The 70,902-nt window shown below is 35.7% G+C and overlaps 2 protein-coding genes across 9 annotated transcripts; one reads left to right on the top strand and one right to left on the bottom strand.

Moving 5' to 3' along the window:
• Positions 1-10,816: 10,816 nt before the first annotated feature.
• LOC127853934 (protein TFG-like) lies at positions 10,817-41,415 on the bottom strand. Of its 7 annotated transcripts, none has more exons than XM_052388801.1 (12): positions 41,290-41,415; positions 37,351-37,559; positions 34,475-34,558; positions 32,765-32,917; positions 27,439-27,612; positions 26,480-26,566; positions 24,692-24,793; positions 20,909-21,013; positions 20,241-20,324; positions 17,090-17,370; positions 13,446-13,654; positions 10,817-12,605 (listed from the first exon to the last, which is right to left on the bottom strand). In XM_052388801.1, the coding sequence occupies exons 2-11, from the start codon at positions 37,535-37,537 to the stop codon at positions 13,448-13,450; spliced, it is 1,464 nt and encodes a 487-aa protein (XP_052244761.1). In that variant the 5' UTR covers positions 37,538-37,559; positions 41,290-41,415; the 3' UTR covers positions 10,817-12,605; positions 13,446-13,447. The 7 variants fall into 7 exon arrangements, with proteins under 7 accessions (XP_052244761.1, XP_052244763.1, XP_052244762.1 ...); XM_052388803.1 differs by having other exon boundaries at positions 20,250-20,324; XM_052388802.1 differs by having other exon boundaries at positions 41,347-41,375.
• Positions 41,416-47,749: 6,334 nt separating this feature from the next.
• On the top strand, positions 47,750-56,589 carry LOC127854305 (pneumococcal serine-rich repeat protein-like). 2 transcript variants are annotated; one of them, XM_052389400.1, is made up of 4 exons: positions 47,750-47,807; positions 53,961-55,938; positions 56,134-56,210; positions 56,461-56,589. In XM_052389400.1, exons 2-4 carry the CDS (start codon positions 54,054-54,056, stop codon positions 56,530-56,532), a joined length of 2,034 nt encoding a protein of 677 aa, XP_052245360.1. In that variant the 5' UTR covers positions 47,750-47,807; positions 53,961-54,053; the 3' UTR covers positions 56,533-56,589. The 2 variants fall into 2 exon arrangements, with proteins under 2 accessions (XP_052245360.1, XP_052245359.1); XM_052389399.1 differs by lacking the exon at positions 47,750-47,807 and adding an exon at positions 52,369-52,767.
• The last annotated feature ends 14,313 nt before the right edge of the window (positions 56,590-70,902 follow it).

The following is a 70,902-nucleotide window of genomic DNA, read 5'->3' as shown; positions in this document are numbered from 1 at the left end:
TGATGATGAAGCTCTACAGACATTTTCCTGAGAATGCAGGTTTTTTTTCCCACTTTTTGGGAAGATAGCCCATGGCTTTGGAATTGGGAATTTTATCGGCATTTTCATGAAATTGGGAAAATAAATTCATAAGCCTTTTTTTCCACACGAAAAGTCCACTGATTAGGGAAATACTAAATTTTACATAACTCTTTATAATCATTCAAATTAAAAGAACAAAATCATATAATACTTTGATAGATGTAATTGAATTAAAATTGAGATAAAATACACATTAGACACTTCTTTCTAAAAAAACTAAAAAAAAAAAAAAAAAAATTTGAATTTTTTGCCACATTTTGGGAAAAAATATACTTTTTCGGATTGGGAACATAGCCAAATTTCGGCTATAAAATCAGGCCAAAAAAAACCTGGAATGTTTACCCTTCTTCAGCTAATATGCCTAGTTTCAAGCAGCACAGCTGTTGTTGAATGCGATTCAGCACTATAAACCTCATTTGCTGCCTACAGCGTAGCACTCCTACTCAGACCACAAGCTTACAAGTTTGATGTTCATTTGTGTTGAAGGTCACAGATGCTATATAAGGCGAACAATACAAGTTTGGAAGAGCTGAGTGAGCAGTTCAAGAACATTAACCCTTTCCCACTCAGAAGCAAAGTGAAAATAGCTATTGCAAACAGCATAAATCCAGAACAGCCTGCAAGTAACTCGCAGTCTGTTCAGGTTTTATGCTGTTTGCTGCTTATCAGTGTCTAAGAGTAAATGGCGAAAACAACCACTGTTAATTGACCCTTTCGAGGTGATGTGAGAATAAGGCAAAAATCGTGGGTCACATAGTGTACCTAACAGCAATATGAGCTAAGGTGAGCCAAAAAATTAACTTAAGATATTTTGGAAACCATTTTTTCAGGGCATGCAAGTGGATTTTCAAATTAACTTGATCTCCAGGTAAATGACCGTCAAATCCTTCAGTAAAAACATACCAGTATATAAACAAGAGATGTGTTTGTCAGAAACACAATGCCCCCTTCTGCGCCGCTTTGAAGCCATATATTTGACCTTTGACCTTGAAGGATGACCTTTACCTTGACCCTTCACCAATCAAAATGTGCAGCTCCATGAGATACACATGCATGCCAAATATCAAGTTGCTATCTTCAATATTGAAAAAGTTATGACCAATTATAAAGTTTTTGGACGGAGGGACTGACATACTGACTGACGGCCAGACGGACTGATGGACAGTTCAAAAACTATATGCCACCCTTCGGGGACATAAAAATATAGCAACTTCCTATTACTGTATAATCCTGAAATGAAGATATAAAGAAACCGGTTATAATTCTTCAATGATATCGGCAGGATAATCAAATATCGGCAAACAAAGTCTTCTAAGATACTCTTACTATTTATTCTTCTAACTGGTTGCTAGGGCTGCAGCACAACTGAAGGCTTAAAGCGGAGACATCATTCCTCTTTCCTGAAGCCTAGATCAGCAATCACAGGCGCCCATTTTTACTGAAAATAAAAACAAGGCCAATGTCCAAAAAATGGAAAATTGAAAAGTCGAAGTCCCATAACTTCGCCAAAAATCAATAGACTGGAACACAACTCACACTTTTTCTGTACGTCATGTTACACTCACATACCAAAAATCAGCTCTATATCTTAAAAAGTTACCTAATAAACACCTTGGGAAAACTGAATGCCTAACGCACAGTGCGATTGCTATATGCCACCCTACAGGGGGCATAAAACTATAATTGCTCAATTCACAACCAAACTTAACTCTTACCTAATTAGATTTTACAAACTGAACGTTTCCCTCCTCTTTTTATAGAAATGACTCTTGCTCACTGGGTTTACCACATAATTTCTATATTATTCGTATACATCAGTTTAAACTGTACAAATTATGGTAAAACAATTTCATTTTGGTTAGGCATCTTTTCGCCATGAAATGTGAAATATTATTCAAGCCATGCCATCAAAAGAAGAGTGCTTCTGTCCCAAATATGTTGTTATTTTCCTTGGGGATCATCCAGATAAACCCAAGCACTCATTTGCAGCTACAGTGTTTTTATGTACGCTTAAGGCAATCATAAATACTTGTGTATACAATTTAATTTCCTGTTTTTTAGGGACACTACTAAAACACAGTGCCTATACCACGTGACTTTTTAAGATCTGTGTTGGGAGAATAAAGCGCGACCCAGATAACATTTTTAATGATGTCTTTTTAAATATTTCACCATTTTTAATGGAATAAAGTGAGAGTTTTCTATAGGTGTCATGATCTTTATAAACAAATAAGTATTTCTTCAGTAAAGTGCAACCGCGCATTTGTAATATGAAGTCCCCACACAGATCCGACATTTTTCTAACCGTTCAAACGCGCGGTTGCACTTTACTGAAAAAATACTTATTAGTTTAAAAAGATCATGATACCTATAGAAAACTCTTATGAATGAGCGGGCTTTCCACATAATCCAATTAAAAATGGTGAAATATTTAAAAAGAGATCCTTAAAAATGTTAACTTGGTCGGCGTGCTTTATTCTCCCAACATAGATCCGAAAAAGTCACGTGGTATAGGCACCGTGTAAAAGTACCTATATTGGCCTTTTTTGTTCATACAAAACTTTCAGCAATATATAACATCCTTGCTGATTTTGAATTATGCCAAAACTTCTCACTAATGTCTGCAACAGAATTATTGCTCAACTGCAGGTTTTGCTTTGTTCCACAACAGCATTGTGTTTTGAAGTTGTCTTTATACTTACAAACTTCAATGTCTTTGACTTTATCAGACCACCACCAAACCTCACTTAATTTCTTTCCTTAAGTTTTCCTCGGTGAGAAATTATATAAAGTAATAACTACAATGAATGACAAATTCAATAATAGTTAAATTTTTATTGTCCTTGTAACACAGCGAAATAAATTCAAATACTATCATTATCGAATTTCCAATTCAAACAAGAAGTAATGTAAATCAAATAGATAATTTGATCATACATACAATTTCATTTAAGACAAGTCAGGGGGTTTTTTTAGAAAAGGGGGAAGACACTGGACGCTGGGTAAAAGGGGAAAATAGAGCGCAAAAGAGACATATTTGGGGAAAAAATAAAAACTGTTCATTTCAATGTCTATAACTCACCTACAGACTTCAGGTTTTTTTTTTAGAAAAAGAGGCATGTCTCTGACCTTTTTGTTCTTAAACACATGAACAAGTATGATATTAAAGTCAAAGTCCTAAATAAAGTTGCAGGGGTAGATCTAATAATGGGAAATGTTTTCAACTGGGGCCGGGGGACGATGTCAATATTGTGATTTCAATTTCATGATGAATGGGTAGATGATTTAGATCTGCTACAGTATTGGAAGGGAAAGGTGCGGCAGCTGCCGATTGTGCACTTTCACAATGTTCGATGTTGATTACATGTACCTCCGAATCCTGCTGGGTTTCAACGGTTTTTGATGATTCATTCTTAAAAAATGCGTCGACGCAATTAATATATTCCGAGTCCGAACGTTTTATTTTGTTTGTGTATGAACGCCAATTGTGAGACTTTTTTCTGTTTTAACGTTTATATCTTGGCTTTCACATAACCCGGATGAAAATTCGACTGGTTTCCGGTAATTAATTGACGAAACACCCTTCTCGCGCAAGAACGGAATCCAGTAAAATAGTCACATGATTAATATGATTAGTTGCCCGGTTTCCATGACGTAATTTAAGAGCTATATTTAGAATCACTGGTATTCCCAGATTTTAGCGTTCGTCGGGAGAGATAGAGAGAGAGCGAGATCGTTGTACATGGTACAAATTGGATAAGTGTCGACTTCCCAAACGAAAAAGCAACATTTCTTTGAGGGTAAAATATTATATTTTGGTGAAAAATTATATTTTTGGAGGGAAAATTGTATTTTTAGGGGAAAAATTCTGGTAGAGAAAGACGTCGAATATCGGCGTCACTTTCTTAGTAAAAAAAAAACCTGCAAGTATAAGTCACATGTAATAATTCATAGAATATTCATGCAAAAGCATTCAAAGCATAATACAAGCATTATACAATATCATGTTAATAACAGTTCAAGCTGAAAACAAATATTAAATATGTAAATAAACAATTAATTTTATAATTGCAAAGCACTATACCATGGCCCTTGCTACACTTTGGGGGATATGGGCCCAGCCCTTAAAGGGAGGGATTTCGCGTCGTTTTGGGCTAAGGGGAATTTTAGATCATTTCACCAACCATTCAGCACTTAAAATTGCTATATTTTAATGTAATATACATTTAATCAAATGTTAATAGCACAATACCAGCTGGCAACTAAGGTATAAAATTTAAACAAAAACAAAAAAACTTCTAATTTTTTTTTTGAGGAGGGAATTTTTAGCTGAAATAGGGGAAAAAAGTTTACTGTTTTAAGGGGGGAATGGGGCCGGATTTCGGCCCCAAAAACGGCCAAATGAGGGCCCTGTATACAAACATAGACACAAAGCAAGTTAATAAGCAATAACAAATGATCAATTCTCTAATCTCACAATCACCTATTATATAAAATGATTTTCACAAAACTTTGTAACTTATTTGGGAGGGTGGGACTGGGAAATTCAAATTGTTTAACGCTTTGTGTTCAACGCTTACAAAAACAAGTATGAACTATTTTTCGAAAACCCGTATGCTCGAGTTAGCACATCGACCAATCATAAAAATGTTGACCGTTAACATCGCTCAGTGATCTATTTTTAGAAAGGTATAGTGACAACTTTTAAACAGAATAAACTTGCGTCATAAATTAAACATTTTAATTCAAGATTAAAATTAGCCCACCTTTAAGCAAAGAATTATCTAAGAATTTGAAGGTGTTGAATATTACCATACTTTCGTACAATTTTGAGTAAAAATCCCATAGACTTTTCAATGTTTAAGTATCATGTAATTTTTAGCACCAAAATTTGGACAAAACTTGATTAAGTTAGAGGAATTTGTGCCAAGTTATTTCAAGATCTATCAATTTACGGTATGGCAAAGTAATGGCTTAAGACCAAAATGTTCAAGCTGTTTTATGTCCAAATTTAAATTGTTGCCCCTATGTGTGACCTTGGCCTTTGGGGTAGGGAGCTGCTTGTTAAACGAGACACATTCATTGTATTAGGATAATTTACCTGTGTGCCAAGTTATTTCAAAATCACTTAATATTATAAGCTGTTTGTAGACAAATATGACCTTTTTTGTTCAAAACCAGGGAAAAATGGAAAAAAGTATACATTTTTCACAAATGGAACCTAAAACTTCCCAACTCGGGAATGTAACAGATTTTATTCTAACCTAAAGAGGTCATACTTTTTTCATATAATCTTTATTAACAAGAGGGCCTGAAAGGCCCAAAGTCGCTCACCCGAGATAAGAAGATATTATTGGGACAAATCTTCTGACCAAGTTTCATGAAGATCAGACAATAAATGTGGTCTCTAGAGTGTTAACAAGATTTTACTATAGCCATGTAAGGAAAAATGCCCCACCCCCTGGCAGCCATGTTTTTCAACCAACCGGCATCATTTTTGATCTCGTCAAAGATATTATTGGGATGTATCATGAATCTTCTGACCAAGTTTCATGAAGATCGGACAGTAAATGTGGCCTCTAGAGTGTTAACAAGATTTTACCATAGCCATATAAGAAAAAATGCCCCGACCCTTGGAAGCCATTTTTTCAAAGCAAACATTATGATTTTCGAACTCATCCAAGATATCATTGAGACCAATCTTCTGACCAAATTTCATGAAGATTGGACAATAAATGTGGCCTCTAGAGTGTTAACAAGATTTTACTATAGCCTTATATAGCCATATAAGGAAAAATGCCCCGACCCTTGGCGGCCATGTTTTTCAAAGCAAACGTAGCCATTTTCAAACTCATCCAAGATATTATTAAGACAAATCTTCTGGCCATATTTCATCAAGATTGGACAATAAATGTGGCCCCTAGAGTGTTAACAAGGTTTTACTCTATATAGCCATTATTTATAATAAGGAAAAATGTCCCGCCCCCCCTGGCGGACATGTTTTTAAACCTACCGGCATCATTTTCGAACACGTCCAAGTTATCATTGAGATGAATCTTCTGACCAAGTTTCATTAAGATTGGACAATAAATGTGGCCTCTAGAGTGTTAACAAGATTTTACTATAGCCATATAAGGAAAAATGCCCCGCCCCTTGGCAGCCATGTTTTTCAAGCAAACGTAACCATTTTCGAACTCATCCAAGATATCATTGAGACCAATCTTCTGACCAAATTTCATTAAGATTGGACAATAAATGTGGCCTCTAGAGAGTTAACAAGTCAAATGTTGACGCCGCACAACGCACGACGGACAAAAGGCGATCACAAAAGCTCACCATGAGCACAATGTGCTCAGGTGAGCTAAAAAGAAAACATGAAAGGGAAAAGCTGTGCCCGGGAAAATGAATCCTGCTGTGCTAGAGAAAATGAAGTTATTAAAACACAACATTGAACACACATTTAGTTATTAAAAAAATGTGCATACAGTGTATTTATTTCTCAGTATTTAACAAATTTTACCATGGTTTGCTTGTATGCGCACAGTGAAAATATTTTCAAAAAAGATTTTACATCTTTTACCTCATTTCCGGTACACCAGATTCAAATTCAGAACACAGTCACTGTCAGTAAAAAAAAAATCTGTCAGCTAGTTGAGTCCCTTGTCTATATATATTATAAAAACAAGATGCGTTTGTGAAACACAATGTCCCCCTATATGATGTTTGACTTTGAAGGATGACCTTGACCTTGTGAAGGATGACCTTGACCTTTCACCACTCAAAATGTGCAGCTCTATGAGATACACATGCATGCCAAATATCAAGTTGCTATATTCAATATTGCAAAAGTATTCATAAAATAAGCGATTTGGGCCACATAAATTTGACCTCTGACCTTGAAGGATGACCTTGACCTTACACCACTCAAAATGTGCAGCTCCATGAGATGCACATGCATGCCAAATATCAAGTTGCTATCTTCAATATTGCAAAAGTATTTATAAAATAAGCGATTTGGGCCACATATATTTGACCTCTGACCTTGAAGGATGACCTTGACCTTTCACCACTCAAAATGTGCAGCTCCATGAGATACACATGCATGCCAAATATCAAGTTGCTATCTTCAATATTGCAAAAGTATTCATAAAATGAGCGATTTTGGCCATATATATTTGACCTCTGACCTTGAAGGATGACCTTGACCTTTCACCACTCAAAATGTGCAGCTTCATGAGATACACATGCATGCCAAATATGAAGTTGTTATCTTCAATATAGCAAAAGTTATTGCAAAATGTTAAAGTTGGCGCAAACAGACCAACAGACAGACCAGCAGACAGGGCAAAAACAATATGTCCCCCACTACTATAGTGGGGGACATAAAAAAAAATGCGCAACTTCCCCCTGTGATCCTGCTGTGCTAGAGAAAAAAGTTATTAAAACACAACATTGAACACACATTTAGTTATTAAAAAATTTGCATACAGTGTATTTATTTCTCAGTATTAAACAAATTATACCATGGTTTGCTTGTATGCGCACAGTGAAAATATTTTCAAAAAAGATTTTTCATCTTTTACCTCTTTTCCGGTACACCAGATTCAAATTCAGAACACAGTCACTGTCAGTAAAAAAAACAACTTACTACGCATACGCGCAATTTTTAAAACAGTTTTTACTAACTAACAAGAAGAGGTCACTTAATTACAGGTATAATGTTGATTTATATTAAAAACGTGTGTACTTACACAGCAATAACATACTTTCATCCAGGGACCTATACAAACAAAGGTCCCTGTTACATCCAAAACAGTCCGCTTCACCTAGCACGTGCTCACACTAGAAATCAGTGAAACTAAGGGAGGCTACTCTATTATGTTAGAAAAATTCGGCTATGAGTTATCTTATCCTGGAAAATAGACATAGTTTCAAATAATAGTGGCTTGAATCAGCACTCAACGTTGATTTTTTTATTAATCTGAAACAAATGTTAACCAATTAATCATATTGAAGTATGTGTTTTAAGTATTCAATAGAAAAATATAAGAGTTTTATTAATAATAAACTTACCAAAATGTACACGTTTGCATATTTTTATGACACAAAATTGTGACCTCTTTGGTTGGAACAAGTTGTTGTTTTAAGACTGACATGGGGACCTAGTTTTCGGAACCACACGGCCCAGTTTTGAACTCGGCCTAGATATTGTCTAGATAAACATTCTAGCAATGTTTCATCAAGATTGGATAAAAAAACAAGTGGCCTATATATCGATAGGATGGAGACGTCCGAAATAAACAGTGACTTCGCACATCGCCTGACATAGGGTGATCATGATCAATCACCTTAAGCTCTTTGTGAGCTTTAACCCTTTGCATGCTGGGAAATTTGTCGTCTGCTAAAATGTTGTCTGCTGAATGTCTAAAATTAGCATTTTCTTCCTTTTTTTCAAAGAATACTATCAGAATAGCAAACAGTTTGGATCCTGATTAGACACGACGTTCTGTGGCGTCTCATCTGAATCCAAACTGTTTGCAAAGGCCTTCAAAATTTGGTTCCAGCACTGAAAGAGTTAACCCATGTAATGGTCTATAAAATTATCATTTGATGTTTAGTTCTCCCATGAAGTCTTTTGTTTAAATGAAACGTCACACGTATTTTTAATATTTGCTGTTATCAGCAGTTCTTCAGTCACAGCTGGCAATTAATCTTACCACATTTCCAAGGAATATTTACCATACCCGGGGTACATGTAAGTATACGTAAGAGTACGTGTAAGTAGTACCCGAGCCGACAATGACCAATCGAGCGTCAGTTGACAGTTTGTTGAAGGTCATAGTGTGCCTGATGAGTATAAGCCGGTTGGCATATTACTCCAACATTCAACCATCAAAAGTTCACTTTTTACCACGTATATCTTACGTTGGCATGTTAATTACTCAACATTCAACCGTCAATAGTTCACTTTTTACCATGTATATCTTACGTTGGCATGTTACTCCAACATTCAACCATCAATAGTTCACTTTTTACCATGTATACCTTACGTTGGCATGTTACTCCAACATTCAACCATCAAAAGTTCACTTTTTACCATGTATGTCTTACGTTGGCATGTTACTCCAACATTCAACCATCAATAGTTCACTTTTTACCATGTATATATCTTACGTTGGCTTGTGTGGTCAGTTGACCGTTGTTGAAGGCCATAGTGTGCCGATTTTGGTTGAAACATATATTTTTTATTGCTTTTACAAATGTTTGTTATTTTATCTTTTCAGTTAAATGACAGTTCGAGAGGAATATAACATGGTGGAGAATATTTAGGTATTCATTTTATGTTTCATATTAATAATTTGTATTCTCTCTTCGTTTGATTTGAAAATCCTGTCAAATACAAAAACCCACTCCTATTTTGTCTTTGGGTTATTATTTCTTTGGGTTATTATTTGTATGATAATGATGGTGATGGGATGATGATGATGATATGGTTGATAATGGTTATGAGAATTTAATAGTATTTGGAGAATAGAGAATAATAAATTTACTCATAACTATGAGTAATTATTTTTGCCTTTTCCGTCCATGACACTTTTGTGCCCAGAGCCATATCTTAACAGTCTTTGCTGATTTCTTTGAAACTTGGTGCGAATGTATATATGGACACATCGACGATGATAATCAAATGTTTTCACAAATGAATTTACAATTAACATATATATGGCCCTTTTTCACTTGGAAATAACTTAAAAACTTTTTTTCTGTCTCGAGCCAAATCTTGGAACTGCTTTGGCAGATTTCATTGAAACTTGATATGTGTGCATATATGGATAAGAGGATGATGCCTGTCAACCATTCGTCACTGACAGAGTAATAGCCCTTTTTGACATGAAAATATTCTTTTTACATGTGCCACAGCTATGCAACTTACCTCAGTTGTTCTCAATCATCGGTGCCTGATTCACATATTAAGGTCAAAGATCACAAATTTGATGAATTATTCATAATTTAGCAATTACTTCATCAGGGGATTATGCAATAACTTTCTACACATGGTCTCCTCTAACTGGCTGTGTGTAACATGTTAAAGATGCATTTCTCAGTCAGTCACACACTGAGGTCAAATGTTACAAAGCTTAAATATGTCTCAATGTGTTAGGATTCCACCATTCATCAAGGATTTTACTCATCTGGTGCTGAGACACATGAAAGAACAATAACCATAAAGGCATGGTAAAGGTCACACATTGAGGTCAAATATTACACATTTGATGAATTATTAATAATTAAGCCAGTATTACACTATGGATAGTGATTCTGTAACAACATGATTGCAATTGCTCTCCTTTAGCAGGCTGTATGTCACATATAAGACTCGGGTCTATAGGGTCAAGGGCACAAACTTAAGGTCAAATGTTACAAATTTTGTTTAAATATGCCTTATTTTATTAGGAACATACACTATATCCAGGGATTTGCACCCTTCCATAAACAACATTTATATTGGGAGGTGGATAACACAATTCAATATATTTGCTAGTTTTACCAGTACTTAGTGCCATACATAGGCCAGTTACTGACCAGTGCCCTTGAATCCCAAATGCGAGTGAAAATATCATTACATGTATACTGATGAGAAAATAATATTATTCTGTGTAGTTTAATACATTCAATAACGTCTGAAATTAATGCTTTCTCAAGAATACAGAATGACATAAAAACAAGATCAAACAACATTTTGTTATTTGTAATTCCTATTTTCAGAAAAGTTTACAAATTGGACATTGCACAATACAATAGATAAGTATCTTACACCAAAGTATGCAAAAATTGTCAGCAAAACAATCCATAAAAATTTATGTGAATACATCCATTTAGGCTCACAAAAATGTATTCAATCAAATATGTTACTCTAAAACTTGTGTATGTTTATTCTCATATGTATTAACCCTTTCCTTATCAGAAGCAAAGTAAAAATGGCTATGTGCAAACAGCATAAAACCAGAACAGCCTGCGAGTAACTCGTAATCTGTTCAGATTTTATGCTGTTTGCCGCTCATCAGTATCTAAGATTTGGAGATGAAGCCTTTAAAACTTGAATCTAGTAAGAAAGGTCTTAAATTAAATTTAACTTTCTAAAGGACAACAAATGTGTAAACATTCGTATCTAAGTGGTAAAGTGTTAACAAATGTAATAAATCAATAACGACTAATAACACGTTTATACGTTATTTGTTAGTGGTAACATGTCTTTACTTACCGGCACTTGAAGGTAATTGAACATTTTTAACTTGTAGATTAATTACGGAAAATTCTATTTACAACTTGTCAGTGAAGCAAAAATATTGTATATTTTGTCCTTTATTTTTTACTTGTCCTTATCTGGTAGGGAACGATATGAACGTCAGATTGTTGTACCTCTGGAAGTCACCATACATATTTTCAGAGTTTCTGTACAAACTGATCAGTTTGCAAAATAAAGCTTATCATAATAACTAGCGTTTTGAAATCAGATTGCTATTATAATTAATTACATATTAATGCCATATCATCAGATAACATAGCCATAGAAATAAAATCAATAAATTAAAGGTATTATGTCAAATATACATTATCAGACATAACAAATCACTGCCATAACTATCATCATGAATTGTTTATCATTTTTTATTAAAATAATCAACTCCTGATGCCTAGAAACTTGCTTGTCTCAAATTTGCGATTTGTTCTATTTTCTTATCTAAATTCAATATTCATTATCAATATTGAATTCATCTACAACATTTTCATCTTAATGAATCTCTTAGTTTGGCTTGAATCTGAAAGCTTCAATTCCTCAGATGGCTCAAAATGGTCGTCACTTGTTGAAATGTCTGTTTGACTATGTTTCTTTGTGAATTCAAGTCCCATGAAAGTTTATTTTATGTTCTGGAATTCTTAAATAAAAGAATATTCCAACTATAAAATATTGCTTTGGTGTTTGGTTTATTACCCTTTTTAAAAAAGAAAAAAAAAAGAGTAATAAACATTTGTGAATTATTAACTGAAGTAAAATCTTTTCTCCACATGAGTACTGTTAGCGAACTTGTACCGCACACTGCTTGTTATAAATAGCAGCTTACAATTAAGGTTAGATACAACTGCATAAAAGCTTAGTATTTACAAACAATGCATAAACACATACAAGTTGGCATTTTTTTCATTATCATACATTATTGGTCTTTTACAGAAAATGTCTTAAATTCAAGGTTAGATTCAACTGCATTCAAGCATTATATTTACAACCTATGCAAAAACATATACACGTTGGCAAGTTTTTCATTATGAAACAGTATTGGTCTTTTACAGAAAATGTCTTAACACTTGATATAATTGGAGAGTCAAATGATTCAGCATCTGTGGCAATACGGCTGTCAGAGAATAATGCCAGTATGATGCCTCACAAATAATGTATAGACACAAGAATCTGTGGATATCCTTGAAGCTGTTTTCATTATCTTTGCAGTCTGTAGAACATGTTTCTGAAACAAAATGAATGAAATTTACCAGATGATAAATTTAGCTTTAAGTGTATGCAGTACATTAACAAATGATGTTTAAAAAAAAAAAGAGGAATTTATGTACTGGGAAATTTCTAGAATAGAACAAGAGATGTGTTTGTCAGAAACACAATGCCCCCTTCTGCGCCACTTTGAAGCCATATATTTGACCTTTGACCTTGAAGGATGACCTTGACCTTGAAGGATGACCTTAACCTTTCATCACTCAAAATGTGCAGCTCCATGAGATTCACATGCATGCCAAACATCAAGTTGCTATATGAAGGGACATAGAAGTTATGAGCATTTTACGAAACCTAAATGCGAAACCTAAATGCAAAGTGTGACGGAAAGACAGACAGACGGACAGACAGACGGTCCGATCACAATATGCCCTCCTTTGGGGGCATAAAAACAAAGAATATTTAAAAAATATTATTCACTACTCATTTAAACTTGATACATTATTCATACACTTGCTTAAGAATTAAACACCTTAAACAAGTATACAATTATCCAGGGTTGCTAATGAAATTGCTGTACACTGTTGATTTAAGGCAAATCTTCAAATACATATTTAGATTTGAGCATAAAAATTATTCCTCATCATGCATGAACATAATGTTTAGACATTTTGATGTCAATTATCAAATAATTCTGAAAACTTAATTATTAGTAAACTTGGTAAAAAATTTGGTAGTTTTAATTTATTGGTTTCCACTTGACATAAACAGTATTTATTTTATGTTTGTAAGGAGTTTTGTCTAGTAAAATAAAGTTCAACTAACACAACATTACCAGTATTATGTAACACCTTCATACCTTTACTGATAACCCTGGGGGTAGTTGCCCGAGGGTCGGGGGTAGCCTGCGCTATATCCAGGCCCCTGTCGTGCGTATGGGTTCCCCTGGCCAGGCTGCCCGGGCCCAGCTGGGGTTGGGGCTGGGGAACCTGTCTGCTGATAAGCCTGCTGGTAAGCCTGTGCACCGACCTGCTGGGGAATGCCCTGACTGGATGGCTGTCCTGTCATCTGGAGTAGAGAACAGATATGTTGGAGTAACATGCCAATGTAAGATATACATGGTAACAAGAGATGTGTTTGTCAGAAAAACAATGCCCCCTACTATGCCGCTTTGATTTATTTATTTTTGCTTTTCATTATATCCCTTTAAAAATATTACTTCCCTTGTAAAAATGATCTGTACCTGACAAATGATAAATAGAAATTATCTCCCTTTAAAGCTTGTTACTTCCCTTGGATTTGTTGTTTTAACCTTTAAACTTGAAGGATGACCTTGACCTTTCACCACTCAAAATGTGCAGCTCCATGATATACACATGCATGCCAAATATCAAGTTGCTATCTTCAATATTGCACAAGTTATGGCCAATGTTAAAGTTTTTGGACGGATGGACAGTTAAAATGCTATATGCTACCCTACCGGGAGCATAAAAAGTGAACTTTTGATGGTTGAGTGTTGGAGTAACATGCCAACGTAAGATATACATAGTAAAAAGTAAACTATTGATGGTTGAGTGTTGGAGTAACATGCCAACCTAAGATATACATGGTAAAAAGTGAACTATTGATGGTTGAGTGTTGGAGTAACATGCCAACGTAAGATATACATGGTAAAAAGTGAACTATTGATGGTTGAGTGTTGGAGTAACATGCCAATCTAAGATATATATTGGTAAAAAGTGAACTATTGATGGTTAAGTGTTGGAGTAACATGCCAACCTAAGATATACATGGTTAAAAGTGAAAACTATTGATGGTTGAGTGTTGGAGTAACATGCCAACGTAAGATATACATGGTAAAAAGTGAACTATTGATGGTTGAGTGTTGGAGTAACATGCCAACCTAAGATATATATTGGTAAAAAGTGAACTATTGATGGTTGAGTGTTGGAGTAACATGCCAACGTAAGATATACATGGTAAAAAGTGAACTTTTGATGGTTGAATGTTGGAGTAATATGCCAATGTCAGATACATTGGTAAAAAATGAACTATTGATGGTTGAGTGTTGGAGTAACATGCCAACAAAAGATATACATTGCAAAAAGTGAACTATTGATGGTTGAGTGTTGGAGTAATATGCCAACATAAGATATGCATGGCAAAAAGTGAAGTATTGATGGTTGAGTGTTGGAGTAATATGCCAATGTCAGATACATTGGTAAAAAGTGAAGTATTGATGGTTGAGGGTTGGAGTAACATGCCAACCTAAGATATGCATGGCAAAAAGTGAAGTATCGATGGTTGAGTGTTGGAGTACTATGCCAATGTCAGATACATTGGCAAAAAGTGAAGTATTGATGGTTGAGGGTTGGAGTAACATGCCAAGCTAAGGTATACATGGCAAAAAGTGAAGTATTGATGGTTGAGTGTTGGAGTAATATGCCAATGTCAGATTCATTGGTAAAAAGTGAAGTATTGATGGTTGAGGGTTGGAGTAACATGCCAAGCTAAGATATGCATGGCAAAAAGTGAAGTATTGATGGTTGAGTGTTGGAGTAATATGCCAATGTCAGATTCATTGGTAAAAAGTGAAGTATTGATGGTTGAGGGTTGGAGTAACATGCCAAGCTAAGATATGCATGGCAAAAAGTGAAGTATTGATGGTTGAGTGTTGGAGTAATATGCCAATGTCAGATTCATTGGTAAAAAGTGAAGTATTGATGGTTGAGGGTTGGAGTAACATGCCAAGCTAAGATATACATGGCAAAAAGTGAAGTATTGATGGTTGAGGGTTGGAGTAAGGTGGCAATGTTCATTATACTGGTAAAAAAGTGAACTTTTATTGTTTGAGTGTTGGAGTAACATGCCAATGTCAGATATATTGGTAAAAAGTAAAATATTAAGGGTTGAGTGCTGGAGTAACAGGTCAAGGATTAACAAGCCAATGTTAGAAAGACTGATAAAACAAGTGTTCCAGTCGGAGACATATGCCCCCCCCCCCAAAGTGACCTTGACCTTTGACCTAGTGACCTGAAAATCAATAGGGGTCATCTGCCATTCATGATCAATGTACCTATGAAGTTCCATGATCCTAGGCAAAACAATATACCCCCTCTTCTTCGAAGGGGGCATAAAAATGGGGGTTGAGTGAATGAGTTGCAGAAATATGGGGGGGGGGTTGAGTGAAGGAGTGATAGGCCAATCTTAGAAAGACTGGTAAAAAATAAATATGGGAGGGGGTGAGTGAAGGAGTGATAGGCCAATCTTAGAAAGACTGGTAAAAAAGAAATATGGGAGGGGGTGAGAGAAGGAGTAATAGGCCAATCTTAGAAAGACTGGTAAAAAGTGTGATATTTAGGGTAGAGTGTGAAAATGTCACATCAACTTAGCCATTTACAACTCAAATGTGCATTTTTATGAGTTTGGAGTCCTTAAGAAAATCAAATTAAATTAAAGACCTTTCTTACTAGATTTAAGTTTAAAAGCCTTCATTTCAAACTAAGATACTGATGAGCAGCAAACAGCATAAAACCTGAACAGCATGTGAGTTACTTGCTGGCTGTTCTCATTTTATGCTGGTTGCATAAAGCCATTTTCACCTAGCTTCTGAGTGGTAAAGGGTAAAAAGGGAAAAATTCATTAATATTCATCGCCAAGACATTTTTTGGTGAAAAAACAACAACACTTTTATATGGATACATTTGTGGATTTCTGATTTAGCAGAAAAAAAGAATTTGTGTTGGTCATTTTCTGATATGTTTGTGTTAAATTTGTGGATCTGTAAAACTACAAAATCACCAAAAATAAATGAGTCGCGTTCTGAGAAGACTGGGCATAATGCATGTGCATAAAGAGTCGTCCCAGATTAGCCTGTGCAGTCCGCACAGGCTTATCAGGGACGACACTTTTCGCCTAAACTGGATTTTTGGTAAGGAGGGACTTCATTGAAACTTAAAATCCCCTACCGATGACACCATTTTCAGCAATATTTCTAGTCTATATGTTGCCATAGCAAACCATAAAAGTGGAAAGTGTCGTCCCTGATTAGCCTGTGCGGACTTCACTGGCTAATCTGGGATGACTCTTTGTGCACATGTATTATGCCCAATTTTCTCAGAACGTGACTCAAATGTCCTACGAATAATAATGATCCTGCAGTATTCTAGTTCTGAATTATGTCAACAGCAAGAGCTTTGCCACTAACAGGATTTATACCCCTGCAACGCTTTTTCAGCTCAATAAGAAATGAAGAAATGCGTAAATCACTGATGACTTAAAAGGTGGAAGCTTATCTTCACTTCATGGTGATTACATATTCATTATTTCAATTACACACTATACTTGGGAAAAGTGGAATAAGTTCGCTTAACAAACGATGAACATTTTACGCCAAAAAAACAATAAACCAACCAACATACAGACACAGTGACTCCAATATAACACAGACCCTGCGGGTAATAAACATTTCATTACTTGCCATAACAGCAATTTGTTCAATACCTGCTGAGCTCCATACGAGACCTGTGCAGTGGGTCCATAGGCAGGCTGACCAGCCTGTGCAGTACCTGCCTGAGAGGCCCCGGGCTGGTTGTAAGCCCCGTACTGAGCCCCACCTCCAGGCTGGGCTGCACCATACCCTTGGGGCTGACCCTGGGGCGGGAGGGCCCCACCCTGGGAGTACTGGTGCTGTGGAGAAGACTGGGGCTGGGCCGATGTGGACTGAGCCACGCTGCTGTAGCTACTGCCCTGGGCCTGCTGGGCTAGACCGGATGGTGTGTAACCTATAAGATCAAAATATATCATATATAATACACCAAGTGAGATTTGTCAATTGATTATTGATGTTCTATAGTACCAGCAAATAGAACTACGCAAACAATGTTTGGCTATTTTTTATGACAGTGATAATGGCCTCGATTCCACGGTTCCACCCAATCCCGAAAAGAGGTATTGATACATCGTATCTTTAAATGGAGCTAAAATATCTAAATATGTTTTTAAGAAACTGTGTGGAAACCCCAGTTTGAAAAACTTTAACCTGACTATAGTAATATGTACAATTTGTTAATAGCTTTTATCTAACATTTCTAGGTGTACAAGCTGAAAAACAATTAAGAGACTAAATTTGGAAAACAGTGCAAGTGATAACACACACTGAAATGAATGGCTCACAAACCTTCAACATAACGTCAATATAAAACACAAAAGCAGACACCAAAAATTATTATTAGCTATGTTACACAATCTTAAACTGGTGTTTCGGGCAATAATTAAAGAAACAAATTGTATTCAAACTCAAAAGCTTGAACTTTGAATAATTAAGTATTGCTCCAAAAATATATAAATATAAATTATATATTTGTGTTACTATTTTAAATTTATATAATGACAAAATTCTTACAGTTGATTCATTCGAGGTTATTTTTCAAAAAACATATTTACAAATAATGAATTATAGAAAACAGTGCAAATCCACCATGTGGCATAAACACAATTGGAAGAATTCTACAGAGCAAACCATTCCTTCTAAAACTACAAAGCATTCCTTCTAAAACTACAAAGCATTCCTTCTAAAACTACAAAGCATTCCTTCTAAAACTACAAAGCATTCCTTCTAAAACTACAAAGCAAGCATAGTTACATGAATGTCATGCAAGTGATGCCAGATATTTAAAAACCCAATCTCTTTATTATTCTTAGCAAGTTCTGTGATGAATGGGTTGTAATTGTCATTTCAAGAGTGTTGGGATTATTTAAATATGGACAAATCAGGACAACTGCCCCAACTCATGGCAGCCATGTTTTTCAATTAACTGAAATCATATTTCAAGGGGTGGAGAAATCATTACAACAAATGTTCACACCAAATTGTCATGAAGATTTGGATAGTAATGTGGCCTTTAATGTGTCTTTAATTAAACCTAGCAGTCTATAGTTTTTAATCCAACGTAACAAAGTTTTGAACAGGACAGAGACTTCTGTGAGCACGTTTTATTAAGATTGGGCAATAAATGTGACCACAAGAGTGTTCATATGATAAATATTGACGATGGATGACACAAGTCAAATGAGGGGCAATCAAACACACTCACTATGAGCATGATGTGTTCTAGTGAGCAAAAAAGCTGCACACTCTCAACTTATCGCAAATACCTTTGAAGAAATACAGTAAAAAGGCAACTCATTATTTGGCCACTAACAAAGATGTAAAAAAATACAAGCAAATTCATTGAAATTGATATCCCTGCCAATTTCTAAATTTTGTAACAGAAGGACTGATTGACTGACACGCTGACTGAGGGACAGGCGGACAACTTCTATATCCCTCTGCTTTGGCAGGGAATAAAAGCTAAAACAAACTGTAAAAGAAGGCTTGTCTCCAGAATCTACCCCAGTAGTAGAAATATGACTGTTAGTATTGCAAAAAGAATATAAAGCCATGCCAACCATAGAAATGATGCCTTTAGGGCCGTTATCCACAGGGCTCTTAATGGACATCTTTAACTTAAGCTGTTCTTTACTTTAAATATCTGATCCAACAAAATAATAATAAAACATGCATGCCCCCCATATGGGCTGTCCGTTGTAGTGGCAGCCATTGTGTGAATACGTTTTTTGTCACTGTGACCTTGACCTTTGACCTAGTGACCTGAAAATCAATAGGGGTCATCTGTGAGTCACGATCAATGTACCTATGAAGTGTCATGATCCTAGGCAAAAGCGTTCTTGAGTTATCATCCCAAAATCATTTTACTATTTCGGGTCACCATGACCTTGACCTTCGAGATTGTGACCTCAAAATCAATAGGGGTCATCTGCGAGTCATGATCAATCTACCTGTAAAGTTTCATGATCCTAGGCATATGCGTTCTTGAGTTATCATCCAAAAACCATTTTACTATTTCGTGTCACCGTGACCTTGACCTTTGACCTAGTGACCTCAAAATCAATAGGGGTCATCTGCGAGTCATGATCAATCTACCCATGAAGTTTCATGATCCTAGGCGTATGCATTCTTGAGTTATCATCCGGTAACCATTTTACTATTTCGGGTCACCGTGACCTTGACCTTTGACCTAGTGACCTTAAAATCAATAGGGGTCATCTGCGAGTCATGATCAATCTACCCATGAAGTTTTATGATCCTAGGCGTATGCGTTCTTGAGTTATCATTCGAAAACCAATTTACTATTTCGGGGTCACCGTGACCTTGACCTTTGACCTAGTGACCTCAAAATCAATAGGGGTCATCTGCGAGTCATGATCAATGTACCTATGAAGTTTCATGATCCTAGGCCCAAGCGTTCTTGAGTTATCGTCTGACAACCACCTGGTGGACGGACCGACCGACAGACCGACCGACATGAGCAAAGCAATATACCCCCTCTTCTTCGAAGGGGGGCATAAAAATCAGTTCTGTTAATAGGATCTGAAATAAAAATGATCTAAGAAATATTAGATTGATGGAAAATAAAAGACTTATACATGTACATGTTGTAAGAGCAAGACATGTTAAGTCGAGAATTTGAAGAATTTGTCTTTATGAAATGTTCTCAAGTTGTCCCTGATGAACTTTGTGAATACATGCCAAGGGATGGGTAAAGGTTAAGAAGAGTGCACAATTAGTATGGGTAAAGTAGAGTGCACATACTGGCGTGACCTTTTGCCATGTCAGCCTGGCTGTGTCCCGTGTACAGATTGGATTGCATCAGGGCATGATCGTAATGCTGGCTACCTGCATGGGACACATATAGGAGAAAAGAACTGACAGCTAGTGTCACAAGGGCCATACAGCCAATTAATACATGTATCTCTTCAATTTAGTTTCATTTAATTTATCTTGTGTAGACTTACTATAGTGAAGAAAAGTTTAGTAGGGAAATGCAGCGAAAAATATAATCTCAATTACAGAAAATGCTTTGTTAGATTTAACTTTTTAAATTGATTGCAGAACATTCAAACTAACTTGTTTCCGCTGTTTGAGCATGTTGTGATTGATAAAAACATCTGTTATCAAACATTTGGTTTTCGCTTTCAATGAAAAGACATGAAATTAAATGATAGGCAAAACTTATATGTATGACAAAATTATACAACGAGTGCTAAAAGTCACAAACTCACACCATCATAATTTTTTTCAAACTGTAAATATGAATGTAAAAGATGAACATGTATAGGAACTGGATAATCCAAATATACCGGTAAATCACACGAAACAGAGAAAATAAAATCAGAGAAAACCTCACATATAACAGCCCTTACTTATCATAAAAACAAAATATACAAAGAAAACAATCTCACACGCGCTCATATTCGTACTTTTAGACTGCTGTGGAGAGTCTCTGCCTGCAAATGAGTCTTGTCCGACGCTTGCGGGAGTATAGAACTTCTGGCCATTCATCACAACCGGTTCAAACCCAGTCCCTAAAGCACATCAAAAGCCTCTTTCTAGGAAATCTGAGCAGTATGCATGTGCGTAAAGTGTAATCCCAGATATGCCTGTGAAGTCCATCTACACAGGCTAATCAGGGACGACACTTTCTGCCTACACTGCAGGGATGGAAATAAGTGGTTGCCCGTGAGCCCAAGGCCAGTAGATTTTGGCATGGGCAACTAATATTCAAAAGTTGGTAGTCCAGCCAGGCAACTTGCTTTTTTTAAGCTTGAAAAAATTCAGTGCAAATCATCATTAGATAAAAATTGGATTAATAATTAGTTTATTAATATTTATTTTTCTAGGCTAAGGACATTATTCAGCTAAGACTCATATTAAGACATAATACACAGAAAGTGTGTCATGTTAGCAATGTTGTTGCATAGATATCTATTATTTTATTTAAAGGAAGTATTAGATACACATGACACTACATGTACATGATACTGGGCTCCTTAGTCTTAAACTGGGCAACCAAAATACTAAAGATGGTTGTCCGTGTGGGTAACCAATTGTAAAACGTTTCCATCCCTGAACCGGGTTTTCATTGAAAACAGACTTGCTTTAAACAAAGAATTACATAAAGATGAAAGTGTCGTCTCTGGTTAGCCTATGCTGACTGGACAGGCTAATCTGTGATTAAACTTTAAGCTCATGATTTGAGCCCAGATTTACAAGAACAGGGCTCACCTATAACACCATACATTCGAAGGGATTTCAAAATTTCAGAATCTTATTGTTTTCAAGTTGAAACAATTGCAGAGACACAATTTTGAGTCATGCAAATTATTTTTGATGTCTGTTTTTTTTTTCATTTTCTGACTGAAATAACAGAAAAAAAGTGATTTATTTACAGACCCCATGTTATGTCAAGTTTATTTAACTCCGGACTTTGAGAAATCAACTGATATCCCTGATTAACACATCTAAAACACACACACACACATTCACAGCACCATATGCAAATCTCTCTCACAGGCTTTCATCTAAAACCATAAGTCCATGGAATCAAATTGAGTAGAATGTAATTTGGCAATAATTGTTCATATAAATGTTAAAATATTCACCTGGCCAATAACTACATGTATTGATTATTTTTAAGAAAAAACAACAATAGTTTCAATTCAAATGGTATATGTTCAAAAATCCTAGAAACAACTTGAACGTAAAAAATAAAGCACCACCAGTTGTTGCATACGTATATCATATCACTAAATGGTAATAATTAGACAGTTTTCTAATGCTTTTTTGTATGTTTTGATATATCAAAACATTTCTGGACTGCTGCTTAAAGTCATGTCACTAAAGGCTCACCATACATTCACACACATCTCAATAAGTAAGGCATTAAAAACAGATGTCATCAACAGTACACCATAGTCGCATTTATCAAGGGTTTAAATGTCAAATGTTTTTACCTAAAACAGAAAAGTGAAGCAGATACATTTTACACTCAACTTGCCATGTTTGTCAAACAAGAAACAATTAAAACCTTTGCCCCTAAAAACACCATAGATCCACACAGCTTTGAAAATAACACAATTATCAAGACTGCTGACAATGGGTAACAGGAATTATCATAAGACATGCATAATTTACAGACTGCTTAACATCTTACCAGAGTAAGAACGATTTTTTAAGACATGTGAGTAAAAGAAAAAAGTATAATTTCTCAAATTGCTTGCCATACTATCAACTTTCACTAACAGAACACCATAGATACACACAATCTGAAAACTCCATCAAAAAGTTGTCAGTAAAAACACATCAACAACTTATAAAACATGTCAATGGTTTCAAAAATGAATATCATGAACAGAAGGAAAAAATACTCATTGACTTCTACAATTATGTAACAGTGATTTCTGAAAAAATAAGAAGTCACTTTTGATGCAAAAGTGATACAGATTAAATGTTCTGCAAATGAAATACTCTACTTTAATATTAAGTTACAAAATATGACATTTATAAATGTATACTCAGTTACTTGTAATAAACAGAATGGGACATCTTATGACGCTCAAGCAAACCATGCATATTTAAAAGCAAATAATTGAATACCATGAATTTGTGGTCATATACAACAGATAGTTATGACTAGCAGATCATACAATCTTACCACAAAATAAACTAATATCCTGTAATTGATCCACGTTAATTTGTAAAGTATGCCCCAATGCAATCATCTGAATTATTGGACACAAGAAGCATAATAGATGTCAAGCCTGTACGTTAAGAAGGGAAGCATGGGTTTGCAGGATGATGGTGATGTGACAATTTGAAATGCCTTTTAACCTTCACTGGCTGAAATATGTGAAAAAAGAAAAATGAGAAAGTTTTCTGCATGGACTTCACAATTGTAACACTGCATAATTTTGGAAAACAAGAGATGTGTTTGTCAGAAACACAATGCCCCCTAATGCGCTGCTTTGAAGCCATAAATTTGACCTTTGACCTTGAAGGACGACCTTGACCTTTCACCACTCAAAATGTGTAGCTCCATGAGATACACATGCATGCCAAATATCAAGCTGCTATCTTCAATATTAAAAAAATTATGACCAAACTTTAATGAAGGTTTAAGTTTTAGGAAAGAAAAATACAATGATATTTGACCTTTGACCTTGAAGGATGACCTTGACCTTGACTTTCCACCACTCAAAATGTGCAGCACCATGAGATACACATGCATGCCAAATATCAAGTTGCTATCTTCAATATTAAAAAAGTTATCAAACTTTAACCAAGGTTAAAGTTTTGGGACACACACAATGACACAATGACAGACAGACAGGCCAATAACAATATACCCCCGATCTTTCGATCCGGAGGCATAAAAAGCAACAGTGAAAACAGGTTGGCAACTGAAATTTGATACATGTAATTAACCCTTTTCCAATTAGATACACATTTATAAGTGTTTGTAGTCCCTTAGAAAATCAAATTAAATTTAAATTTCTTAATAGATTTAAGTTTTAAAGGTTTCATTCCCAACCCTAAGACACTGATCAGCAGCAAAGAGCATAAAACATGAACAGCCTGAAAGTAACTCACAGATTGTTCTGGTTTAATGCTGGTTGCATATAGCAAATTTCACTTTGCCTACTAGGGTTGAAACACAGACAACACAACTGACTTTCTACGACAATTGAGTCGTGTTCTGAGAAAACTGTGCTTAATGCTTGTGCGTAAAGTGTCGTCCCAGATTAGCCTGTGCAGTCTGCACAGGCTAATCAGGGACGACATTTTACGCTTTAATGGTAATTTTCATTTAAAGGAAGTCTCTTCTACATATAAATCCTGTTAAGGCAGAAAGTGTCGTCCCTGATTAGCCTGTGCAGACTGCACAGGCTAATCTGGCACAACACTTTACCCAAATGCATTAAGCCCAGTTTTCTCAAAACGCAACTCAATTATTTCATAACAATGCTTCCTTAGCTCCTCTGTTTTTAGCATGTCAGGATACACTCCATCTTTAGCCTCACACTCACCTTATAGTTGTATTGATTAAAAACTGTTTAAACATTTATTAAAAACTTTTTAAGTATAAATGGGTGGGGAGAAAAAATAACTGAAAGATATAGTATTTGTGACTGATAACATGTGAAGGATTACACAATGATTGCATGATTTATTACAAAGCAGGTTACTATGGTTACCACACTTACCTTGAGGTTGAGGCTGACTGTAGGGTGAAGGACTGACGTGTTGTTGTTGTTGTTGCCATGGCGGCACCTTCTGGCTACTTGCTGCACCTTGCTGATAGCCACCTAAAATGGACACATATGACAGCTTAAAATTAATGATTAGTGATTTTATTAAATGAAAATAAAAAACAAACAAGACTATTGCTAAGCAATATATGTTCCCTACCGGCTCCACCATTGTCAGAAATTCCACCATTATCAGATTTTTTTTATATATTTGTTGATTTTTTGACGTAAGAACAAAATGAAATGACGTGCATAATGTCCATATTGCCATCTATCCATGTTTAAAGTTTCATGAAACAAGGGCTGTTTGTAAAACATGCATGCCCCCCATATGGGCTGTCAGTTGTAGTGGCAGCCATTGTGTGAATACGTTTTTTGTCACTGTGACCTTGAACTTTGACCTAGTGACCTGAAAATCAATAGGGGTCATCTGCCAGTCATGATCAATTTACCTATGAAGTTTCATGATCCTAGGCCTATGAGTATTCTTGAGACATCATTCGGAAACTAATTTACATTGTCAAGTCACCTTGACCTTTGACCTAGTGACCTGAAAATCAATAGGGGTCATCTGCGAGTCATGATCAATGTACCTATGAAGTTTCATGATACTGGGCATAAGCGTTTTTGAGTCATCATCCGGAAACCATTTACTATTTCGGGTCACCGTGACCTTGACCTTTGACCTGAAAATCAAGAAGGTTCATCTGCGAGTCATGATCAATGTACCTATGAAGTTTCATGATCCTAGGCATAAGCGTTCTTGAGTTATCATCCGGAAACCATTTAACTGTTTCGGGTCACCGTGACCTTGACCTTTGACCTAGTGACCTGAAAATCAATAGGGGTCATCTGAAAGTCATGATCAATGTACCTATGAAGTTTCATGATCCTAGGCATAAGAGTTCTTGAGTTATCATCCGGAAACCCTTTTACTATTTGGGGTCATCGTGACCTTGACCTTTGACCTAGTGACCTCAAAATCAATAGGGGTCATCTGCGAGTCATGATCAATGTACCTATGAAGTTTCATGATCCTAGGCCAAAGCGTTCTTGAGTTATCATCCGGAAACCATCTGGTGGACTGACGGACGGACATACGGACAGACCGACTTTCGCAAAACAATATACCCCCTCTTCTTCGAAGGGGGGCATAAAAATATGAAGAACTTTTAAAGTTATCGCAGGATCCACAAAACCACCATTTTCAGCAATATTTCTAGTCTATTTGTTGCCATATCAACCAGAATTATTGACGTAGGAACAAAATGAAATGACGTGCATAATGTCCATATTGCCATCTATCCATGTTTAAAGTTTCATGAAAAAATATGAAGAACTTTCAAAGTTATCGCAGGATCCAGAAAAGTGTGACGAACTGAGCGAAAACCATAAGTCCTCTCCGGTGAAACCGGTAGGGGACAATTAATATATATAAGGTGTATGCAATATGTGCAATTGATAATCACTATAGACAGTTTTTTGTTATAAAATTTGGACCAAGAAGTTCTACCAGAATGTCTCACAATGTTACCTACTAATTTTAGCTAATTTTATGGTTTAAACCTGACTACTTTTCCTGAAAATATAAATTGTTTCTATTCTAATAAAAGCATTGTTTATTATATCATAATTGAGAATGTGACATGAAGAATTGTTCAAGGAAATCTTTCCTCAAACTATCCCCTTAATAATGGCAAAGATGGATTGTTGCTATGGAGCAATGCCCTCTTGAGCCCTGACCTTGATGTGTTGGTGTACCAGTCTGTGGAGGTTGTTGTCGGGCCGCTGACCCCACACTGGATATACTGTCAGGGCTGCCTGCCCTCTCTAAAATAAACCCAAGCAAGGTTAACATATGGGCCTTGTTATAGCAAAACTGGGCTTAATGCATGTGCCTTAAGTGATATTCCAGATAATCCTGTGCAGTCCGCACAGGCTAATTAGGGATGACACTCTCTGCTCTTATGGCATCTTTTGTTAAGAGGAAGTCTATTCTTCAAGAAAATCTGGTTACGGCAGAAAGAGTCGTCCCTCATTAGCCTGTGCAGACTGCACAGGCTAATCTTGGAGGACACTTAACGCACATGCATTAGGCACACATTTCCCAGAATGAGGCATATATGTTTCCAAACCTGCAATTTCATGGACATAATAAGCAATCCAAAAGCATTATCTGTTAGGATTGTCCAAGATCTTATAAATAGCCTGCGCAGTTAAACTGCTCATGAAACTTAAGCAAACAAAATGTAAATCAATAAATCATAGTATTATTTTTTTGTATGCAAATTTATGGTTTTTAGACCGCTATAAATGAAACATCACTTCTACTACAAGCTTCTTATGAACAGTGCTGTTTAATTGCTATTAACAAATCAGAAGTAGCTTCCAATAAACTGTCTACGCTTAAAAAGAATCATATACAATCACAGTCCTTTTATATGACTCATTAACCATTGACCACTTAGATACTTATTTTGACGCATTTGGGGTCCAATAGAAAGTTACATTTAATTAAATACCTTTCTTACGCAATTCAAGTTTTAAAGTTTTCAACCCTTAGATACTGATGATCACCAAACAGCATAAAATCTGAACAGACTGCAAGTTACTTGCAGGCTGTTCTGGTTTTATGCTGGCTGCAAAAGCCATTTTCATTTCTCTTCTTATGGGGGGAAAGGGTTAAGTCATCAAGTCCCAACCTGACTGGTCTGCAGCCACACTAAAGGAGGACATGATTTTGTTCTGATCCTCATGACGTCTCTGGGATGACAATGGGTCAAACTCCTTACCCCCAGGGCCTGCCGACCCAGACCCTGGGGCCGTGCTGGGCTGTGGGGTCCGCCGGGGACTCTCAGCCATCTTCACTGGCTTCGCTGAAAAACGGGGAAAGATATTACTGCAATGTCAACCCTAATATAAGGCCAGCATATATTAGCTCATAACTTTAACAGCCAGTTCAGATATCAGTCTGTTAACTTCAGACCCAAAATGAAACTAATTTAAAAGCAATAATATGTGACCCGTTCTGAGAAAACTGGGCTTAATGCATGTGCATAAAGTGTCATCCCAGATTAGCCTGTGCAGTCTGCACAGGCTAATCAGGGATGACACTTTCTGCCTAAACATGATTTTTGGTAAGGCGGGACTTCCTTGAAACTAAAAATACCAGCCAAAAGTGTCATCCCTGATTAGCCTGTGTGGACTGCACAGGCTTATCTGGGACCACACTTTATGCACATGCATTATGCCCAGCTTTCTCAGAACACGACTCATATCATCAAACATGCACAAATTATTAGAGCATGCACATTTGTTTACAATTAAGACAAATATTAAAGGGCAAGCAATTACTAAGTCACATAAATAACTTGATCCAAAAATTAACGACTGCTAGCCTAACCCATTTATGCCTAGTGGACATTCCCATCCTTCTATATTTGATAAATTTGATAAATTTATTTCCCATACTTCTATATTTGATAAATTTATTTCCAAAATGAGGGATGTCTAGTATATTTATTTCTTTATTTAGAATATTTCTTACAGAAATTCCTTTAAGCAAACAGCGCAGACCCAGATGAAACGCCGCATGATGTGGCGTCTCATCTGAGTCTACGCTGTTTGCCACACTCTTTTTTCTAGACACTAGGAATAAATGGGTTAACTGTCCGTTCAAGTTTTCAGCAACCAGGCCTAGGTTTAGGCAGCACAGAACAAGAGTATCAACAAATAAGACTGATTTGTTTTTCAGATTGCTTCATTGACATTTAAAACTTAATTGTTGTATGTGTTTGATACAACTGACTGTAGATTTAATTGTTAAATCTCTTATTCACATCTTATTGTAACATCTGATGCTGCATATAATACATACATATTATTGTAACATCTAATTGCTGCTTATTATACATACATATTATTGTAACATCTGATTGCTGCATATAATACATAAATATTTGTGTAACATCTGATTGCTGCATATAAATATAAATAGTATTGTAACATCTGATTGCTCCATAAAATACATACATATTATTGTAACATCTGATTGCTGCATATAATACATACATATTATTGTAAAATCTGATGCTGCGTATAATACATACATATTATTGTTGCATCTGATTACTGCATATAATTCATACATATTATTGTAACATCTGATTGCTGCATATAATACATAGTTATCAGGGCTCGAATTTAACTATTTTTTCCTCTTGCAAAAGATTGCGAGCAGCTTTAATACCAACTCGCAAAATCAAAAACATTCTCGAAATTTTGCTGGAAACATAATTTAACGTTTTTGGTTTTTTAACTCAACGGTTAACTTTGCTTATCTTTCGTATTGTTATTTACGCCTGTGGGCAAAAAGAAACTAGTTATTTTTCGATTCGACACCATGTCTGTTCAAGTTCAATGAACACGTTTGAATTAGTAGACTCTTTAACGTTCTCTGTACCAATACCATCCGCGTATCTGTACTATAAGTATACCAGTGTACGTACAAGGTGCGGGCTTCCGAATACGGGTATATAGACGTTCTATGACCTACGGTTTAGCGTTCAGAACGTCGAGCATATTTAGCAATATTACTTCTTTTTTCCCACTATTTCTTTACTCGCAAAAAGTTACTAGTGGCTTAAAACTTAACTCGCAATCCGTATTTTTCACTCGCATTTTGCGAGTGTGCGAGTGTTAATTTCGAGCCCTGGTTATGTATTACTGCTACTGCAAATCTGAGTGTTACATATCTAAGTTACTTTTTACTGTAACATCGTCTTGTTGCATATCATAGTTTAAGTTAATTATTATTGTAACACAGACATGGCGAGAGATTGTTGAACTGTCCTACACTGCAGATGCAACATTAAAAGAATGGGGTGGAAATGCAAGGTCACCAGAGTTACTGTCCTGTAATTATTGTTTAAAAAGTGTTTAACCCTCTAGCAGTTCACACAACAATTTTTTTCAAAATTACTGATTACCGTGATTTCTGGAAATGATCAGAACATTTTTGTCAACATTCAAAGCTACCTTCAGTATATTACACGGAAAAATCAATTTATTCCGAATGTTAACATAACCAGTGAACCATTCAGCTAGTTCCTCTAACTGTCTTTAGCCGTGTAATTGTTCAAGTGCTAGGGACCCATATAAACTTACAACTGTCTGGTAAATGTTTCCTCTTCCATTTTTGTATGTCATTCTTGCCTGTAAATTGTGACGGTCTTTCACCATGTCTGGTAACATTTTAATGTTGCATATCATAGTCTCTTATTATTGTAATATTTGTTTGCTGCATACCATTATTATTTATTATTGTAACAACTTACTGTTCCATTTCATAATTACTTACAATTGTACCATCTTATTGGCGCATATCATTGTTACATATTATTGTAATATCTGATTAATGCATATCATAATTATTAATTATTGCAAAATCTGATTGTTGCATATTCTAGTGACTTATTATTGTTAAATTGTAGCATATCATGGTTGCTTATCATGGTAACAACTGATTGTTGCATAACATGTTTAATTATTATTGTAATATCTGATTGTTGCATACCATGCTTTTTGACGATGCTGCGAAGCAGTCTAAATTATCATACTATGAAAAAATTCTTCACAATGACGACCTATTTAAAAGACCAAGCCAGTCCGATTGAGATAGCTCGATTTTTCTTATCGGCATACCTCGCTGATTATCATTGATAAATGTATAGGAAGCTCAGCTATAAATAGGACAGCATGTTCTGGGAAAAAGATTTAATAATAGTTTGAAAACGTTAATTTTAAATCAGTTATATTCAATCCAATATATGTCTATAGATCAATGAAACAACTATGCATTTTCTGTATTGTATTTGACATTTGTCGTGATTCAGTAAATAAATTGCGAATTAAAACGTGTATCATTAACTTTCAACGCGATTATGAGTGTAAAGAAAACGAAAACCTGCTATTTGTAAACGTTGTAGCAATTATGGTATATAAACACCATAATAGCCTTTTAAAAGATATTTCTTGTTATATTTGATCGCGAATGTAACCTGCCTCCCAGTTTCGCTGAATGGATCAAGTTCCCCACGGGTACTACTTCCCCATACCCGCAATTTTTTTTCGTACCCTACATTTTTCATACCCAATTTTTTTCGTACCCAATTTTTTTTGTACCCAAACTTTTGATCGTACCGAAAAAAAAATTCGTACCCATTTTTTTTCCTACTCAAATTTGTTTCGTAACCAAATCTTTTTTTCGTACCCAGTTTTTTTGCATAATTTTTGTACCCAAAATTTTCGTACCCATTTTTTTTCCAACCCACAATTTTCGTACCCACATACACAATTGTGGTGATGTAGATAAACTTAAATAGATGCTTTTATATCAATCCTCTTCAAAAGCATCGTCACACCAGTACGGTCAGTACTTTGATTTATTATTGTACCATTTGATTGTTGCATATTGTGGTTAGATTATTTTAAGATCTGGTTGTTGCGAGGCATAGTTACTTATTGTTGTAACATTTTATTGTTGCATATCATAGTTACTAATTACTGTAAGATTGGATTGTTTCACATCATGGTTATTTAAATTTTATTATTGTAAACTCTGAATGTTGCATATTATTGTTACTTATTACTGTAACATCTACATCTAATTGTTGCATATTATTGTTACTTATTACTGTAACATCTACATCTGATTGTTGCATAATATTGTTACTTATTACTGTAACATCTACATCTATTTGTTGCATATTATTGTTACTTATTACTGTAACATCTACATCTAATTGTTGCATATTATTGTTACTTATTACATTTTATTGTAACTTATTACTGTAACATCTACATCTAATTGTTGCATATTATTGTTACTTATTACTGTTACATCTGATTGTTGCATATTATTGTTACTTATTACTATAAGATCTGATTGTTGCATACTATTGTTACTTATTACTGTAACATCTGATTGTTGCATATTATAATTACTTATTACTCTAACATATGATTGTTGCATATAATTGTTACTTATTACTGTAACATCTAATTGTTGCATATTATTGTTACTTATTACTGTAAAATCTGATTGTTGCATATTATTGTTACTTATTACTGTAACATCTGATTGTAGCATATTATTGTTACTTATTACTGTAACATCTGATTGTTGCAAATTATTGTTACTTATTACTCTAACATATGATTTTTGCATATTATTGTTACTTATTACTGTAACATCTGATTGTTGCATATTATTGTTACTTATTACTGTAACATCTGATTGTTGCATATTATTGTTACTTATTACTGTAACATCTGATTGTTGCATATTATTGTTACTTATTACTGTAACATCTGATTGTTGCATATTATTGTTACTTATTACTCTTACATCTGAGTGTTGCATATTATTGTTACTTATTACTGTAACATCTGATTGTTGCATATTATTGTTACTTATTACTGTAACATCTGATTGTTGCATATTTTTGTTACTTATTACTCTAACATCTGATTGTTGCATATTATTGTTACTTATTACTGTAACATCTGATTGTTGCATATTATTGTTACTTATTACTGTAACATCTGATTGTTGCATATTATTGTTACTTATTACTCTAACATCTGATTGTTGCATATTATTGTTACTTATTACTGTTACATCTTATTGTTGCATATTATTGTTACTTATTACTGTAACATCTGATTGTTGCATATTATTGTGACTTATTACTGTAACATCTGATTGTTGCATATTATTGTTACTTATTACTGTTACATCTGATTGTTGCATATAGTAACATCTGATTCTTGTTGAATATCATCATTACTAATTATGCTAACATTTGATTGGTGTATCTAATTTCTTTCATCCCACAGTTACATCTCCTTGTAGAATTTCATTGATACATATGATTGTTATATGACATGAATGCATATCATTGTTACATAATACTTTAAAATGATAAGCAGACATATCATAAGACACTCAAATATTATGCAACTTACGTTTGACAATATCCACCGTGGAGCTGGGCTGGTCATGATCCGGTCTTGCATCTAGCTTGTCTAGCAACTGAACACAACTATCTCTTATGGCGCGTAGTTCACCCTTAATGTGCTTCAATTCATCGGACTGCAGTGGTTCTGGCTTCCCATTTACTTAAAAAAAACAAGCAAACATTTTAGACATTATTCTTGATTTATCGTTGTTTTATAAAATACTGGCTTCAATAAACTTTAATAAGATTGAACAATAAATGACGTGTAAGAAATATATGAGCATAGCTCTTGGTAAATGAGGCTCAATGCATGTGCAAGTTTTGTCCCAGATTATCCTGTGAATTTCATACAGGCTTATCATGGACGACACTTTCCTCCTAAACTTGACTATTGCTAAAAAGAGACTTTCTGTAAATGAAAAATACCATAACAGCGGAAAGTGTGGTCCCTGATAAACCTGTGCGGACTGCACAGGCTAATCTGGGATGAAACTTTACGCACTTGCATTTATAACTGTTTTCTTATAGCCAGGCTCAAATGTTTTAATCTGTTATTATTTCATCATGTTCATGTGTAACCCAGACGCAGAAAACTGCCACTTGGGTTATTAGCCATATATCAGAATGACAAAGTGTCGTTTTATGACTGGTAAGAAACGCTAGTACAAAAATTATTCTGATTTTTTGTGCAACTAATATAACGCTCAGTATCAGAAATTCTTTTTCCATACTTTATTTAAGTAATTAAATGACAAAACCTATATTTTAAGAATTCAGCACATATTAAATTACAATGTTTCAGTGCCCCAGATAAGCTGCGTATCTGCGTCTTTCACCCTATTAAAATGTTTAAAAACGCAAAGAAATACAATATCATGCGTATTGAAAACGTAACCAATTTGACTTTTAGGCAAATCCGTCGAATTTGATGCGTACGATACACTAGCTTCGATAAAATGCTTAACTCATTTTCGGTATTTTGTTTTTGGAATTATTATCGTAACGCGGCGACCCTTTCATTCAGCAAGCACCTGGATGATGAAGCTTGAAAACTGTCAAAGTTATTCAAACGCTCTGCAGACTAGATTTAATTGTTCAATATATAAGCGTCTGGCCAAATTATTTACGACGACAAACACGCGTATTCAATCTGACTTAACCGTCCCTTATTGTGCATGTATTTGTAAAGCTTCTGTACTTTCAGTTTAAAGTTTATATTATGGACAGTGTCAAGGATTCAAGATGTTAGGAAACATGTTATTAAAGTTAATTATGAGAGTTTACAGTTTTATTGAATCAATACAAGTGTGCAGCTTCAACAGAAATAAAACAGCGATTATTTTAAGGTATGGATTTTTATAACTAATTTCACCCTATTTCAAAAATGAAATCACCCTATTTTTCAAAATCAATGTGTTGAAACCCTATTTCCCAAATAATTATCTGGGGCACTGATGTTTATTAGATATTTCCTCAGTGCTGATAAATATTAGAAAAAATCAAAGTGTTAATCTTACACGAGTCTCATTTAAACAATTCATATTGCTATAAAATCAATATAACTTTTGTATATGTGTTGCATAAATATTATGAATTCATTTCCACACTTTGGTTAGGACTATCAAAAAAGATTTTTCTTCAAATCCAAGTTAATCAATATAGCAGTGTATGCATCCACTAGCAGAAAAGATTATTGTCCTTCTTCCTGGTTACTTACCAAATAAAGTAATCTTTAGAATTCTACTACACTGAATAGCAAAACTAAGATCAGAACTGTCAAATATCGTTATCAGGTCATTATCTGAAAATATAATAAAACATTTAATTACAAGGTAATCTTTAAAACAACTCTGTTGCTATAAGAAGAATCTGTAAATGTGGAATACACAAAAATGTTCTAACACATAGTTTACAATATAATGTTGGTCAAGGGTAAGGAAAATCATTCACTTATTCAATGAGAAGTTCATAGAAAAAGCCAAATTGTCTGCATCCACTGGTGAATATTATTACAGTTGGATGAATAAACCACAGTTCATTTTGCATGACTCATCCTCTTTCATTATTGCCATAAACATCGAAGAATTTATTCTGCACATCTTTTTAATCCTTTAGAATGATTTTGGGAAGTAAAAATTATGTGAGAAATTAATTTAAAAAACCATGTGCATTGGAAAATTAATCATGGCTATATTAAAAGCAAGAATATAAAAATGTTATGTCAACATTTTAATATGGCAAATTTTACCATGAAAATAAAAGTTTAATGTTTTATAAAATATTTCATAACTTTTTTAATGGTACAAATCAAATCAATATTTATTTATTGTCGGTATGATATACAAACATTATAACATAAGCTATGAATAGCTTTTGACCGACAGATTACAAACATAACAATATAACTAGAAATGGCGCGGCAGAGGCCGACGCGTATCCCCACGCCGAATGTTTGACCTAGGTGTGCCCCAGGGTTGGTAATGGGGCCATGCATAGCTGAGATTGACCGTATTGTCATAAGAGAAGTTCATCATCAATTAGAAGTGAATTGGTGTAGAAATGAAGAAGTTATAGTAAAAGGCAATTTTGGGTGGGTGTGACATATGTGGGCAGGGCGCCCCAGGGTTGGTAATTGTGCCATGCATAGTTGAGATTGACCGTATTGTCATAAGAGAAGTTCAGTATCAATTTGAAGTGAATCGGTGTAGAAATGAAGAAATTATAGTAAAAGGCAATTTTGGGCGGGTGTGGTCTATGTGGGCGGGGCCCCAGGGTTGGTAATGGGGCCATGCATAGTTGAGATTGACTGTATTGTCATAAGAGAGGTTCAGTATCAATTTGAAGTGAATCGGTGTAGAAATGAAGAAATTATAGTAAAAGGCAATTTTGGGTGGGTGTGGTCTATGTGGGCGGGGCGCCCCAGGGTTGGTAATGGGGCCATGCATAGTTGAGATTGACTGTATTGTCATAAGAGAAGTTCAATATCAATTTGAAGTGAATCGGTGTAGAAATGAAGAAATTATAGTAAAGGCAATTTTGGGTGGGTGTGGTCTATGTGGGCGGGGCCCCAGGGTTGGTTATGGGGCCATGCATAGTTGAGATTGACCCTAATGTCATAAGAGAAGTTCAGTATCAATTTGAAGTGAATCCGTGTAGAAATGAAAAAATTATAGTAAATGGAATTTTTTGGTGGGTGTGGCCTATGTGGGCGGCCGCCCCAGGGTTGGGATTGGGGCCATGCATAGTTGAGATTGACCCTAATGTCATAACAAAAGTTCAGTATCAATTTGAAGTGAATCCGTGTAGAAATGAAAAAATTATAGTAAATGGAAATTTTTGGTAGGTGTGGCCTATGTGGGCGGGGCGCCCCAGGGTTGGGAATGGGGCCATGCATGGTTGAGATTGACCGTATTGTCATAAGAGAGGTCCAGTATCAATTTGAAGTGAATCGGTGTAGAAATAAAGAAGTAAATGTAAAATAACCTAAAAAAATGAGTGATAATTTCTGACGGGGCCCCACCCCAACCGCTATAACTTTTGACCCAGGGGTCAGATCAAAATTCCAAATAGTGCAGGGTCGCACATATGCTCATAGCTACCATGTGTGTAAGTTTCAAGGTTCTAGTGCTTTTAGTGTAGGAGGAGATAGTGGCCAGGACGGACGGACAGACAGACGGACGGACGGCGGAGATAACCACAATATCCCCACCTTTTTTTCAAAAAGCGTGGGGATAACAAATAAGCATAAGGACACAACGTTAAGAAATTACATGGACATGCAAATTATAAGTTAATTTATAAAAACATGTTGTAGAATCACAGTGAGAAACATACATAAAAGAATATTCTAAAAATCCTTAAAGAGGGTAATAAATTAGTTTATTAAAAGCTGTGTTAAAGCTGCTGATCTTGACCCTTGACCCAGGGTCTAAAAACTGCCATAAAAGGAGAGAGGGTAAAAAACTGACATAGAAAAAAAGAACACAAAAGTGCGACACTTAAAATAAGTTTAAAGAACTTATCACCTCAAATCAGATTTGAAGGGAACTGATCAGCAGCTTTCACACCAATAAGTCAAAACCTCCTAACTTCCATCAAATGTGTAACAACAAGTTTAGGTCCTTACTGACAGATTAATTGGATTATTTTCCAGATTCAAACATTGTGCCTATGGGTCATATGATCAAATCTGCATACACAAAACAGTGTACATGTACTTTGTAAATGAATGAATTTTCAACATTGACGCAGAAAATAATTTGCAATTGTATTCAACTATATTTCCTTGATGTTCTGGTTCAAACTGATGTCTTCTTTTATTCTAGTTAACAATTCATCAACAATTTATGTTTAGAAAAGTAAGATCATACAATATCAGGGCTTGACACTAACTTCTACAGATTGGTGTCCACAGGGTATCCTGAATATTAAAATTAGAGCAAAATCCTGGGAAAAACTAGTGTCCCTCACCAAAATTTGGGGTCTCAAGTTCCCGGGACACTGTAAGTGTCGAGGCCTGAATATACTCGCTTACACTTCTGTGAAATAATTAAACAACTGAGTCCTAGTGGATTTAATGGATACCCAACAAACCTTCATCTTTATATTTGATGACAATATCGTCAGTAGAATTGAGTTTTCCCCTATACACCCTCTGCATCATCAGAAGCAGTTCATCGTAAGTGATGTCCTCGTTGGTGATAAGGATACGTCTTATGTCGTCCCCAAGAGCCGTCTTAATGATCAACTTCCCAGTCAGGTCAATGCCTGGCTCATTCATCTTAACTGAATATCAGTTTCACCTAAAATAAACACGGGCCATAAATATAAATTTTATCTTCCAGAAGTCATTAATCCAATTGACATTTCATTCAAATTAGAATAACCCATAATCCATTCTAAATAGAATTAGTATGATTGTGCGAAAGCTTTTAAACGGTTTCAGAATTTTTCATTAAGTACTATGTTGGACTCTACGCAAAAATTTAAGACCATCAATAAATCTATGTTTGGTTTATAAACAGCAATATATTTATGTCTAAATTTAACAATATAATGCATTTATATCTCTTGGGATTATATACAAAGTGGGTATTTTCATTTTATTTGTTGTAAATCTGACTTCATTTAAATAAATTTTTCTTTATGTATACTTGGCCCTATATACTTCACGATTCGTTTAACATATGAAACATGACATGTGTCAGTTATCATGGATGAGCAGTCACTGGGAAAATTTGTTGTAACATCAGATTTTTTAATCCTGTTTTTATATTTTACTAGTTGACATATTGCATCCCATTGGTTATTATAACGGATAAGGGGTAGCCAAATTAAATTTTCATAGCAAAAATTAGAAACTAGTAGACATTGGCTAATTTGGTGAATGGCAGAGTACACATTTAGCTCTTGTGTAAGTAGATTGTAATAGCCATTATTGATAACTTTCTAGTGGAAAAACTATCCATGTGGTGAATATTTTTTTGTAAAGTGTTGTCTATCAAAACTATGATAAAACACTATTTCAATACTATGTTGTCTTTCAACACTTAGGTAAAAGTAATAAAATATACAGAGAAGAGACGCTTAAACAAAGACTTGTCAGAATATTTCTCTCACATGATAACCTGGCTTGCAATCAAGGTCACAGGCAGCAGTATCATAAATTTGCCCTTCCCCCCCTAACCCGGGACCGTACGCCCCCTTCCCCCCCAATGTGATTACACAACTAACCGATCTCCTGCTTGGCTAATAACTTTAATATTCAATTAAATTTGACTTTCTCGCTATATTTCACTCGGTGTTTCATCTACACATGTACACCATTTTAATTTTATAACGTATCATCTGGTTGGTTGTTCTCATTGTGTTGGCCAATGATATGGCGTTTTAGATCGAGTATTCGATCGACAAAATATGACAGCACACAGACATGTAGCGAGAAAGTCGAATTTAATTGAATATTAAAGTTATTAGCAAAGCAGGAGATTGGTTAGTTGTGTAATCACGTTGCTTTTACTGTCTTTTAACGAATCCAGTTGGATTTTGTCGGCAAATGCATGGGAACATGTGTGTTTTCGATGAAAAAGGTCACGTCCAGTGTTCCACAATCTTTCAGCAATATGCATATAGTGCGTTTCATACCTTGTGTGAATTATGGAGGTTTCGGCGAAACCCCAGTTCGGCGAATTGATTATAAATAGTAGGTGTTAAACCGGTTCGCCGAAATGATTTATAGTTGATTACGCCTTTACATGACTACTTAATTAATAGGTGTGAATAGATCGATGTACGGCATTGCAAATTGTATATTTTAATTAGCGATATTGTTTTCACAATTATTATAAAGAACGCTTGGCTCAAGTGAGGCTGTCAAATTTCATCACCTGAAAACAGCTCACAGTTTGGTATTTAGTGATGAATGTCATATTATGCTGAGTACTATAATGCTCGACATGGTCGTTTATGTTTTATTCTAGCTATCATGGCGAATGAATACCCTTGTATAAAATGCTTGAAAAATGTGACTAGGCGTATGCACACCGTAAGTTGTGACGGTTGTGGTCGGTGGCAACATCCTAAATGCGACACCGGTATTACATCTGAGCAGTACCGCTTGAAGTCAAATGGACAACTGACCATGGAGTGGTCTTGTGGGGATTGTAATGTGGACAGTGAGGTTCGTCAATTGTCGTCAACAACGGTGTATGACAAAATACCTCCTGATACAAGTATCACTAATTCTCCAATCCGGGAACTGTCCCAAACATACACTGTCCGATCTGATGGTGACTCAGACGTAGTAGAACCAGAAGAGGATAGGATGGAAGAAGTCTCAAATACCATAGATGACCGGTCGTTCGATATATCGAACCGAAATATTGAGCGACCACATGTGTCGCTTGATGAATCACTACCTGAACGACCACTTGATGATGTCATTCCCAACGCGGTACCAACAACGTACGAAGTACTGGAAATCGGACCGGACACAACAACTGATGCCATCCACGACGAAGATTGTTAAAAGCTATGCTCTCATGTATATTGAAATGTCTGTGCTGTATCATTTGCAAATTCATTGCCTTAGTACATGATTGCCTTAGTACATGTGTATGTGTAAATGCATATAAATATTATGTGTTCCAAGTGTTTCATGTGTTGTCATGTCATTGCATATATAATGGTGAATTGTATAAGTAAGTAAGGTAATTAATGATTTGAATGATAAATGCTCTTTGCTTTTCGTGTGTTACTTTTATGTATATTTTCATTTGTACTGGTTACCAATAATAAAATAAAAGTATTCCATTATCAATTGTGTGAATGATAAATGTGTTTGGCTTTTCATGTGCTACTTATAAAAGTATAAATGTTGTTGTTAATTGGTCTAATTATTTGAGGAATGTGTCACTTGTGAAAAAGGACCCATTTGGTTTGGGATGTTTACTAAAATAACATGACATTTTACACCTGGCATAGGTGAGGAATTTAGAGCTGTTGAGCACCAGACAGTGTCATTAGTCTTTATTAGAGATACTGTAACCATTGCATAAGGTTCATCTCATTTTAGCTTTATCATTTTATTTTTGCTGTTGGAAATAAAACAATTTATGAATGTGAACAAAATTTCAATTACAATTCTAATTCATGGAATTTAGATTGCTACATTTTTATATTTAACATATAATTTAGCAATATTTTACTTAGTAAGAACTGAGTTACTGAGTTTTATTTAACTTTTTTTTTGGTTCTTAACATTACATTATGAATTGCAATAACAAAATAGATATAACATATAATTCAGCAATATTTTACTTAATAAGAACTGAGTTACTAAGTTAATCAGTTTTATTGAACTTTTTTTCCAAATTGTCATAACTTTTCTGAGAGCAAGAAATAAATGATTCAGTACAATGAATTGCAATGTTATAGTAGACAATATTTGATTAACTCAAATTTGACTAGATCAACACTTATCTGCTAATGGGCAACACAATAGTGTTTGTTAACACTTCGCCGACAATTGGAATGTGATAGCAATGCTGTAGATCGATCTATTCACACCTATTAAGTAGTTATGTAAAGGCGTAATCAACTATAAATCATTTCGCCGAACCAGTTTAACACCTACTATTTATAATCAATTCGCCGAACTGGGGTTTCACCGAAACCTCCAGTAACCCCTTGTGTATATATAATACCTATACGAGGGTTATTTTTTCAAACTGTGTATTTTTGTCAATATTTGTTGTTGAAAAGTCAAACCATACACAATTGGTGTACATTTAACAATCTGGAACCCCTGGGTTAATCTCGGGGGAGGGGGGGGGGGGGGCAAATTTACGATACTGCTGCCTGTGATCAAGCCTTTTCAAGGTATCATTGAAATCAATAATTGACTTGACAGATCACTATTTTCAAGCATTATGGAAATTAAGTGTTGACAAACATGATACAATGAGTGTGTTTGGTAAATCAGACCAGCATTTTACTTTGTGTCGAATTTCAACCTAACTGTGTCGTACTTACAAATGAATGTATCGATAAATTTACGTTAAACCTTCAACGAAATGGTTATTTGCTAACCGGTTGTGTGGCCTTAATCGCTCATGTCATTAATAAGTTAAAATCACATGCCCAATAACTACACCCTATTAGACCGGTTAGAGACTACTAATAAATAGACCCATTGCAGTCGAAGAGCTCTTCTACATCTACATCTAGGGTATACTCCCGAACAATCAATCACGAATATAATTGGGAGGCGCGTTGTCAGGAAAACCAGTGTTAGTCAGTTAAAAAGTGCATCTAAAAGAGAAAGTATTAAGATATATACAGTAAAGTAAAAAAAAATACAGAAGTTCCGGGTTAGGTTAAAAATAAAAACAGGGGCTACAACTTAAAATTTAACCTTCCAGAGTCTAGCTTAAATTTGAAGGAGTCGAGATAGGGGCTTGATATGACGGGGTATGGAAGACTGTTTCAATACCTTATAGTGAGGGGAAATAAGGAATTTATGTGATACTGGGTGCGTGATTGGGGGATTAAAAAGTTTCCTTATATTTTACTGTTTTATAGTTAGTTTCGCACCAATAAATTGCCATTAGTATATGTATTTCATGCGTGTTTAAAGCGTTGAACGTTGAATTTGTTTATATAGAATTCGAATCCATGAAATTAATATAACATTCACTTTGTATAGCCCGTAAATATGACAATCTTTCATACCACGTTCTACGGCGACTCAGGATACTGAATGGTGGACATGAACGCCGTGAGATCTTGATGAGAACGACACGGAAATTCTAGAACGTCTAAGATCACAAGCTGAGTAAACGCCAATATACTCGTATGTATATAGGTGCGATCGACATTGCAACAAAGGCATAAAATTAGCAACTCAAAGAACCATCAGTTGTTCTATGTGTGCTAGAGTTTCTAAGGTGGCGCGAACGCATTGTGAATGCATCTAATTGGTTCTTTTCTTGACGTATGGAAAGTTGATGATTGTTGTTTTTTTTAAATCTTACTCGTTATCTCGACCATACACGCTAAAATACTTCCTTTCAAGTTAATCGCGTGTCATATCGGTGGCGTTTCTTCAAAGTTTCCATAGCGTTCCTAGTGCATCCGTTATAGTAACTTAGAAAAAAATGTATATACATGACAGCATAAACCCGGTTTTAACGCATATTCAGGATGTTGTAAATCAGGGTGGAGAGGACTTGCACACTCGAAGAACGAATTAAAATAAATAAAGCATAACATATTGGTGTCCGGCGTTTTCTAAACAAAATTGAACGTTCCACTCACAGTGAAGACGTCGAACCAGTTTGGCAGGGGCATGTGAAAGTGTCGCACATCGTTCATTATATTTTTGTCGACCAATCCTTACAGATTATTCGAATTCAATGACTGAAAAGTGTTAAGAATTTTTTTGTGAACATGTGTTTTTCAAAGTGAAACTGTTTACTATAGATGTAACAATCTTCTGTGATTAACACTATATAATGCAAAGTTACGGTATACATACAAACATGTATAAGGCTATACATGTATTATGTTCCAAAATGTATGTATCTAAACTATTTATGCAGGTCAACTACTTAATAAGAGCAATTAATAAGATTTTCGTCGAGCATTCTTGTGGAAAGCTCCGCATAGCTATATGAATTTTCTCATGTTGATGGGTGCGTGTGATAGAAGAATCGAGCTAGAGGGACAATGTAACTTCATCATTAATCACTTATATTTAAAATTACAACAAATGCACACCATTCGGAGACGTCGCGTCTTGTAGTACACCCCTCTCCGTACATAGCTCTAAGGTCATTGTCACACTTCTAGGTCAACGTCAAGTAAAATCTGTAACTACATCATTCACTATGCAATTGTAAAATAACTTGAGTGCTACGTCCAACATGAAGACGTTTCGAGAATGAGAAACGAGTCCTTAGTTCACAGTTAATGTCACGAGTACCCGTAGTGGTCAAATTGGATCATAGTACAGCTTGCTGAGACTTTTTCGGCGTAAGCTGTATTAAGCCAGCTTTTCACCCTGACTTGACCTTTGTAAGTGTCCAATAATACTCAAATAAAATTTCCCGCGGCTAGGTACGAATGAATACACTTCATTTATTCCATTGGCTGATTTGAGTATAACACCAGAACATTGGAAACATATCCGCGTCTTTGTAACACTGTTTTACTGCATGAAACAATTTTATCTCTAATGAAAAGGCTCAATAGATAGAACAGTTTTACAATCAATTTTCCACATAAATACAGTTTGTGCGTTCACCTTTTATTTTCAGAGAATTACCAGCGCAAAAGCGTTTATACTAAAGGCTATGTTGTCATATTTAGTACTTACTTGCATTGCATTTCAACCCGCGAGGTTTCGGGTCAATTCGCGGCCATTTGTGAAAGTCGGAGTTTATATACAGTTCATCACCGGAGTTCGCAGAAGGGGTTGCGATCATTGTGTTACACCGGTCTTACTGACAATAACGCAGTGACTGTAATGCATTGCATTCAATCCGCAAGGTATCAAGGTCAGTTTGCGGTCAGTTGCAGAAATCTTTATATAAACGCCGTCTCGTAAACTTTGCGCACTTGAAGTCTGTTTTGATCAGAAAGATACTAAATAAAGATATTCGGCGATATTATTGTGGTATGTCAATCATCGATTTTTAATATGGTTTCAACATTTACATGATAAGGACCAATTTTGATAAAATAAATTAGACATATTTATCCATTTAGACCAGTTTATTAAGCATGAGCACAATAATTCACTATACTATAATTATGCAATAAAATAAGATTCGAGTATTGCCGGCTGACCTATATGCACTCGTTTATTTTCATGTTTCTTGTGTTTTTCTATTCTGTAAATATAGATATCTGAGTAATAATATCACATAAAGCAAAATAAACCACGAAATCTGGCGCAAACCCCGTAATTGATTTGCTTATGATGTAGCTAAGAACTGCGCAGAAAAAAGGCATCCGCTACTTTTTATCTCATAGAGATAACTTTTGATCGTTCATAAACATCGACCACAATCAACGCCGTATATCTTTTTTAAAGATATTTCTTGTTACTTATGAGAAAGACACACAGTTTTAGGATTTAAATAAAGAAATGATTGCAAATTTATTAGTTTGAATATTTATATAATATTTAAAAACAAACATATGACATTAAGTGCAATATAGTGAGTCTATATCTTGTTCTTAGTCTGAGTCTTATTCATAGCTGCGTAATCATCAACTCGATCAAAACAAATGTTGAGTATATGTATGTAGTTTAAAAAGGATTGGGGTCACATTCATATAATTACCTCATTTTTCGATTGTGTAGAGCGCAGTCTTTGAAGCAGTGTATGTCACTAAACTTCCCTTGCAGAATGAAAAACATACGTTCTTCAGGAGGGCTGTTTCTTTGTTGGTAGAAACTTTAAAAAGAATCGATCCTCATTATATACATGCAATACAATGCTTTTCCTCGACTAGTTGCCTTATGATAAGCATGCAGCTATACAATATTTTAACGGATATGTTTTTTCAGTAGAACAAAGAATGCGTGTATTTTATCTTCTGAAAGCCTATATTATAGTTGATACATTTTTTAAGCTTGGCAAATAGTAAAAGTTCTAAAATTGATACAAGCATGTGTTTCCACGTGTAATCAAAAGAACCGAAGAATGCGCGACAATTACGCAGTTTGGAGTATAAATACTAATGCCCATCTTCTTTTATACTATTGTTACCCATGAGCCGCAAATCCGCCTTTGAAGAAATCTTGTTTATGATTTTTTAATGTCGTGGCTGTTAAATTGTATCACAGTTTGTTTAATTCATAAGGGAATTGAGTCTTTAAATGTATCAACAGGGCCGTCGCCGGACTTTTCAAAGTGGCCAGGCTCTAAGTGCCGGAGGCATGCAGGCGCCGAAGGCGCGCATCTACCAGGGGGATCCGGGGGCATGCTCCCACTGAATTTTTTTTAAACATAAAGGCTAAATCATGACATCTGGGAGATTTTGAGGCCAAAGTGCACGATATTTCTAGTCGCACCAGGCTCCATATTATTTGCAAATGCGATAAACTAGGGAAAATAGTTTGAAAATAGTTTGTTAATTTGCTAAGTTGCAGTACTGTAACACCTTTTCCAAATACACAGCTGCGCCTTTCTCCTCAAGCAACGAACTCCTCTGCAGTTGGAATTAGTGTAGTTTAATTTAAGTCAAGAGCGTCCGTTATTGGCTCGAATAAATTCTTCTGCTTTCATTAAGTATTTTTAGTATGTTTATTCTTGGATCTGCAAAAGAAAATAATGAATACCCCAGATAGCAGACCAACGTTGGCACAATGTCGGCATCACGTTGGCATGATGTTGGCGTTGGCATGCTAACGTTGGGCCAACGTTGGCCAAATATCGGTTGGCCCTTAGGTTGGCATCTTCTGTGGTAATATCTGTCAATTTTGGGATTCATTATTTGCAGTAAAATATTAGATTTTTGCTTAGTTGAAATGAGCAGATTGGATTAATAAAAAGATAGTATGTCAGGAATGGGCTTCCGTAATTTTATATTTTGTGCAGAGTGATACCATGATATAGCCCTTTTTTTAATTTGAAGAGACAGGGTCAAAGGATTATGATACAAGATGATCTGTCTCATACCTTCAATTGAACGTCAGTCAGAAATCAACATCTGCACAAGCATTGCCGTCCTAGTTACGGTACAATATTGCATTTCTTAGGTTCAGCTATAAGTACGGGTTTCTTTGACTATTCATTTCCTTCAATATGTGAACGATGGGCATATAGCATTTTTCGTGTATCTTTAATATTGCAACATAGCGATGGTTATCATTTTATTCACTTTGATGTCTTTCTTCGTTTTTTTGGAAAACATTCGTCTGCATCTTCCGGTATAAACATCCAGGAAAAGCTGAATTAAGATTGTTAATTGTATTTACACGGGAGCTCAAACGCGCTTTGCAAATATGTTTGTCCTGACACTTATTCTTTATGATGAAAAGCCGGCTTAATGTCCTGCCAGCACCACCCTTGAGACCACGGATCAGTAGCGCTCATTGGGTCATTGTCGACCTAAAATGGCCCACAAGTCACCCGGGGGTGACAAGAAGCCGATACCTGTCACCCTAGGGTGACTTCAGGCCGATTCATGTGTCCTGGGTGACATGAAGCCGATTCTAGTCACCCCACGTTGACATGAATCGGCTTGAAGTCACCCTAGGGTGACATGAATCGGCTTCTAGTCTCTCCCGGGTGACTTGTGGGCCATTCAGGTCGACAATGACCCAAATGAGCGTCAGTAGCCGCGCTCTGCCCAGCATGCAAACTGTTCAGGCAGTCAGTGCGCGCAGCTCAAAGTGCTTACACGTGTCCCTCCCACCCTCCCTATTTTAATTATGATGGGCTCGAGCAATTATACTATGGGGAATTATAGTCAAACAATGTATGTTTATGGGGAGGGTCAATGGTAAAACAATGTATGTTAATACAGTGCTTTTACCTCACTGTTGATTTATGTTATGTGGAACATAACGAGCTTGATATAATTGTATTTTAGTATCATTCAATATGCGTACCTTCGCTTTGTCATAGATCATTATTTGAATTCACATGTATCACTCTTCGCTACCAATTGGATGTTATAGATTTAACTTTCGCGTGGTATTTGTTGACGCATACTAGTATTTGATGTATGTTCTTTTGAGCGCGCATTCTTAACTGTTGTATATTACGTACGGTTAGCGCGCGCTTTATGCTTTGATATTATATGTACTTGCGCGCACATTTTGTACTTTGTGCTGTAGTGAATATGTAGAAATAAAGCTCTCTTTCCCCCTTTAATACTTTGTTTGGTCTTAAGTTTGAATGTTGTGTACGGTGGCTCGTTTTTAGCATCGGAAAACAACGAAGTTAGAAAACGGATAGAACTACCGGGATTGTATCACTTTTGCAACAGCATCAGTTTTCTATTGAAAATCGGCGTGTTTTTTTTATACGGAAGCATGATAAATATGTTTGATCCAGAGGAGATTAAGCAATTCATATATACGCTCAGCCTTCTTTTCTGTTATTTTTTTGTCAAAAAGACCGGCAGACGGCCCACGACGGCCCTGATCAACCGTATAACAGTTGTGAATGCAGTGAACAAAACTGGAATTGTGTAACATTTTCTTCTATCCACTTGGTGTCAGGTTATATTAAACGTTTGTGTTTTGTCGCATATAATACAAACAACATTTGTTTAACATTCAAACTCAACGCGGGATATTGCAAAAAATGACGTTTGATTTATATAACTTTATTTCCTCCAAATACATGAAGAGCTGAACAAGATAAGCAGACACAATTTACAATAATTAGCAAAACGCATATGCATTAGATATGTATACTTACACGTCGTAAGTGTTAAACACAGTTAACACAGACACTATAAACAACGTAAACTTAAATACACGTGAGTTTGAACTATTATTTATAGGCATGGAATACAATTAAGTACAGGTATTCAAGTTACGATATTCCACAAGATATTTTGTTAAGTATTTTGGATCATAGTGCCCGAGCAAGACTGTTAATATATGTTAAACCCCACGATATAAAGTGTTAATATATGTTAAACCCCACGATATAAAGTTTTAAGCATTGCAAATGTTGACGCGCTTGCGTTGAGGAACGTTTGACACATTAAAGGGGCCTTTTCACAGATTTTTGCATATTTTGAAGTTAGTCATTAAATGCTTTATTTTGATAAAAATACTTTGGATATTAAAAGCTTCAGTGAAAAATCAAGAATAAAATTTAAAAAAGGAAAAAAAAAGTAGCTCGCACCGGGGCTCGAACCAGTGACCCCCGGAGTCCTGGAGTAAAAACGCATTAGCCCTCTCGGCTATTCTGCCGAGTGTTAATGTATGACGTATTTTATACGTTATATAAGCAATCTTCGTAGTTTCGTTAATTTAAACGACAACAACAGAACTCTCCAAATTATTCAATCGTTTCGCGTTGCAACGCTTTATAATTTTTAGGTTTTTAAATCGTCAAAAGATGCATATAATGGTTATTTTAGACTATGGTCAATGTTCAATAATACTATTTCCTCACAAATATCATAACTAAAACAAAAATTTGCGAATCTGAAACAACTTTTTCCAATTTTGTCAATTTACCGAACCGTGAAAAGATCTCTTTAATACATCTGCTTGTTGTTCAAGAGGTAAACTGCACCATTTAAAGAAGTCTATCCCGCAAGTTTGAATGACGAGTGCAATCATGCGTGCAGTGTGGAGATTATTATACGGGCGGGAGAAAATTAAATGTTCAACAATATTGCCACACCATCTTGAGCACTTATGACACTGTTCCTCGTATAATCTTGATAACAAACGCCCTGTCGATCTATTTACTGAATTCACTATGGGCAGCAACTCGGGATGGATTTTCGAGGTTGCATAAGGCACATACGGGTTACCTTCCTTCGGCAATAACTCGAACAAACCTAGTCTTTGAGTGTATATTACCGAGTACCTAGCTTTTCTGGACGGATTTGTCACGTGTTTCCGGTGGATGCTCTTCCACTGCATTTTTGAATCGAAGGCCCTACTGTTCAATTACATATTTATATACTCTTTTAGATTGTACTTATAAAGTAACCTAAATATATCTCGAATAAAACCTTCGCATTGATACTCAAGGCTACGAAAACGTAAAAATTGAACGTTCCACTCGCAGTGAAGACGTCGAACCAGTTTGATAAGGGCATGTGAAATTGTCGCACATCGTTCATCATTTAATTATTTTTGTCGACCGTTTAACCATTCCTTACATATTATTGGAATTCAATAACTGTAAAAGTGTTTTGAATACTTTTGTGAACATAGGTATTTCAAAGTGAAATTGTTTACTATAGATGTGGCAATCTACTGTGTCTAATACAATATATATTGTACATGTAATGCAAAAATACGTTATATACACATAAGGCAGTACATGTATTATGATCACAATTTATGTTTCTAAACTATTTATGCAAGTTAACTGCTTAATTAGATAAGTCAGTATGATTTTCGTCGAGCATTCTTGTGAAAAGCTCTGCATAGCTATATGAATTTTCTAATGTTGATGGGTGCGTGTGATAGTAGGATCGAGCTAGTGGGACAATGTAACTTCATCATTAATCACTAATATTAAAATTATCACAAATGCACACCATTCGGAGACGTCGCGTCTTGTAGTGCACCCCTCTTCGTAGCTCTAAGGTCATTGTCACACTTCTAGATCAAAAGTCAAGTCCAATCTGTACCTACATCATTCACTGTGTATTGTTTAAAGAACTTGAGTGCTACGTCCAGCATGAGGAGACGGCGTTTCGAGAGTAAGAACCGCGTTCCTAGCTCATAGCTAATGTCACGAGTACCAGTAGTGGTCATATTGGATCATTGACCGCGTTCCTAGCTCATAGCTAATGTCACGAGTACCAGAAGTAGTCATATTGGATCATTGACCGCGTTCCTAGATCATAGCTAATGTCACGAGTACCAGAAGTAGTCATAATGGATCATTTACCGCGTTCCTAGCTCATAGCTAATGTCACGAGTACCAGTAGTGGTCATATTGGACCATCGACCGCGTTCCTAGCTCATAGCTAATGTCACGAGTACCAGTAGTGGTCATATTGGATCATTGTACAGCTTGCTGCTAGCTCATAGCTAATGGCATCAGCAATGGTAATGACCATATTGGATCATTGCTAGCTCATAGCTAATGTCACGAATACCAGTAGTGGTCATATTGGATCATTGTACAGCTTGCTGCTAGCTCATAGCTTATGTCACGAGTACCAGAAGTGGTCATATTGGATCATTGCTAGCTCATAGCTAATGTCACGAGTACCAGTAGCGGTCATATTGGATTATTGTACAGCTTGCTGAGACTTTTTACTTATGATAAAGACACACAGTTCATTTAAATAAAGAAATAATTGCAAATTTATTGGTTTGAATATTTATATGATATTTAAAAACAAACATATGGCATGAAGTGCAATATAGTGGGTCTATATCTTGTTTTTAGTCAGAGTCGTATTCATAGCTGCATTATCATCAACTCGATCAAAACAAGTGTTGAATATATGTATATAGTTTAAAAAGGATTGAGATCACATTCATATAATAACCTCATTGTTCCATTATGCATTTGTGTAGAACAGTCTTGGACGCATTGTGTGTCACTTAACTTCCCTTGCAGAATGAAAATCATATGTTCTTCAGGAGGGCTGGTTTCTTTGTTGGTAGAAACTTTAAAAAGAATCGATCCTCATTATATACATGCAATGCAATGCTTTTCCTCGACTATTTGCCTGATTATAATGATGCAACCCTGCAATATTGTAACGGATATGTTTTCAGCAGAAAAAAGAATGCATGTATTATAATAGTTGATAAATATGTGTAGATTGGTAAATAGTAAAAGTTTTAAAATTGATACAAGCATGTGTTTCCACGTGTAATCAAAAGAACAGAAGAAGGCGCGACAATTACGCAATTTGGAGTATAAATACTAATGCCCATCTTCTTTTATACTATTGTTACCCATGAGCCGCAAATCCGCCTTTAAAGAAATCTTGTTTATTATATTTTTAATATCGTGGCTGTTAAATTGTATAACAGGTTGTTTAATTCATACGGGCATTGATTTTTTTAATGTAACAACCTGTATAACAGTTGTGAATGCAGTAAAAAACTGAATTTTATAGCATTGCCTTCTATCGACTTTCTCTCACGTTATATTACACGTGTGTGTTTTGTGACATAAAATACAAACAACATTTGTTTAAAATTCAAACTCAAGCTACAATATAACGCGGATATTGCAAAAATTGACGTTTGATGAAGACTCACGAGTTCATTTCTGACATTAAAGTTATGGACTGACGGATTCCAGAACTCCACGATTAATTGATAGACAGCAAGCCATACAATTAATCGATAGACATGAGACCGTACGATTAATCGATAGACAGTTAAGCCATACGATTAATCAATAGACATGGACCATACGATTAATCGATAGATAGCAAGCCATACGATTGATTGATAGAGGCCAGGAGGCCATACGATTAATCGATAGAAAACAAACCATATGATTAATCAATAGACAGGAGGCAATACGATTAATCGATAGACAGCAATCCATACGATTAATAGATAGACAGCAAATAGTATGCGGATTAACTTGGTGCCATTTTTTTAATAAGTCGTTTACATTTTTGGAATTTCCAGTAAATCAAGATGATTTGTTATGTGCACATAAGTCGTTGTAATTGTTTTATAAAACATACTGTACTTGCCATAAGACAGTCGATTAGGGGGTATGTTACTTATAGTAAAAGTTCCAAAAAATGACTTAATTACGTTTGACTTGTGAACCTTTTTACACTTTTTTATTATATTTTGTAATGGTTGTAATCTGTTTGTTGGAGGGAGGGTGGTATTGCTGTAGAGAGAATTGTATGACCAATCTCCACATACGTTATCCTGCCGGATTCAAATCGCGTTGTAGTTCAGCGTTCTACCAAATGTTTAACCCGTTTATGCCTAGTGGACTCTCCAATCCATCTAAATTGGATCAGTTTATTTCCAAAATTATGGATGTCTAGTATATTCATTTCTATATTTAGAATATTCCTTACAGAAATTCCCTTAAGCAAACAGCGCAGACCCTGATGAGACGCCACATCATGCGGTGTCTCATCTGGGCCTATGCTGTTTGCCAAGGCCTTTTTTCTAGACGCTAGTCATAAATGGGTTAAAACAATTGGGAAACGTAAAGTGAGTTAGGTCGAGAGGAAAAAGTCAATGCTTATATTTATTGTTACATGGCAACCATTCGATGCTTCGCACAAATGGTATTTTGTGCATAGATATGTTGGGGAAATTTATTTAGTTTCACCCGAGATGTGAAAGCATTGCTGTATTTTATTCCTTATTGCTAGAACTGACCTCTAGCGTGGTATGTGCATTATATGCATGCAGTATAAGACGAATAGCACCTATACAATAAACTACAGCAGAGAGACCAAGTCACATGTGTTTTATTATGTATACGGAGAATAAAAGAAAAAACAACTTAACATTAGAAACTGTATCCAACGAGGACTTCAGTGAAAATCATGACTTTTTGTAGACTTGATGAAACAATTTTAGCACAAAAACGCGAATGACATTTACTTTTGTAAATACCGGTTTATACCAAAATTGAGTTTGTAATATTTAATATTATGTGGTTGCTATTTTGTTCCCATTGCACAAGCATTAAATGAACATACCAGATCTAAATAATAATGGACTGATGCTAGGTTGTAAAACTTTTCCATGACGACGAACTATTCATTTTGAGGAGCCTTCTGAATTAACTACAGCGGATTCTGTTAGCATCGGCCATGATCACCAAGGAGAAATCAAAAGTAAGTAAACCAACAACTCAACCATAGGGTGATTTTTAATTTAAATAATCAATACTGTCAAAATGTTACTACAGCTGCGGATGGAACACACAGCAGTGTCTTTATTCAGTTTATTGCAATCGCCTTATGCAGTTTTTCGGCCGTAGGTTAGTAGATGTTGTTGTTTTGTCGCAGTCTTTAATAGTCTTTAACGTCAAATCAATTTTCGAAATAATTGTTGTCATAACGACCAATGCTTGTTTTGGATTTGGTTGAGATCCAGAAGATCGACGCACTTGAGTTTTCAAGTCACATAGCCATTAAGGCGGATGGAAGAGTACTACATGCTGTATGTCGAAATAAATTATTTGTTCTGAACAGTTTTATTTATTAAAGAAAGAAATAATATGGATACATAACAAGCAATTCTAGTCATTTATTACATTAAATAGATTGCATATGTATATTTTAATAGTAAGTACGCACACACACAATACTGAATATTAGATTTCTTCAACCGCGTCAATATTGGGTTTAACTACTTTACGTTTCATATCAACACCAACTTTGTCTTTTGAAAGAAGCACTGTTCGTCGTCAATTTTCACGTAGGATGAGTACTAGCGGTATCTAAATTATTGTAAATTCAAATTAGAGAGTAATGTAAAGTCGAAAAGCTGAAACCCGAAAAAACTTTGAGTAACTCAATTGAATTAACATTATTAATTTATTTGAATAATTATGATATGATGTCCATGTTTATTAACAATTGCGTGCATGGTGATAATTGTTTGGTTCGGCTCCTCTTTAACCCTTTCAGTGCTGGAACAAAATTTTGAAGGCATTGCAAACAGTTTGGATCCAGATGAGACGCCACAGAACGTGGCGTCTCATGAGGATCAAAACTGTTTGCTATTCTGATAGTATTCTTTGAAAAAAAGAAAATGCTAATTGTAGAAATTCAGCAGCCAACATTTTAGCAGACGACAAGTTTCACAGCATGCAAAGGGTTCAACAAGTTTTGACCACAAACTGCTCTTTATTTATCGTTCCAAAAATACACAAATATTAATCATTATCAAGTAAATGTATGAACTAAGAACGAGCCTCCTGAATATGTACACATTTAAACTTGATTCGAATCTATCGATGGTTTTAATGTAATATTTTACTGTCAATGGACTTTATAATGTAACAATTAAATACTTGTTTCAGAAACAAGTGCAGCACCAACATCAACCCAAGCGAACTACGACAGAGTATCCCCCGCCTAAGCATCCAGGCCTGCTCTCATCCCTAGGCCATCCCATGACCACTTCCACCAAGAATGCCGCGTTCAAAGCTTCAGCCTCTATAAATACAACCACCACTTCCGCATTCAATGCTTCAGCCTCCAGCAAGGCTACCACAATTGCCGCATTCAATGCTTCAGCCTCCGGCAATGCAACCACCAACGCCGCATTCAATGGTTCAGCATCTGGCAATGCAACCACCATTGCAGCATTCAATGATTCAGCCTTTAGCAAGGCTACCACAAATACCACATTCAATGATTCAGCCTCTGGCAATGCATTCACTAACGCCGCATTTAATGATTCAGCATCTGGAAATGCAACCACTAACGCCGCATTCAATGATTCAGCATCTGGCAATGCAACCACCAACGCCGCATTCAATGATTCAGTCTATAGCAAGGCTACCACAAATACCACATTCAATGATTCAGCCTCTGGAAATGCAACCACCAACGCCGCATTCAATGATTCATCATCTGGCAATACAACCACTAACGCCGCATTCAATGATTCAGCCTCCAGCAAGGCTACCACAATTGCCACATTCAATGATTCAGCATCTGGCAATGCAACCACTAACGCCACATTCAATGATTCAGCCTTTAGCAAGGCTATCACAAATACCACATATAATGATTCAGCCTCTGGCAATGCAATCAACAACGCCGCATTCAATGATTCAGCATCTGGCAATGCAACCACTAACGCCGCATTCAATTATTCAGCCTCTGGCAATGCAACCACCAACGCCCCATTCAATGATTCAGCCTCTGGCAATGCAACCACCATCGCCGCATTCAATGATTCAGTCTTTAGCAATGCTACCACAAATACCACATTCAATGATTCAGTCTTTAGCAAGGCTACCACCATTGCCACATTCAATGATGCAGCCTTTAGCAAGGCTACCACAAATACCACATTCAATTCTTCAGCCTCTGGTAATGCAACCACCAACGCCGCATTCAATGATTCAGCATCTGGCAATGCAACCGCTTACACCGCATTCAATGATTCAGCCTCCAGCAAGGGTACCACCATTACCACATTCAATGATTCGGCCTTTATTAAGACTAACACAAATACCACATTCAATGATTCAGCACATAACAAGGCTACCACCAATGCCGAATTCAATGATTCAGCCTCTAGCAAAGCTACCACCAATGCCACATTCAATTATTCAGCCTCTAGCAAGGCTACCAAGAAAGCCGCATACAATACTACTATATCTGGCATATTCAACCCTAATGCTGTATACAATGTTTTAGCCTCTGTCACTGCCACCTCCAATGCCGCACACAATGTTTCAACATCTGGCATAGCCACCAACATTGCTGCCTACAATGTTACAACCTCTGTCACTGCCACCACCAATACCGCATACAATGATGCAGCTGCTGGCATAGACACCACCAATGCCGCATACAATGCTACAACCTCTGTCACGGCCACAACCAATGCCGCATACAGTGCTTCAACATCTGGCATAGCCAAAACCATTGCTGCATACAATGTTTCAACCTCTGTCACTGCCACCACCAATACCACATACAATGATACAGCTTCTGGCATAGCCACCACTAATACTGCATACAATGATACAACCTCTGTCACTGCCACCACCAATACCACATACAATGGTACAGCTTCTGGCATAGCCACCACTAATGCTGCACACAATGCTACAACCTCTGTCATGGCCACAACCAATGCCGCATACAATGCTACAGCCGCTGGCAAGAGCACCACTATTGCTTCATACAATGATACAGCTGCTGGCATAGACACCACCAATGCTGCATACAATGCTACAACCTCTGGCACTGCAACTCATATAAGCACAAGTATGACAACGCTGACCGCAGCATCTTCTGTCAGTCCGGACAAGCTCGGAGGTACGCTGACGATACCATATAATCGTTTTGAAAATCATTTTAAAGGCAAAATAGAACGTGGCTACCAGAAAAAGCGTCTGTTCTACTATGCGATAGGTATGCCAACATTTCCGAAATTCTAATTTTGCGGTCCTGGATAAAGAGAGAACGTTTTATCAATTAAAAGTATCCCAAACAATTGCTTATATCTTGCAGTTAACACAACCACAATTGCCGGCGGGGTCACTGGTGTGTTGGGGCTACTGATCCTAGTGGTGCTCGTGAAGGTTTTTGTAAGACAGAGGCAAGTAATGTTTTACGTGTCCTTCGTTTATTTTTTAAATTAAGTATGTGATATACACATTAAAATGATAAAATTAATATGACTCTCATGAACTTTATTTTAAGCCTATGTAACACATCAATATGATTGCATCAATATAATCCTCAAGAAAATGATATAAAATACAGAAGATATTTATTTTGCAGAGACAAAGAAAATCTTCATATTATATCTCTAAATGTGCAATTTAACATTTTCAGAAAAATAATCAAACAACGAGACATTTTGATGATGTCGATGTACCTGACACCAAAACAGACTTCACAAAATAAACACCGTTTCAAATACTCAGCCAGTAATGATGAGGTTTACATAGAGGACGACGTAACTGAACATGAGAGGGATTCGTATATGGAACCGTTGGTTAACCGACATATATGGCAACTGTTAGATAGGAGTCCCATCCTTCCTATACGTCAAGGCGATGAAGAAAATAAGCAAGAAACGATGTACAGCAGTTTGCGGATTTCCGAGAACATGGCGGAGAGGTTGCAGTGCATGTCCCGTTGTTTGGGTCCCAAAGACGCAGTTTTGAAGAAGCACCATATAGCATCCACGACATTACAGAAATCCGCGGATATGAACTACACAGAAATTAACGTATCAGGGGACAGGAAAGTGGTATTAGATAATGGAAAACGCTTGATCATGGAAACAAATCATTACGACTTTGTTGAGGGTAGCAGAGTGGATGAAACAGAGGAAGAAGACACTGACATTTACGACGATGTTATCATTGAACACACTGAAAGATTGCGATACACAAAAACACCAAAAGATGGAGACACCTTCAATGCAAGAATTTGTAGATCCAGGAGCTCGGAGTTGGTTTCATCAGAATGTGGATGTAGTCATCAGAAAATTCTTACCATTGCACCTCTGCATTCCACTGTTGATACTCTGGCAACCGTCAATGACAATGTGAAACCTTTCACGTATAAGCTTTTTGGAGAAATGACGCTGGTTATAAACGAAGGATGAATAAGTACGTATGCATTCTACGAACTCGCCATGGCACTGCACCATTCGTTGGCAAGACCATCGTGGCTTTTACCATGATGAATTAATAATCATTAATTGGTTACGCGATATTTGTATACTGCATATGAAACAATTACCACTTCGGCCACTAAACTTTCTGCTGAGGAAAGAGAACGGACACAAGGGATTTATGATCTTTATATTAGTGGCTATTGTATGTATTTCCAAATGAAACAACAATTTAAAGGATACTGATTGTTAATGATATATTTTGATCGCGCGCGTTTGTGCGTGTAATTACTTTAATGGTTGATACTAAGAAATATGGAACAGTAAAACTCAAAGCACAGATCTATAAGATAAGATAAGATAAGATAATCTTTTATTATAGTGACATGTGTTTACGTACAGGTGATTAACAGACATATATACAATGCATACAAGAACACCCGGCCTAATAGGCCTATAAGTCACCTTAACAACAGTGTAAAATATAACGTGATCATTATTATACAAATAGACAATGAAATATTTGAGCAACATACTTAGTTCAATGAATAAGTTAGCATCTTCTATATAATATATGTATAAGAACATAGCAAGAGTTCAATGATAATATGATATGTACAATTTTATCATAAGTAAGAAGACATATGCCTGAAAAATGTGTAATTCGTAGTTGATACTTAGAAGCCCATTTACATAATTATATTATTTTAAAGTTTTAACTGACACAACATCATACAACAGATATTGTTACTTATATAAAATACTGCTTCTGATATAAAAAGCATTTACAACAAATTTCGCACACTTTCTTGGATGACATTTAACCAAGAGAACTAATTTATCTTTATTTGATTGACAGGTAGCATATTCTTCAGAGTTCAAAATGTTCCCAAATATAACTGATCTTGTGTTTTCATAAAGAGCACATTCAACAAGAAAATGAGTTTCATCTTCGACCAGTCCACTGTGACACAGCTTACACCGTCTTTGCTCGGGGGCTTAACCCACATACCTTCCGGTTTCGACCCTAAGTGGTAGAATTCCGGTTCTGAATTGCGCAAATAAGGCGCGTTCATTTCTTTTTAAGTTCAGTGTCAGATATTCTTCACAAACAAATTCAGTTTTGAAGGTTCTATATGTTCTTAACTTTGAAACACGTTCATAGTCTCTAGACCAAATTATTGAATAAAACTGAGTCATGCTTTCTTTAGCTAAATCCATTGGAATGGGGCGTTTACGGTTATAATAATCCGTAAGGTTAAGACTAGACATGACCGTTTTAAATTCACTACACCAGTTATTGTTATTTGATGAACTGTAATCCCTTTCAAATGCTCGTTTGGTTAATCTATATTCGTCAAGTTTTACAAGTCTATTCCAAAACCTAATCATTGCAAGCCATCTACGGTAAGTGCTCGGTAACCATCCAATTTCACCTAGTAACGCTAATATAGGCGTAAATCTATGTACACCTAAAAAGTACCGTATTGCCCGGTGGTGAACATTTTCTGCTGATTGAAAGTGTTTAAATCCCCAAATGGATGCACAGTAATCCGATATAGGTATCACACACGAATTGTATAGTTTTTCATAGGTTTTAAAGCCAGCTTGTTTCATATTATGGATTTTATTTATAATAGACCCGAGAGCTCTCCCGGCACTTTTTGCGAGTATTTCACAATGAAAACTATAATCACGCTTTTCGTGCATAACTACACCCAGATACTTATATTTGTCTACAATTTCCAGCACATTTAATCCAATTTTGAATTCAGTATCTGTTCGTTGTGAGCGCCCCTTTCTAAAATGCACGACTTTAGATTTTTCTGTATTAATGAGTACCCTCCATCGTTTACACCAGTCATGCATTTGGTTAAGCATAATCTGAAGATCGGCCTCCGAGTTGGCGATAAGGACTATATCATCGGCGTATAGTAACATCGATACAGAGCTTTCATTGATCTTGACCCCAAGGTCAAGGTTGTTTATTTCCGCTACTAGGTCATTCACGAAGACAGAGAAGAGCGTCGGCGATAAGTTGTCTCCCTGTTTCACGCCCTTGTCACACTGGAACCACTCTGTTAAACGACCATTAACCCGCACGCACGATACTGTTTGGCTATATATACTTTTTATAGAGTTATAGAGTTTTCCGTCAACTCCGTTTAGCAAAAGTTTGTACAAAAGCATCTCACGGTCGATAAAATCAAAACATTTGCGTAGATCTATAAATGCAGCGAATACAGAGTTATTGATTATATGATTTAAATGATTGAACTACTGTTAATTAGGTATACAAAAGTTCAATAAAAACGAGTAAATATGAAAGCTGCAGTAGATCGTCAAAATTGAGACACAAAGCACACGGTTCCTTTTTAAGAAATATACATGTAAGTCAGCAGTTTTCATTCCTGTCGGATCTTCAAGACCTCCGCCTAGAGAATTTACTGATTCCAAGCATAGGTCTTATCCAATCACTGCCATCGTAACAAACCACGTGATTAGTATCAATTAAAATATTATTTTTATTATTCATGGTTAAAATTGTTTATTTGCTTTTTCAGTTTTGACTGCATTTGTCATAGCACATATATAAACAGTCTAATTCTGAAGAACATTTAGTTTCGTTAAATAAGCAAACATTACAAATACATAATTCTTCAAGCGCTAGAAGGACTTTAATTTGATGCGGTGGTCATCGTTAACATTTTGGGTAGCTTACCTCTGCAAGGAGGTAGGGACTGGCAATGTATGCGTACATTTTGAAAAAATATAATTAAGGCCATTAGTTCAGTTTTAATTCAGGAAAATTATAAGTGCTATATATATTATTTTAAGACAGTCATCAGCTCTTTACTTCGCATTGACAATGCAAGATAATTGTCAGTGGAAAGATGACTAAATGACCGCGGTGTTATTGTGGCTTTAGTGGTTGACACAAGAACATAGGGAGAACACAATTATACTTAAGAAACACAATGACGACTGTATGTTGCAATAAACTAATTGTCTATTGTAATGATGACATATATAATGTATTTGATGCCCTGAACCATTTGAAACATCATCTGATTGTTTGATTTCACTGAATATTTATGAGGAAATATATACCCATTGTCTTTTGTAGCACTCGTTATGATTGTATAATTGTTGAAGCAGTAAATCAATTAAATAGCGTGTTTTATTTTTATTTCTTCCATTTCTAAAAGAAATTAGTATCAGCTGTTGCCTTTTGTATCACAATAACATCATAGCGGTTCAGCAAGATTGAAAACATGAGTACGAGTTGTGTTTTATGCTTAAAATACAATCTTCTATAAATATATAAAACAATAACGCGTTCATTACCACGTGGTTTAAGTAGAGAAATGTCATGACATTTGTGTTTCTTGACGGATATCTGACCAATAGAAACAGGCATGTAACAGCTCAATCGGTGAAAGAACCATGGTGTATCTTTTTCCGATTTTAAAGTTTTAGATAAGAGTCGATTTTACAATCATTTTGTTAATTTAACTTTTTGCTTTTTAAATTGAAGCGAGGGACATGAAATACACTGTTAACTATTTTACGAATGAACCGGTTGTGTGAGTTTAATGGACTTGTACACAGATTTTCTTTTTTTAATCATGATAGAAATAAAAACAATGATGAAACATATTTCCTTACCCGAAATTCGACACCGGGGCCTCCGGAAGCAAAAGCTAATGATATAACGTTTGTATATAACTCGTATGTCGGGTGCCTGTCCCTTTTGGTCGGACTCGTGACGCAAGTATTGAAACGTTGTATCTAAACGAAGTTTGTTTCAAGCGTCTATGTATTGTTTTGAGCACTATGGCATATCTAAGCAGTAGAATCGTGAACATTTTCTTTTCAAAGCAACATACTCATTCTGAAAATATTTAATTTACAGGGCAAGCATTATGAACGCAGAATCTCTTCGGTCAAAGTAGTTATCCCCTCAATGAGGAATGAAGTTTAATTCCTGGCCCACAATAATTTTTACACATCAGTATCAAGATCAAAAGTTGTTTATGTGCAAATTTTTCTATTGGCATTATTTAGTCTAACGTCAACCTCTAGCCCAACTTAATCTTCATGTAGACTGTCAGCATTTCGTCAAGGTAACTAACCGTCAAGATCAAGACGACATAACTCGCATCACGTCGTCTTTCTGCGCCAGGCAAAGGTAAATTGCATGAAGCCACGTGGCTAAGGAATGTGTTATCACAACCGCTATTTGTGCTTGGAATACCTTCTCCAAGTGACAATCGATTTATAAAAGTAAATCATCAATTTATATATTTTCAACGATTTATTGATATTTTCAGGAAAACACGAGAGCACTGACTGTGTGCTGATACTGATGAGTGAACAAATCTGGAACATAGCAACAATTAATATAGTCATGTGAATACTATACCTGAAATGGCTTTTGTATTTAAAGTCGTGGAATTTTAACATATTTTTTGACCTTCATTAACGTTAAAAATATAATATATTATATTATAAACATATTCCGCCAACAATTTTGACTGAACATACCCAAATTATAACATTACATCGTCCTGTTAAAGAAAACCACATAATTAACAATTAATACATTTTGAGGAATATCCCAATAATTTTGTTTACGGATTAGTTATAGGTGTTGATGCTTATGCGATATTTGATATTTGATAACAGTTGGGCACACAATGACGAAAACGTAGCATCAATATATGGACAAGACTTTAACAAGACCTTATAAACTAAATCTATTTTGAAAGTAATACATTTCGTTTATCAGACCGATGGAAATGATAAGAGTGTTGTTTGTTTGTTTTTAATTCGCACACAACTTATCCAGTGTATATTTAAGAACATTCTTCCACCAAAAGGTAGGCTTACCGAAGTTACCAATCAACAGAAGGGAACAGGCCAGCAATGCCATGTGACCAATCACTACCACGGCAACATGCTAGCAATGAAGCGTGACAAAAAATAGCATAGCAATAGTCCAGCAATCCCATGCTTACTCATTGCTATTTAATATTGATATTTAGAAAATAACACACGGTAGAGCTAGGTCGGACGTCTATAATCGACCTGCTGCCGTCATAACGGCCCGAGGGCCATTACGCGGCTTGGACAGATTATGGACGTCCGGCCCGGCTTTGCCGTGTTTTGTCGATTATATTACATATCATCTTGTTTTGTTCCTTTACTCAAATTTATTACCAAACCAGCTTTCTACTTTCCGAAACACACCCGTTTATGTTAGACTGTTTAAGGACAACATTTCGGACTTGATGCTTTAATTAAGAGTAAATTATTTGGAAAAAAAACAATATCGAAAGAATCCAAAACGTATTTCGCATTTGTCTTTGTCATGCATAATTGGAAACTTCGGTAGGAATAAAATAAATCGCTCGAAGCAGTCATTCGATTCTGTACATCGTGTTTTGGTCAGAATAATTATATTCGAAATAGCATTGAGTCAAAGTAAAGATATGGAACTTGGTTAGCTCTTTTGCAGTAGCCTTGATAAGGAATTTTATAATTCATGTATTGTCAATTATTTGCTAAACCAATGTTTGTATTATAATAATCCGAGTATTTTCAGATATGAAAAATCGACCCGGCTAATTTATTATAATAATTATAATATAAATGCACACGCGTCAACTGTGACTGATTTGAAGAATGCAAAATGGAAAAGATCTATAAAATATTAAATGCACAAAAATACCGAGAACACTACTGTTATTCACATCATCTGGCACAGAGATAATCAAACTGGTTTACATTATGACGTGGTATTTTTTATATTAAATTAAAAACAAGAGCATCTGTCTTGGTAAGCCTTTATTTTAGGGTTATGAACTATGCTTGATTCCAATTTTCAACTTTGTTCAAGAAACTCAATAGAGCAAACATAAAACTGCTTAAAATGCAATTGATTAATAACGATTGGAATATAAAAAAATCACAACAGTTTAAAATGAAACATAGTTTGTTGGTGTTATCGATCTTTTTAGTATGTACCGATGGAAAATCTGACTGAAAGAGCTGGGAGTTTTCACTTCAAAACAAAAGTTACTGGATAAGAAGTCAGGTTTTTTCACATAGGGAAAGGCGTTTCATGCGGGTTTGTGGAATACAACATTACACAACACACTTGCGATACATACCAACGAAATATTATAGTCATGTGATATTCCTTAAATATTTTATCTATTGATCTTTAGTAATCTTTTCACATATTCACTCGTCAGATTCTTATCGTGTTGTCTGAATACAAATACATATTATATTAGTTATGCTTACCGCATCATTAGTTTTGATAATTTCAACCATAATTTATATTAACCCGATTGAACGCAAAAACTTGTTTTGGTCAAATATTGCTTTAGGTGCTCTTACATAATGAACGTTAACGTTCTTTCGATTATTTTCATCCGTAAATATTTAAGAACAGGTAATAAGTATATGCAACCTGACTGATATTTTAAATCGTGTTTGCGCGATTAAATAATATTATAATAAAACAAGGGTTATTTGACAAAAATATATGTGTAATGGATTATTAGTTACACCGTTAGTAACTGACGGTGTATGGGATATACACCGTCAGTAATTTAATACCATACGAGAGCGAAGCTCGAGTATGGTATTAAATTACTGACGGTGTATATCCCATACGCTGGAGTATGGTATTAAATTACTGAGGGTGTATATCCCATACACCGTCAGTTACTAACGGTGTAACGATTATATCTCAACCGACTACTCGATTACTCGGGAAGTATGGAAATTACTCGGGGTGTGTGGAAAATACTCCATGGGCACGTGATCACTCTAAGCCAATCGGATTTGGTCATTCTTGTAGGAGGTGAGGAAGTGAGTACTACACATTGAATAAAAGATGTGCTTGGATTAACATGAAACAAACACGTTCGTGATACCTTTAAAACCTTCAAATGTTAATTCTCAGCTCAGCTTGAACCGGGCATTGATATTTGTACATAAATTATACAAAAAATCTTTTACTATGAATATATTAACGTTTTTCGCGTTATTTATATACAACGATGTTAACCCCTACGTATACTTGGTAAACTGGGAAAACATGTCACCAAATCGACAGGGAAAAAATACATTTTAGCTAATCCGCTTTACGAAAAAAAACACAGTAAAATATTTAACTTTAAAGGCATGGGTTTTAAAACATTGTTCAGAGCAGTTTCGGTCTTATCATCTTATGAATTTCGGCAGCAATTGGGGTAATACACACGATAGTGCTTTCCCCATGTGGGCATTTTCTTCCACTCGAAATATAGCTTGTCTCCTTCCTTGTTTCCCAGGCGTCTAAGCAACGTTAGGTGAAAGAGGTACTTCGTCTGCAGCGTGCTTGGGTCATCAAATGAAATGCATTGATTTTTCACCAACATTGTCATAACACCCTCGATACCACAAAGTTGCGCCAACACACCAGGCTCCACAGTAACCGTAAACCGTTCAGCCTGATCCGATGCTTAGAAATCAAAATTATCATACAGAAAATAGAGTTATGTTTTGATGTATCAACTGCAATATCTTTAAAAGACAGCTGATGGTATAAATTTAAACCAATAATATTACATAAATAAAGAGATTGTCAATGAAAGCTTTGAATAAATCGTTAATCATTTGATCTAAATTGCCATGTTTGTTTAGCAAGATCAAACATCATCTATTGCATAATTGCAATTAAACTACAGGTATCAAACACTTTGTAACTTTGTAACAAATCATTATACTAAAAGCACATCTTGCAGCCACAACCCAACTATGGTACTGCATTAAAAACCTTATGAAAAGTTAAAGTAAGTTTTTTTTATGATATACTCTTTGACAAATGTGTACAGGTCTTGCGATTGGCACGCATTCTTTACATGGTAAGCATTTGTGGTAATTGTTTTATAACTTCAAGATGGATTAGTATGTTATAGTTCAGAAATACTAGATTGTGCACACATTGGAAATTTGACCTTTAATTGTGATCGCGACCTTTGCGCTAAGCGACAGGTGATACAGGATTTTTTTACGTGATTAAATATGTATATGTTCGGTCCTACTAAACACTGCAAAAGACATGCAAAGACACGCAAAGACAGACAAAGACATGCAAAGACAGACAAAGACATGCAAAGACATGGCAAGAGACGCAAAGGCATGCAAAGACACACAAAGACTATTATAATTAATAGAATGCAAACGGAAAACAATTATGTACTTTGTTTGGCGTTAATGCTCTATTTTATATTCCTTAGCAATATGATCAAACTTATCCTCTTTTTATCGACATCAGACACAGTCAGACGGAAAATACTTGATATTGCAACATAAATATACACAAACACGTAAATCCATTATTTCATCAAAATCTGAGGTGGCTATAATTATTATGTATTATACATTTGAAATGTGCGTCGATACGGGTGAGAAATCTGCAAAGCTGGTCAATTATTCGTGTCAGAAGCGCTTAGATACATATAAGTCTAAGTGATATATGGTTAAACTTCTTGTATTGACAATACTCTAACATTGATATAGTAAGATCCTAAGATGTACCGGTTTACTAGCCCATCGTGTTGCAATAAACGAGATGACGCTCATACATTAAAAACGATGGGCGGTTATCCGTTCTCTATTTATCTTAAAATTTAACAAATAATATTTATTTTATTTTATTTTGAACCTGACTCATTTTCATAAACAATGATGACTTTATAGCTGATTCCCGTACTATGGCTTCATTGGTCATTGTCGACTCGGGTACTACTTACATGTCCCCCGGGTACTCTTTAGTATACTTACATGTACCCCGAGTACGGTAAATATACTAAAACGTACCCGGGAAATTTAACGCTAAATCGGTCGTTGTCGGCTTTTTTTTAAATTTATTATATTCACGTGTATGTCAATTTTCTGTAAAATGGCCTGTATATTATCGAAACTCATACTCAAAAAGCATGTTGATGCATTTTTTTTAAAGAGAAGTTTGTTGAAGGTAATCGGTAGCGCGTTTTACGACATCGGATTTTGGGCGGGAATATAACTCGGGTACAGTCTAAAATTGACCTGGTACGATTAAGTATATTTACCGTACCCTGGATACAAGGATCACTTTTTGATGCTGTATAGAAAAGAGTGTATTTTTTTTTTTGTATAAAAAGGGGAACGTATTAGTTGAGGAAAGGTTACTTTTGACTAGTTGTGTAGTGGAACACTCCCAAAATAGATGTTCTATAGTCTCCTCACTATTTGAACAAAAAGAGCATATGGGTAATTCCAACATTTGCAAAATGTGCTTTAAAAAGTAAGTAGTTTGTACCTATAATTCTGTGAATAATTCTACACTGGAGTGGAACCATTGGTAATGTGAATCGTTATGAATTGTAAAAGGCAAAAGAAAAAACATTTTCTATTCGGCATCACTGATTGGTGTATTTAGATTATAACTCCGTTTCTATTTGATTGCTATTTTTTTCAGTTTTGACCTCGGTTCTGGACTTAAGACTATCTTAAAACCTGGAGGAATAAAGGGCCTTTCTTATTTTGAATTTGTATTATGGTCCAATTGTGTATTGTGCATTTTGAAATTATTAAATACAGCCTTTTAACACATTGATACGTGAGAAAATACATTTCAAGTTCGTATGTATGTAATTCATCTCCTGATAAAAAGTTCCTATCATTATCAACGAGGGCCCCACTGTAATTGTATTATATTGTACCAGGAATAAAATAGTATGCTTTTATTTCCATTACGTATATCATAATTTTTGAAAAAAATGGATAATGACATATATTATATTTTGCAATTCATTCATATTAGATTCTGTAAGTTATTGTTCTAGAAAGTTAATTGTATTTATATGTATTGTATCTTGTTCAATACCCAATGTAGTATACTATTTCAATTACAACGTTAAACTTGTTTACCACCAACCAAACTCACGTGTGCCGGGAACTATCAAATTACCTCGCTAGCCGGACAGCCAGTAAAACATATTTTCCAGATGGTCTCTTATAGATCTCAAGGAGCAGGCGTGCGGCGTATTATCAGTTCGTCACAGTGTAACATGCTAAAACAGACCCTAACGGCCGTTAGGTAAGAGGTCGCGTGTCGATAATTTACTGTGATGTGGAATGCGAGCCGACATTCAGCAGTGGCACGGCATAGCGTCGTGCTGATTTGGTGTTAAACAAGTGAAGTAAAAGCACACCCTTTTCAGTTAAAGCAGTGCTGTTATTACAAATAGTCATAAATGAATAGAAGTGACGCACCAAAGACATAAATGTCGAGTTGAGTTTGTTATTCAGATCCCAAAATGGCGACGTTAAAGTGATATTATTGGCATTTTTCACTGTTGAATTGAGCTGAAAAGAATTAACAGGTCAAAAAAGTTAGTTAAAATGTGGTAACTGACCAATTATCTACAACTCATCTTGCTACCAGTTGTTTATAAAATATATATTATATTCGATATTTTACATGACTCACCAAGTCCTCTAAGCCGAAATGATCCGTAAAACAAAATAGTGGCTTTGTGTCGTATGAACGAATCTGCACTAAAACTAGATTTAGATTCACATCGTTAATCGAATCATTTCTGTCGTCAGTTGTCAAAACGAAAGTACGGTTGATATTCAAATGCATTATTATTCTCTTTCCGGGATATTGTTTTAGTATGTTGATACTGCAGTAACAAAATATAAGTGTATATGAAGTGAAATCACCAAAAATAAACAACGGATGAGATAGACACCTATAAACTGTAAGATGCCCATAATATCACTTAAAAAAAACGAAACTTGTATTATAAAATATATTGACTTCGAAGAAGAAAATGCAGTTAGAGCTTACAGTGAAAGTTATTTTGGCGTCTCTCCTCAAAATAAGACAAGCTTTATTTTTGCTTGACAGGTTGTTTTCCCTGTACATGCACTTTTGCACTCTTGATCGCTATTCCAAGTAATACTTACGTTTGCTGATAAAGTTTAACAACGTTGTGTAAACTTAATAAATAGTTTTATGCAGTTCGGTATTTCATTAATAATTAAATAAATCAAAACAATAACAAGTATAATATTCTAAACATTATACTTGACAAACAGTTGAATATTTTAGAACGCTTAAACATGCTATGACAATTAATGTAATTTTATTTTAATTAATTTATGTATTATCTGACCCGACCCGACCCGAATTTGGTCGGGTATTTTAAGATTGACCCGCCGACCCGACCCGAAGAATATTTTTGACCCGTGTGAGTAGTAGTAGTAGTAGTAGTAGTAGTAGTAGTAGTAGTAGTAGTAGTAGTAGTAGTAGTAGTAGTAGTAGTAGAAGAAGAAGAAGTAGTAGTAGTAGTAGTAGTGGTAGTAGTAGTAGTAGTGGTAGTAGTAGTAGTAGTAGTAGTAGTCGAAGTAGTAGTAGTAGTAGTAGTAGTAGTAGTAGTAGTAGTAGTAGAAGTAGTAGTAGTAGTAGTAGTTGTAGTAGTAGTAGTAGTGGTAGTAGTAGAAGTAGTAGTTGTAGTAGTAGTAGTGGTAGTAGAAATAGTAGTAGTAGTAGTAGTAGTAGTAGTAGTAGTAGTAGTAGTAGTAGTAGTAGTAGTAGTGTAGTAGTAGTAGTAGTAGTAGTAGTAGTAGTAGTAGTAGTCGTAGTAGTAGTAGTAGTAGTAGTAGTAGTAGTAGTAGTAGTAGTAGTAGTAGTAGTAGTAGTAGTAGTAGTAGTAGTAGTTAAGTAGTAGTAATAGTAGTAGTATATATATATATCTTTATTGCCTCCATTTTCTGAAGATGTACATGATACAAACAAACGAAACAAACATAGCACAAATACAAAAGACAGTCAATGTAAATAAGTAGAGATTAAGTCAAATTGTTATAAATATATATATACATGTAAATACATAGATAGTTTCCAAGCATGATCCTTGGTTATCGCAAGGGTGCACTTTATTTCTCAGTTCTTTGAACGCGTCATAGTGATACCCTAATCAGCGTCCTGTGCACTTCACTAATAAAAAATATAGCGAAATTTGGAAGTGCCAGGTTTAGGGTTCGACGACATGCGTGGAGTTCTCCTGATGACTATGCCGCGAGTACCGATTGTAGAAAATTGGCGCAGTTAATCAGAAACTCTGGGTAGAGTTCTATAGGCATCAAGTCTGATATGACGTCATCAATCATTCCCATGAGGTACAACACCCGTGTTGCAGGTTCTGAATTGTTTAAGTGTTCGTGCAGTGGTGCGCTTAGTGGCCGAACGGTTTCTAGGAACGTTTGTAGACGTGTCAGCGAGTCGGTAAAGGGGCACTCAAAAAGTGGGTGTACCACTTCAATGTGCATGTACTGGTGTGTGCACTTTGAGCATAGGGCGGGTTGTTCAGGAGGTTTTTTGCAACCTAAACGAGACAGGAACTTCATGAGCGATAGGCTGTCTGGGCGGATCTTCGCGACTCTCCATATGGTAGCCGGTTCCAGGCTCTTGTGAATTTCTTTGAAATGCGAACAATCTTTATGTTGTTCGAGCCTCATTCGCCAGTGACTGGTTTCGTGTCGGCGCACTGCCTTTTTACATACAGATTTCCATTTCTTTTTTGACGGGAATAAACTGTTGATCCGTTATGGCTACAACTGATCCGTTAATGCATGAATTCTGCGGCGAAAAAAAAGTTCAAATATATATCTTGCCTGCGTTTAAAAATAAGACTATGTGCTCAATCAGTTAGCAAATGTAATGTTTAATCAAACTGTTGTAAAAGAAGTCTCAAAACATGTATTGCTTTTCACCAGCACAACTTAATTACGCTACTGATCCGGTAATGGTAACTTGACTGCAGTAGTAATTGTAGTAGTAGTAGGCGACGTAGTAGTGTTGAAAGACGAGTAATTATAAGTACGAGTTTTAGTAGTTGTATTGCTTAATTTGTCTCGAATAATATTATCTTAACATGTTCATTTTCATTTCAACTGGTAGGCCGCTAGTTGTGGGTTGAAGCAACTTAAAATAATCGCACAAAGGGAACAGAGCCTCTTCCTCCCATTTACACGTCAAGAATTGCCGAACTGGTGTGATAACCCAATTGATCATGCGGCGGAAAAGTGTTTAGAGTATACAGACGTTGCCATGGAACTGCAACCGCTGGTGACAACGGGTGATGGAAACTGCCTTTTCAACGCGCTACCGATCGCCCTGTGTGGTCTTCATTTCACCGGTGTTCCCCTTCGTACAAAAAAAAGTTTACTCGACTGTGCAACTCCAGGCGCTTATTCTAATCCTTGGACAATACAGGCGGCAGCTGATGCCATCGGTCGAAATATTCGCGGTGTCTATCCTTTTGTGAAGGGTTAACAAGATCGTTACGCAAACAATCTTTCAAGGCGTTACGAGACACGTGTCGAAAAACAGTTTTCCAAATATAAATTTGATGTGGTCCTGCACATATCGCAATAATATCGGTTCATTTAATCCTAATCATTTTGTGCCATTAGTTCACAAAAGGCACTTCGGTGTTAGTACACCAAATAACTCTATGGTGGAGACATACATAGTGCCATTTAATGAATCTTGCATTGATGTAACACCTTCAAGTGACAATTTTTGTTAACACAATATA

Source organism: Dreissena polymorpha, chromosome 12 (assembly GCF_020536995.1).
Source record: "Dreissena polymorpha isolate Duluth1 chromosome 12, UMN_Dpol_1.0, whole genome shotgun sequence".
Lineage (NCBI taxonomy): Eukaryota > Metazoa > Mollusca > Bivalvia > Myida > Dreissenidae > Dreissena > Dreissena polymorpha.
Note: the sequence above shows the minus strand (reverse complement) of the source record. Positions and strands in the feature narration are given on the sequence as shown.

Excerpts from the sequence above, each read along its gene's own strand:
- LOC127853934 (XM_052388801.1), bottom strand. The coding sequence starts at position 37,537 with ATGAATGAGCCAGGCATTGACCTGACTGGGAAGTTGATCATTAAGACG. Across the intron at positions 26,567-27,438 it reads TGTGGCTGCAGACCAGTCAG|AGAGGGCAGGCAGCCCTGAC; the intron begins GTTGGGACTTGA and ends GGTTTATTTTAG. Across the intron at positions 24,794-26,479 it reads TGGTACACCAACACATCAAG|GTGGCTATCAGCAAGGTGCA; the intron begins GTCAGGGCTCAA and ends TGTCCATTTTAG.
- LOC127854305 (XM_052389399.1), top strand. The coding sequence starts at position 52,744 with ATGATCACCAAGGAGAAATCAAAA. Across the intron at positions 52,768-53,960 it reads TCACCAAGGAGAAATCAAAA|AAACAAGTGCAGCACCAACA; the intron begins GTAAGTAAACCA and ends TACTTGTTTCAG. Across the intron at positions 55,939-56,133 it reads CAGTCCGGACAAGCTCGGAG|TTAACACAACCACAATTGCC; the intron begins GTACGCTGACGA and ends TATATCTTGCAG.